General features: G+C 44.0%; 2 protein-coding genes and 1 long non-coding RNA gene across 6 annotated transcripts in view; 1 reads left to right on the forward strand and 2 right to left on the reverse strand.

Annotated features, from left to right (window-relative positions):
- The window catches only part of PKHD1 (PKHD1 ciliary IPT domain containing fibrocystin/polyductin), a 271783-nt gene extending 264671 nt beyond the window's left edge, over positions 1 to 7112 (reverse strand). Inside the window, exons 1-4 of the mRNA XM_065834370.2 lie at positions 6812 to 7112; positions 3739 to 3866; positions 2536 to 2613; positions 343 to 487 (exon numbers count right to left, since the gene is read on the reverse strand). Coding sequence (XP_065690442.2) covers positions 343 to 487; positions 2536 to 2613; positions 3739 to 3790 — 275 coding nt within the window. The 5' untranslated portion in view covers positions 3791 to 3866; positions 6812 to 7112. The remainder of the gene's footprint in view (positions 1 to 342; positions 488 to 2535; positions 2614 to 3738; positions 3867 to 6811) is intronic.
- A 5260-nt stretch (positions 7113 to 12372) lies between these two features.
- On the reverse strand, positions 12373 to 16440 carry LOC139827781 (uncharacterized). Its single transcript, XR_011738718.1, has 3 exons — positions 16308 to 16440; positions 15202 to 15284; positions 12373 to 12639 (listed from the first exon to the last, which is right to left on the reverse strand). It is a non-coding gene; the product is annotated as an uncharacterized lncRNA (long non-coding RNA).
- Positions 16441 to 25049: 8609 nt separating this feature from the next.
- Positions 25050 to 59435, forward strand: LOC136100349 (interleukin-17A-like). 4 transcript variants are annotated; one of them, XM_071807140.1, is made up of 5 exons: positions 25050 to 25095; positions 25598 to 25781; positions 56519 to 57316; positions 57887 to 58131; positions 58879 to 59435. In XM_071807140.1, exons 3-5 carry the CDS (start codon positions 57221 to 57223, stop codon positions 59114 to 59116), a joined length of 579 nt encoding a protein of 192 aa, XP_071663241.1. In that variant the 5' UTR covers positions 25050 to 25095; positions 25598 to 25781; positions 56519 to 57220; the 3' UTR covers positions 59117 to 59435. The 4 variants fall into 4 exon arrangements, 3 of the variants coding, with proteins under 3 accessions (XP_071663241.1, XP_065691421.2, XP_071663240.1); XM_065835349.2 differs by having other exon boundaries at positions 25062 to 25095; positions 25561 to 25781; XM_071807139.1 differs by having other exon boundaries at positions 25080 to 25299.
- The last annotated feature ends 1513 nt before the right edge of the window (positions 59436 to 60948 follow it).

The following is a 60948-nucleotide window of genomic DNA, read 5'->3' on the forward strand; positions in this document are numbered from 1 at the left end:
TTATCTTTGACAGGTCAAAGACACCACAAGCTGGTAAAATCCCTCCCTGACATTTTCTTGGAAGTTTTGCATCTAAGAATAAGACGTCTGCAAACCTTTGTGTATCTGAGTCTAGCCTCTCCAAAAAGTCTCACTCTGACTCTCACGCTAACTTGCCCAGTGCTTCATTAACTTGATACAAAGATAAATGCAACACGACTTAGGAGGTGCTCAGGTGCAGACACAGTAGCAGTCATGCAAATGCCTTAAACTCCCAAACTGCCTACAACAACCCTGAAAGAAAATGAGGATCCTATCAGACAAATGACAAGGTCTCACCCACACTGCGGTTGTGGATCATACCTTGTTCTGCATCGTATAGTGGATAAGTCAAAATACACAGGAGAGATATCACATGGCAACCTGGGCAGATCTGGATTCACCAGGGACACCTCCATCTGGGAGCGATGGGTCAAAGAGACATATTCTTGCTGGTGGGATGTTGAACCTAAGTAATCAAAGCCAACCAGAAGAGCTCTGTGAGGACAGGATCGCGCACACACAGTCACACCTGATACGACCATTTTTGGATGTACAACCCAGATTCTCTTTAGGAGCAACACTTAGAACCTCTAATCAGGCTTTTAAAAACCATGTTTGTGTAACTTCATGTTAAGACCAAATTCATCACACCATGCAACTGCATGGCTTTTTTGCCTCTAATACAATATTTAGTCTCTTCCAAATGTATTCTAGGCAGAGATTGACAGTTGTTGGGAGTTTTAATCACCTCAGGTATCTACATTAGAAAATAAAAATCATGCTTGTAAGTACTTAATACAACTGTAAAATTAGAATCATTTTACACGTTTTTTGCAGTTGCCGATGTCTTGTGTAGCTTTGTTGACAAGGCCTCAAGTTGACCAGTGCTGCAAGGTAGACCTGTTTAGCTTATTTCTTCAGAGACACCTGTCCAGAGGATCAAAGACTTTTAATCTTCAGAAAGTCAAGTGTTATTTGAACATAATCTTGCATGCTTAATTTTTCTAGTGTAATGAAATAAAACTGCGAACGAAGAAGGCTTTCAGACAACTCTGCTTTCACTCACAATCTTCACAGGTGGTTCCCATCCCACACATTCACTTTAAATGACATCAGTTTCTCAGCCGTGCCTTTGTGGCCAGGAAGGCAAATGATATCTGGGGTGGGTTAGAAGAGGGGTGGTCAGTAGGTCAGAGAGGTTCTCCTGCCCCTCTACTCTGCCCTGGTGAGACCACACCTGGAATATTGTGTCCAGTTGTGGGCCCCTCAGTTCCAGAAGGACAGGGAACTGCTGGAGAGAGTCCAGCGCAGGGCAACAAAGATGCTGAAGGGAGTGGAGCATCTCCCGTGAGAAGAAATGCTGAGGGAGCTGGGGCTCTGGAGCTTGGAGAAGACTGAGGGGTGACCTCATTCATGATGAGCAATATGCAAAGGATGAGTGTCAGGAGGATGGAGCCAGGCTCTTCTCCGTGACAACCAGTGATAGGACAAGGGGTAATGGGTTCTAACTGGAACACAAGAGGTTCCATTCAAATACAAGAAGAAACTTCTTCACAGTGAGTGTGGCAGAGCCTGGCCCAGGCTGCCCAGGGAGGTTGTGGAGTCTCCTTCTCTGCAGACATTCAAACCCGCCTGGACACCTTCCTGTGGAACCTCAGCTGGGTGTTCCTGCTCCAGCGGGTGGATTGCTCTGGATGAGCTTTCCAGGTCCCTTCCAACCCCTGACATACTGGGATTCTGTGAATTTACATCAAGCTGCACATTTCCTCCTGGTCCAAGGAAGGTTTTTCCCCTTCTCCCAAGGCCTGGCTGTCTACTTCCCCTCACCAAAAACAAAGAGACCAATTGAACTGTGAGTTGTTAGCTATGATTGTCTCTGCCCACCATATAGTGCTGTTGGAGAAACATCTCCCTTGAAGACTTGAGCTTCCTTTCTCCTCTCCATTTTATCATCTGTATGGGAATGCACAATATACAGACAAATAATACTTGCACCATTCATCATATCTATAAATGACTGAGTGTCGGAAGTTGAGCAGCTAAACTGAACCTACAGCTGGCTCAGAAACCGACTCTTCCCGGTGAATCAATATTCAGCATGACAGAAAGTCAGGCCCAGCTTTGTACAACTAGGTTTGGGTCTAACTGAGCATGGTGTATCAATTTCCGTGATTTTTACTCGGATCTCATGTTTATCATTAGTGTTTCTAATAACAACCACAATAACAACCACAATAACAACCACAATAACAACCACAAACACAGTGGCAGGGAAGAAATTTCTAGCTCCACATCTACAAAAATGAGGCAGAAATCTGACTTTTCTCACTTAGAAAGGACTTAAAAACAAGCAATCATTAGTAATATCTTATGAAGTAATAATTTCAAGCAAATTTCACCAATTATGGGTGCCACAGCCCCTGTATCTGTTGTTTAGGGTTTTTTACTCAACCACGAATCTCAGAATGATTCTCTGTTATTTTGACATGTGCTTCATAAGAGCTTAAAACTCACCATCCAGGGTAATGGTAATCCATGTTCCTCCAGCGACACTGCCCTCTCGGGGCTTAATGAGCAATCCTGTGGCTGTTACTGCGAAAACAACCCAGAAACATCAGGCTGAGGTACAATGCAAACATCTAGAATATTTCATTCAGGATAAGACATAGTGGTCTGACCACTGTCTCTCCATTGATCCCACCCTTAATCTCATTTCTGGTTTGCAGGTATCCAAATTAGTCATATTGATCATCCTTTTTTTCCCCACAACTGTGTCCCTCATGTAATAGTTCTGTTTCCCCTCAAGATGGTTTTAATGCCTTCAAGGCTTGGTGAACAAGCTACAGTCTGAGCCCTTTGTCTTCCCCAAGAATCAAAATTAACACAATAAACCTCATGTTTATTCCTCCAGTTCTCCAAGAAATGTGCTTTCTCACTTTTACACAATGTCCACAAAATACATCTTCTTCTGGCTCTGAGACAGCCTGTCCAGCTCCTTCTTGTTGAAGTTCTTATGAAAGAAACACAGGACTGGAAAGGAACTTCTGTTTCATGAAATGAAGTCACCTGTAACTCATCATACAGTGCCTTTCAGAAAAGTATCAAATTCTTAAGGTGATTTATGATTTACTTTGGTTATCCTGATCCTCTGAAGCTAACAAGGATGAACCAATGTCTGGTTTATTTGTTTGGTTGGTTTGGGTTTTTTGTGTTTTTTATTGTTGTGTTGTTCATTTGGGTTTTTTGGTAGACAAATATCAGTATTTTAAGAAGTCCTTTTACAGTGATATTCAGTTTCCTGTTTAGCATTTCAGGAGATTTCCAACTTCTTAGCTGCACAGGAATACAATCTCATTGAACATCAGTATTGATCACCGAAGCCAAATATCGGACACGCTTGCATCACAAGCCCTTACTATCAACACACAAACAGCAACATGACTATCATCTAGTGAATGAAAACCAACAGGTGTGAGATGAATGCAGGTAGAACAGGGACAACTTACAACAAATCCAGAAATCCCCACTGGCTATGGAAATAATGCCATTAAGGGTGGACAACGTCCAGTATGCTGCAGTCAATATACTGCAATTTTCAACACCTTTTAGAAATGTTTCTCCATATCTCTCTCACAGTTTGTATCCAGCCCAGCAGCACCGGATTTTGCTGGTGTTGTACGACCAGTGTGGTTGAGACAACACCTCTCTGTCACTCACCTGCAAAGAATATCAGCTCGGCACTCAGAACGGTTGATCTCCAAGGGAGCATCTTGAACTTTGGATGGGGATTTCACAAGAAACTGGCTCCAAGATCATGACTGCGGGCCATAGCACCTTCCCTGTAACTTTAAAATAAACCCTATTTGTATTATTTCTTCATATTGCAGAACTGTGGGGGTAGACAAGATGGACTGCAATGTGGAATCACAGAGAAAACACTGATTCACCTCTCACATGATATAACAGATCGATATATTGCACACCATACTCTTTTTCCTCCCACCTAACAGACCTATATAAAACATATGCTCCTCCAAGCACTTTCCAGCCAAGCTCAGGATGATCTTTCGCTTACTTGGGTCATATTTCAGGAGACTGACTCTGATTAAGCATTAGGCACAGGCAAATTGGTGAAACCAATGGCAGGATTTACAGCTGACTGTGTTAAAATCTCCTAATTATGTCCTGCTTTGTGTGAAATTGTTGTATTTATTACATTAAATCGTGCTATGCTCATTCTCCAGCTCTGAAAGCCAATGACTTGAAAACCTTTCTGATGAGGAGAGACTGAGAGAGCTGGGGCTGTTCAGCCTGGAGAAGAGAAGCTGAGATGGGATCTCATCAATGTTTATAAATATCTCCAGGGTGGGTGTCAAGAGGAAGGACCAGACTCTTTTCAGTGGTGTCCAATGACAGGATAAGCAGCAATAGGCACTATTGACTATTATGTTCTCTAGCCTTCCACAGCTAGCTCCATGCTAGGAATGGCCCATGCTGGCTTCTCAGGTGTGCTTAGGCATTGCTTGGAAGAGCACTGGTAGACTTGATCACAACAGTGCTGGGAATTGCTCTAATAATTTAAGAATATAAACATTTTAGTCCTTGCAACCTGTGAAGTTCCTTGGTCTTACTTGTTGTCATAGTCAGTCATACCTTTAAAAGGCTACGACAAAAATCATTCTAACTTTTAAAAATATAAATCATTAACTTCTACTGCCTTCATCCTGGGTTTTGTACTAGTATGGAAATAACCTAGTGGTGTTTTAAATGACCAAAACCCTCAAATTCTCACCAGTGAACACAGAGAGTTGGACACTTGCCCAGAAAATCCCTTGGTGGTTAACACTCAGCTCAGATCATAAAAGCCCCAGGCATAAAGATAAAATCAAATGGCAAAAAACGAATTTTGGATTGTTTTTATAGTAGGATCTAAAGGGCAAAATTCACAATCACTGTATGAGGCACTGTATAATCAATAATTCTCGAGGAAGAGAAGAGCATGTAGAAGAGCAAAATGATGTAAAGTCAGACAGCCTTTCACATCCCTGCTCCACCAGTAAGTTATGGAAAAAAGGACAAGGGCAGATCTGAACTCTTTAAAGGTCCCATTCCTCCACAGGACAATGGTACCAGCACTCGTATGTTTTTCCATGTAGTGGTCTTGCTTCGATGAACATGCACTCTACACTGATTCAAGCCCTCTTGTACATTGGTGAGTGCCTGTCAGGTCACCTGAGAAAGTCTGACTCTCTATGGTACTGTCTGCTTTGTTGCCTTCTGTAAATGTCCAGAAGACCCATCAAAATGAAGCCAACTGAGTTGATTAACAACTATATTAATTAAAATAACACTATTCAAATAAAAAAAGGGGGGGGACACAGACAGGTTCTTTGTTTGTTGCTGCTACAGTAGTTCAGATTACCTGATGCTTTAAGTAATTTTTAAAAAGAAGTAACAAATGCAGTCTACAGGCACAAAGTGCTCTTGAACACTGATTAGAAAATACAGTCAGCTTGTGTCCAAAGGTGCTGGATACTGTTGAGGCATTGTACCTTCCTTACATGAGAGGAAAGTGGAGGGAAAGGAACTTTCTTCTCTGTTCCTGCTTCTGTTTGGCTTTTGCGAGATAATGCAGTAAGGAGTTTCAAGGCAAGAGGCTGGAGAAGAAGCCTTCTCCAAATACTAAAGGGACAACCAATACTGATCTGGTAACTGTGATATTTTTGATAGCAATAAATTGATTCGTGGGAAACGGAGGGAATGAATGGACAACAGAAATAAATGCTCAGGACTGGACAGCAAAGTATTTGGTGATAATGGTTGAAGAGGATGGAATCCAAATAAAGACACATCCACATTTGTTGCACAACCCAATACAAGCAGATCTTTAGAGCAAAACAACCGGTGCTGAAGACCCAACATCCACACTACAACCATCTAGGGGTGTCACACACAGCAATAATTCTAGTCTAGTTCCAAAACTGAACATCTGTTAGTGGCTGGAGTGTTGCTTGGAACATATTTTTGGTTTAATTCATCCAGAAGGACTGCCATCTGTTCACAGAGACTTAGGTTTGTGGAACAAGTCACCTTAACTGGAGAAGACTTGCTTCAAGAATACATTCCTGGTCTAAAAGGGACACTAAAGGAGATCCTGTGCAGTCTCTAAAGCACCTCTTCCTCCCTTAGGAGTGGGGACTGTTTTGTAAGATTAGAGTGGAATGCAATGCATCCATAGTGGGTGTTCAAGAAACCAAGTCTGCTGGTTGGTCCTCTAGGAAAAGCAAACGCTATAGCAAAGCTGATGTTGTTTTTCATATCCTTCCTCCCCCACTGGTATTACCATAAATATGATTTTAAGATTGTCCAAATGCTATACAACAGGGTCATGAAATCTCAAACAAAAAGGCTCCTCAGAGCTGCTGGGTCAGAGCAGGGATGCACAGGGCTGCCCAGCAGAATATGTGTGAGTCAGCACCCTAGAAAGGACACAACAGGAGAGCAACACTCTTAGAGGTGAGAATTAGGCAAAATCTTCAGTTGCCATGTAACTACAGCAAACACTAGCCCCATAAAGCCAACTTCTAAACTTCCATTGCTCAATGTGTCACAAAACCTGCTATAACAACTCACCCTACATTTCTTGCACTTTTCAACACAACTGCAATTTGTAGAGGTCAGAGTCAAGAACCCTGATGCACGTAAACTTTGCATTTCAAAACAGGTGCATGAAAGATTATCTAGGTTTACATTTATTATTCTAATTAGGACTTTTTCTGGTGTTACTTACCTTATTAAATTTATTATTCTTCTATTCATCCAAGGAACAAAGTGCAGACATACTGGTACCAGCATATTTTCTCCATCCCTTTGACTCCAGCTCTACCGCAATGTTCAGTCTGAGGTTGTGTAGGGCACCAGTTCAGTCCCTGTGTGGGTAACTGAGTCGCCGTGTGCTGAAACCCACCAGACTAGTTTCTCAAAAGGCTCAATACCTCTCACAGACAGCTCAATGCCGTCCATTGGGCATGCTTAATTATTAACCTAAGCTACTTGCTGCTATTAACTGTTTTGTTCCAAGTCTTTAATGACAATAGTGGAAGTAGTTTGTTGTTATTCTTCTATTGGTATATGACTAGATCCTCCAGCAGGAGGAGAATGAATTCATTTTATCCTCTTTTTTTCCCCAACATAAACAGAAAAACTGATGGAATGCTTTGCTGATATCCAATCCAGGACTGACCTTGCTGATATCCAATCCAGGACCGACTTTCACATCAAGTGGACTTCAAGTTTTCCATGTATACTCTTAATACATTTTTTCCATGTCATTCCCAACAGTGTCTGTATTTGATACGAGTTCTACCCAAAGGGTGTTCAGACCTCCTACTATATTTCAAGTACCCACAGCTCTGCGGGTCCTTATACAATCAGTGGAGGAAAAGTATGCAGTGGACTTACAGAGTGTTATCATTCCCCCTGTGGAGAACCACATGCCCCTGCCGAGATCAGGGAAGACCCAGCTCAGCCCACATCAAGTCCCGAATAGCTGTGTGAACATTAACCCTACTCTACACTCACCTGCTTGAAGCCCAGATGTTTTTTTGGTGGGATCATCAGAACTACAATGGGCTGCTGAGCCCCTGCACTGATGTGAATGCCTTCATGGAAGTTTCCACTGAAATTCAGAGGAAGCTCTCACCCAGCATAGCTATATGGCTAATGAGTGACCATGCACCAGTCAAACAACAGCAGTATGTATGCACACTCTTACCTCATCCTCAAAGGGAGGTGAAACAGGCTTGCTTGATTTTCCTCAGCCTCAATTCATAGGCACAACAGCACAAAGTCACAGGCAATCAACCTTCAGGGAAGTTCCAGAGTTCTGCCCAGCAGTGGAACCAGTTGTATTTGGTTTTATTCTTAGACCAAGCCCCAATGTCTCAGCTGCATATAGCCAATGATTATAGGAACTCAATGAAACTCAACCCTATCCTGCTCAGTAGTCTGCACTCAGTTTACTTATTAGCCAGAATTACATTGGAAAGACAGTCAAAAGGAAGAGTAAACTTGAGGGAATTCTCCAACAAGAAAGAGTTGCCAAAGAAGGAATAGTTCAAAGATGATAACTTGGATACAATAGACAGATCCAGATGCTGGTAACAGGGTTCATTGTCATCCCCAAATGAGGGGATGGACCAGGTCTAGAAGCCAGGACTAGAAACAGGACTGAAGACCAGTGTTGCTACAGCATAGCTCAGGAGGGTAGTGCAGGCTCAAAACTGAGGTTAAGTAGGGCTCCTGAACCCATGGGCAGGGTGTGGATGGGGTCCCAGGTGGGGCTGATCAGGGACATTAGGGCTTAGTGCTGCCCTCGGGCCCTGCTGTTTCTGCTCCCAACATACTCAGTCACTCAAACTCTCCAGATGAAAGTAGGCAAAAAAAATGAATTGTCACCTCTGACATTCTGCATTGCACATTGTGATCCAATCTTAATGAAATATTTTATATATAAAATATTATATGTTTTATATATATATATATATAAATATTTATACATGAGGTTTGCAGCTCCAAAGGATTTGACTTCGATTAGGTAAGAGACTCCATAGGGAACCATCCACCTGAAGGAACCGAAACACAAAAAGTAAGGAAAGCTGGTGAAGAATATCGTTCTTAATAACCAGAAACACAGACCTGTAATTCAGATCAGGAGAGGAATAGTAGAGTCACACAGGGGTCTTGTTATATGAAGTGTAAATACTCTCCCACTACCAGCCAATGAACAGATTTAGGTATGATTACCCACCAAGGAGGAAAGCAATACAGTTTGACAAATAAGTGCATATTTGTATATACGTGCAAGCAATTTTTTTCCTGCTGAAGGAAAGTTCTGCTGAAAAACATCACCTCAGGTTACGTGGGTTTGTTTGTTTGTAGTTGTTCATTTGGAGGTTGCAGATTTTAGGCATATGAGTAGAAATATGCATATGGACAGGCTCAGCATCAGGAATCTGAGAAATATCCACAAGTTGCAACCAGAAAGGACATAGAGAAAAGCAGGAGGTGTGAGCAGCAGCTCTTCGTCGCTAGGTGGAAGTATGGAGCCGTTGAAGACCTGTTCACCACTTGAAACACAACTGAAGGCTATCCAAGCTGTCGTTGCGTTGTCTGTAATATGTCCAGGACCAGTTGCTGTTAACCCTCTGTGTTTGAGAGAAAGTCCCCAACCCAGCAGACAGAGCACAAGAAAAGGAGGTGTGAGACCTGTTCCCAGCTCTTTCACTCACTAATGCACGACATGGACCAAACAGCTTCATCTTCCAGTCATCTGCATGTAAAATGGGGACTGCAGTGTGCTGCCTATGGGGCCTTTTTGTACGGCAGGTGCTCTTCAAGGGTAGCAGTATGTGAGGCACTAAGTTTCCCCATGACATGAGGAAGAATTTTTTTTTACAATGAAGCACAGGCCAAGGTTGGTCAGAGAGGTGGTGGATGAACCATCCCTGGAGACATCCCAGGCCAGGCTGGACGGGGCTCTGAGCAACCTGAGCTGGTGAAGATGTCCCTGCTCATGGCAGGGGTGGCACTGAGCTTTGAATGTTCCTTCCAACCCAAACTATTCTGTGATTCCGTGATTCTGCAGCATTTCTGGGATGGAAGAGTTTTGCGGGAGCCAAGTGAGGGCTCCCCTCACACTCCTCCCAGACATCTCATGGCAGCCACCTCGTAAGAGGAATGCAGCAGGTGTTGAACACCACATGGCATCTCTCAGCTGAACAGCTGAGTGGGGGATAATGTGAGATAACGTGAGGTTTAGCAATTTTGTCTGCAACTGCTTGGGAGGTCCCCTCCTCCCTCACAGACCTGCTGGTGCATGCACCACCTCATGCAGGGGGCACCAGCATTTCCTACCAGCTCCTCACTAAAGTTAGACCTTGTCATGAGGGAACGATGTGGGAATGATGTTTGCACTCGCAATTTCTGCACCCACACCTGTAAATAAAGCACAAAGCACCCCAGAGGAAAGTCAGCCTAATGGGACTCGTGCCTGAACCAGCAGCATCGTGTTTCTCTTGAACACGGCTGATGAAAAGCAGCTTCCCCTCCAATGCGAGGTGAGCCATGCTGGACACACAGTAGGAAAAAAAACATGAAATTATTTGAACTTGGGGACTCAGTCTAGACATGGGTCTTGGAGAAAGGTCTGTGCTTTCTGGCTTGGCGTCGTCTGCAGTTAGTGTCCTCTTCTAACCCCTACCTATCACATTCGTCATGTCCCCAAGCCACGTGCAAACCATGTGTGCCCACAAGGAGATGGGTTATCCACTCACACCCTCAGCCTCCTGCCAAAATCAAATTGGGACTTCTGCAAACACTGAGAATCTGGAGCAAAGCTCCCAGGCTTGGAAAGGCTTGGAAGAAGATTTCAACATTGCCCACCAGCCAACCTGTGCCTCAAACTTTGTGGATACACCTGTGAGTGAAATAAAAGGATCAAGGGCCTGGGCATTGCATCTTCATGGATCACAAATTACAAACATGATCCTCTGTGTGGTTTTGACCCAGACCAGCCCATGTTAGCCCAAACAATTCCCAGGCATGGTTCAGGAGTCAATATGGCTGGTGCCTGCTCCCAATGAGCAGTGTGGATGCAGTAACTGAGTTTTTGAGGCCGTTTCTGAGTTTAATGCATAGTCATGGCTGCAAAAGCAGGAAAGGGGCCCTGCAAGGTTGGTTTGCTAGTAGATGTGTAGCCTGGAAGATTGTACAGGCTAGTGTGTCCTGTAAGGGCAGTCCCTGCACTGGCCATGCTGCTCCATGCAGAGCTCTTACAGCTGCTCTTTCTTTCTATTAATACTTCACTTTTTCCATATTGGCACAAACTTCCTAGCAACCAAGGTCACAAGAGAAGGTGTTAAGAACCTGGATTGATTAATAATAAATCCTGGGGTTTGATGGCATTTTTTTGTTGAGAGGCTTGTTAGACACCAGTGGGCAGTGTGCCGAGCTGGGATTTCCAAGGGAACCTAGGGGATTTGGAAACCCCCCTCTGATTGAATTCTCCTCTCTGAATCCCTGCCTTCCTCTTTCTGGCCCTCAGCATCCCTCTGAATGAAACTACCCATGGGAAGGTGACTTGATACAGCACAGTAATGCTAAGCGGGGATCAAACGTCTATCAGGTGTTGTGTTTCTTTAGTTGTAACCAGTATCCAGTGGTCTCCATAGACCAGGTAGATACCTCTCACCACTATCGGGTCCCACCATGGAAAGTGGACTTTGCCTCCTGTCTCCACACTTTCTACATCCCCGAGCATCCTGCAATTGGGACCAGTATCGCAGTTTGAAATGTCTGCACTCACCAAGCGCTTGTGTTTGGTCCTGGAGGTGCTGGAATGGGCTGAACCGCTCACTGTGGTGAAAACTGCCCTTTCCACCACACTCTTAGCCATGGAAGCAGGGCTGAGCTAAGCTGGCTTGAGATTTTAGGAGCATCTTGTATTGTAAAATAACACAAAGAAAAGTCCCATCTTTCAATGTACTTAAGTCACAAATCACTCATGTTGGGATACTCACAGGTAGGGCAAGAATAGTCAGCTGGGCCATGCAGAGAGATTTCAGCAGTAGTGTCTGCTTCTGCACATTGATGACCCCATTAAACACTTTAGCATAGAAATCTGAGTATGAGAAAGCCGATATAGCTACTTTATGAACATTTCCCAAGTCAAGGGAAGAAAGAAGTCCCTGTTAGGTCAGGAATGGCACTCAGGTCTCCTTAACTCTGGTATTTAAGGCACCAGGCTATAATCTGCCCAGTTGAGCTGCTCCCTTGCTGTGATTTACACAAGGTGGGGTGGTGAAGGCAGATAACATTAACATGAATACTACATGAGCTGATCTAGGGAAGATAATGAGAATTTTACAAAAAAGTATTGAAAGCCAACTAAAAAAAAATGAAAAGAAATAGTATCCTTTGTATTTATTGGGCAGATCTAATGCTTTCAACTTTGCCTTTATTCCTGCTCCTTTTCACTAAACAAATTAAAATAAAGAAATCCTGAAAGTCTTACCTGGCCTTTTTTTTTACCTTTTTCAGATTTTAAAACATTTTATTATGACTAATTCTATTTACATTTAGAGCCTGTAACTGAGCTGCCTGTCTTGCCTGGTTCATTTTTCTAGCCAGTATGAAACAGGCTTAATTCCTTCCTTTGAGAGCAAAAATGTTGGTGATTCCAGGATCCTTTCTTTACAGGGTCGCTTTTCATCATGATAAAAGTCTGTTGAAGTTGTTACCATAGCTACTCTCGCTGCACTTTAAACAGGCGATGAACTGCTTTAAATACTGAATTTATTGACAGTGCAGCTGCTTTAATGACAGGTTTGAGGCTTCTTCGGTTTCAAGGCTGATTGTGCATCGGCTCGTGTCCCCTGTGGTTGTGTGGGTCACGGAGGGGATGCGAGTCACTTAGCGCCCGCCCATGGCAGATGCTGGAGCCTGGGGATGCACAAGGCGAATGGGTGAGGAGAAACCAGGACCTTGCAGGGGATTTGCCTTCTGCAGCTTTGGTCTTCTTGCCGACACATAGAGGATGCTCCACAGCTCCTGTGGGATCTGCAAAGCACATGGTATGGCCAGAGAAAACCAAAATCAAAACTGGCTCCCAGACCCATCATGGCATACAAATCCTCCTAAATAAAACACATAGTCATAAGACACAAGTAACTTCAAATAAAGCATTAGATGCATCTGTACTGTGAAAAAACATCCTGGTATTGAGATCTGCCCAGAGATCCTTCCCAGGGAAGTTGCCAGCATTGGACACTTTAAAGATTCAACTGGACAGGGTGCTGGACCATCTTGTACAGACTGTGACTTTGCCCAGAAAGTTTGGACCAGATGATCCTTGTGGTCCTTTCCAACCTGGTATTCTACAATTCTATGATTTTTCTCCTCTGGGGTGCTCGTAGACACCATCTCATTCACATCTGCCAACAGGCAGGGCTTTGTTTCAGTGTGATGGACCATCACTCCTTCAGTCTCTGCGTTACATCTCTTTTTATCAAGCAAACAACAGTATCCAAGAAAATCTACAGCTCTGTTGTGTTGGATGTTCTGTAACCACATGATACAAGATAGCCTCTAGCCTAAAAAAGTTTTTTATTTAAATAGGGGCAAAGAAACACAATCCCACATGGCTGTGGGAAAAAAAACACCTGCTACAGACTCTGCAAACTTTGTGATAACATGCTCACAAGAATCATAGAATGTCCTGAGTTGGAAGGGACCCACAAGGATCATCAAGTTTGACTCCTATGCCCGCACAGGGCAACACCAAAATTCACACCATGTGTCTGAGGACATTGTCCAGTTTCTTCTTGAACACTGTCAGGCTTGGGGCCGTGACACCTCCCTGGGGAGCCTGTTCCAGTGTCCAGCACCTCTGGGTGAAGAACCTTTTCCTCATGTCCAACTGATCCTCCCCTGGCACATCTTCCTGTCATTGCCTCAAGTTCTGTCATTGGTCACTAAATAAAAGAGATCAGTACCTGTCCTTCCTCCTCCCCTTGTGAGGAAGATGTAGACCATGACAAGGTCTTGCCTCTTCTCTGGGCTGAACAAACCAATTTCAGCCTCTCCTCATACTCCTCCTCCCCTCTAAACCTTTCACCAGCTTCACAGAACTGCACAGGTTGGACTGCAGACCTCAGAGGCAGCATTTGCTGTTAAATCTAGAGGGGTTGCTTCAATGGAAGAAATCTCCCAGGGAAGTCCAGGCAGCCAGTACTGCAGACTGAAGCCACAGCATTTGCTTACACAAACAGCTGGTAGCAGATTGGGTTTCCAAATCAAACTGCAACCCAGCACCTTCTGAGCTCCATCCATCATTAATCTTTTCATTAGGAATCTTGTTCCTGGCCTGGTCCCCAGTTCTCAGAAGAATGATTTAGGCAAATACCAATCCTGCTGCTGTGTCCAGAAGCCTCTTTTCTTCTGCCCTTGTGGCAAGGCAAACTCCCACTTGTTTCTCATTTTAATACAGAATTCCTGCTGTTCGATGAGTTCTCATTTTAAAGGCTGCCACTGCCCCATCTCCTCCGTCCCTGCTCCCCATGTCTGAGCAGGGGGAACAGGTGGGACAGCTGACCCTGGTGAATGAAAGGAGAGCACAGTTTCGTTCCCTTCACCCCTTTCTCACAGCCTGCCCCTGCTGTCAGTGATCCCCCAGCCCCCAGGGAATGGGGATTTGTGTGTATTAGTCACATGAAAGGAAAGAGCCTGCAGCAGCCTGCTCCCGGGCTTTGCTTCACCTCCAGACTTGCCACTGTATTCCTCAAGGCTGGAATCGAGTGACACGGGTTTTTTTTATTTTCACAAATTGATGTCTATGTAAAATGTGCCATGACCTTGATAAAAAAAGAATAGAGAAAAGCAAAGGCAAAGGCAAAGGCAAAGGCAAAGGCAAAGGCAAAGGAAAAGGAAAAGGAAAAGGATTAGAAGAAGAAGAAGAAAAAAGAAAAAGAAGAAGAAAAGAAAAAGAAGAAAAGAAGAAGAAGAAGAAAAGAAGAAGGAAAAGAAAAATAAAAAGAAGAAGAGAAGAAGAAGGAAAAGAAGAAAAAGAGAAAGAAAAAGAAAAGGAAAAAGAAAAGTAAAAAGAAAGAAAGAAGAAGAAAAAGAAAGGAAAAGGAAAAGGAAAAGGGAAAGGGAAAGGAAAAGGAAAAGGAAAAGGGAAAGGGAAAGGGAAAGGGAAAGGGAAAGGGAAAGGGAAAGGGAAAGGGAAAGGGAAAGGGAAAGGGAAAGGGAAAAGGAAAGGGAAAGGGAAAGAGAAAAAAGAAAAAGAAAAAGAAAAAGAAAAAGAAAAAGAAAAAGAAAAAGAAAAAGAAAAAGAGGAAAAAGAAAAAGAAAAAGAGGAAAAAGAAAAAGAAAAAGAAAAAGAAAAAGAAAAAGAAAAAGAAAAAGAAAAAGAAAAAGAAAAAGAAAAAGAAAAAGAAAAAGAAAAAGAAAAAGAAAAAGAAAAAGAAAAAGAAAAAGAAAAAGAAAAAGAAAAAAACACCACCAACAAGACAAAACAAAAAACACAGACAAAAACAACAACCAACCAATCAAAAAACACAACCAACCACCACCTTACAATGATCCAGTTATGCAGGAGAATGTGTAGGCCCAGACACTTACTGGAAAATGAGATCTTTTTCTGTCGTCACATCTTCAGGGTGGGATTTGATCTCATTCATCCACCTTGTGTGAAGCTCTGCAGCCTGTCATCACATGGTGGGTTCAAGAAGAGCATTAATGGTCCCTCTCAGTCCTCAATCTATTAATTCAATGTCACACACAAAAAACTCTCAGACAGACCCCCCACCAAGACAGGCTCATGTTTCCGTACTGGTCAGTGATCCACGTCTCGGGGATGTCATCCTTCTCTTGGGTGTAAAAACCACAAACTCATGGAAGTCACACTGATAAACACCAAATCCGTTGCACCACTAGAAAGCAATTCAGGTACCTATACAACCTTAACTCTGCTTTGTATTGCCAAGGTCAAATAATAGGTTTAACCACAAACTTGACTAACCTTGTTTTTTATGGATACACTAATTACTTGTGCTCATACCAGCAGGTAGGAACAGCATTTCCACCACTCTCAGCTATCTCTGGTTGCCGGAAGCCACAGGCCCCCCACATTAGCTCAACAGCAGCAGTTGCACTGTGAGCAGTTTTACACTCCACCCAGCAAAATCAAAGCCTTTTTCTCACGTATTTCAGGTGCTCACACACACAAGGTCTGCTTATGCATCAGCTTGGCCATTTCCATAATCATCTTCAGGCAGATATACAGGTCCCTGGAAGCAGAGGGAAGGATTCAGTCTCACCAAGGCTGGGACAATAACATGCCTGGTTGGATGAGACACTAAAGAAAAAAATGCCTTGACTATTGGCACACGTGTCTTGACCACTGGTACAACCACAGGACAGATGTGGTGACTGGACAGTGCTGTTCTCTTAAATGAAGGTGTCAGTGATGTTTCAGGGTTCAGTTCAAGCCCCTGCTACTATTAGTGCTATGATTCTTAATTTGTTTTCACAGTCAAAACAACCCCTTTCACATTTCCTTCTGCTGTTCTCCTTATGTTCATAGGGTCTTCATAAACTGCCGCAATGCAGCAAGAAACCATTTCCTACCCAGTCTTGAAAAAAATACTTCAGTTAAACCACAGCAAGATTTTGTTTTTCCCCCAGATTTTCAATACTGCCAAAGACCTGAATTACTGGTTACTCACCCAGCACTAATCAAGATATCCTTGTGCCTCCTGCTGCACAGACCCATTGACCCAATGAGGAAGCAAAAAATAGGAAAAAATAATACAAAAGCACACAGGTGGGGTGAGGAAGGAAGCCTTGTTGACAGGCTGTTCTCTTAAGTGCATGCTTTAATGCTTTAATTTATAAGCTTTGCATGGGTTAAAATGCAAATCAAATGAATATTCATTCCCCAAAAGCAACATAATCCTCTTGTTTTTAGGGGGGGTGCTGGTTCACTCCAGTCAAATGCTTTTCAGACAGTCGTGTTTTCCAGTGCCGCATGTGCGTGTATATGGGGGAGGGTCATTAAAAATAAAAGTACCAGTGTTCCCGCTGTCAGCCCTTTACCCACCTGTTCCTCTTTTAGCTCAAACGTGTCCACCTCTGACCCCTTCGAGGGTCCAAGTCACTTACAAGGCTGTGTCCCCACCCCTTGTACTCCCTCCCCTGTGGCAGCTGTGTCAACCTCAAGGGCAACAGCTGGGGACCGGGGACAATGCCTCCAGCTCCTGGGTGGAGATGCAGCAAACAGCATCTGCAAGGGCTCCAGATCACTGTCATGAAAGCGGGGACTCTAAGTCACATGAAGTTTGGTGCTACCTGAGGCCGCACCTCAAATCCTGTGGTCAGTTTTGGGTGGCTCACTGCAAGAAGGACCTTGAGGTGCTGGAGCAAGTTGGGAGAAGGGAACGGAGCTGGTGAGGGGCTGGAGCTGAGGGGAGACCTTCTGATCTCTGAACTGCCTGAAAGGAGCTTGGAACCAAGAGGGTTCGGGCTCTGCTCCCCAGGAACAAGCGCCAGGAGCAGAGGAAACGGCTTCAAGTTGCGCCAGGGGAGGTTGAGGTTGGATTTTGGGAACAATTTCTTCCCCAAAGGCTGTTGGGCATTGGAGCAGGCTGCCCAGGGCAGTGCTGGAGTCACCATCCCTGGAGGGGTTGAACAGACATGTAGATGAGGTTCTTAGGGACATGGGGTAGTGCCAGTGTGAGGTTAATGTTTGGACTTGGTGATCTTGAAGGTCTCCTCAACCGAAATGATTCTGTGATTCTATGATTCCATTTAAATCCCGGACCCATAAATGCAGCTTAATTAGCTCTCAAGATGTGCTCTTGCTATAAGGTGTTAATTTGGTGTTAATTACCTGCCTCAAGGAACTCCGGATTGCATTTTGGGGCTTCAGAATGTGCTCAGCTGTGCTGTGATCACAATAAGCTACAAAAGAACCCTGGCTACTTGCTCTTTGTGGATGCAAAGATGGGGGGAGGATAGGATAAATTCTTCTCTTGAATGCTGTGTAAAGTCCTGAAATTACCTGGAACTTACAGGAAGGATTTTTCCATCTTCTGGCAGTCAGGGACAATAAATCTCACACCCTGACTTCAGAAAGAGAGAGATGCACAGGTTGATGCAACCCATGTATGTCCCTCTATGTCTACAGACTATTTTCCAAAAGCTTGACACAGAATTGGGGTTTTATGATATCCTCCTTAATCTGTTTAATTGTAAAAAACACCAGTAAGATGAGATTTGAACACTACCTTAAGGCATCACTTTTTTTATCCTGTCTAAATACATGTCAGAACTCAAGAGGAGCAAAGAAGTGAAGCCTGTTGCCTCCCCAGCAGTCTTACCTGACCCACCTTTACTAATGGATGGCCTCAGAAATCTCTCTTCTCTCTTCTTAGCTTCCAGAAAGCGTCTGGAAATCTGAAGTGGCAACTCCACAACTGAGACTAAAAAGTGGATATACCTGGAGCTCAGGTTTACTTACCAGCTCTGTCCTAGAGTTACTAGGGACTCTACGTAATTCATTTAAGGTCTTCAGGCTTACTTGTCAATAAGGATAACAGCAGAAATAATATTAGCTTAATGACATCTTGGATCCTCAGATGATCCTGTGAAGGTAACAAATGTCTCATTACCCATTCTCTTCTCATTAGTCCAAGATCAAAAGCAGCTAACATCTTAGTTATGCTCTATGTTATTATCAATTTTACCATGTACCTTTACCACATCTGTGCCAACAGCTGGACAGCACTATGCTGGCTGCATAACTGACTGTAATCTTCATATGTCCAAACCTTGATTTCACAAGAGCTAAGTAAACCAAAAGGCATCACGATGGAACTTCAACCTGGTGAAGCAGGAAATACATCCCTCAAACTGGGGTACCCCCAATATAGGAAGCGAGTAGCACTTGCCACGTGAGTTACTGGCATTGTTGGGAGGAGCTGGGGGCCTCTGTAGGCCTTGCTCTGTTCAAACCCACTCAGTGGAGCCCTACTCAGATGCTTTCAAACCAAATGTGTTGTAAAACCAAGCTCAACAACAGCCACTTGAGGAAATGGCAAGGTTCAGGAGGCTTTTTTAGGAGATCCATTGAATATTGGGTGGGGTTCAAATTAGGCTACTTCTTGGCCTTTTTCTGGAGATTATAATATCCTCCTATGCTTGCTGTCCCCTAGTAACGGTGCAAGGGACTGTTGGAGTTGAAGCTCTGATTGCTGTAATTGGACTGACGATACCTGTTGGCAGTCGCTTTATCAGACCTAGTCTGAAAAGGTTAGCGACCTGATCTACCAATCAACTAACCCAGAAAGCACACACAAAATCTTAGAATCATAGAATCATAGGATTATAGAATGGTTTGGGTTGGAAGGGACCTTAAAGATCATTCAGTTCCAACCTCGCCACCATGGGCAGGGATACCTTCCGCTAGACCAGGTTACTCAATACCAACCCCTCCTTGAACACTTCCAGGGATGGGACATCCACAACTTCTCTGGGCAGGCTGTTTCAGTGCCTCACCACCTTCAGCCTGGCGGAGACTTTAAGACTAGGTGTCTCCCAAGGGGAGAGGACTTAATTTCTGTATCCAGGCCATAATCATTCCAGGTTCAGCCTTTTTCATTCTGAAGTCTGTGTTAACATTCTACATCTTTTCCCCATCACCTACTCTCCCAGGCAACATGCAAGCACGTTCCACCACCCAAACCCTCTCCAGCTCAATCAGCTGTCACAGTCCCTGCATTCCTTCAGGACTCCCAGAATTGGCAGCTCTGGACATCTGCTCTTTTCCACCCCCGCAAATATGCAAGCAGGTGTGAGGCACCACAATTTTCCTTGTTCTGAGCCACTGTCACCCAGGCAGTGCGAACCGAGGCATGGCCAGAAGGACGAATGATCTGTTCCTCCGTGCATCCCTCTGAGGATCACATAGAAACAAAACCCAATCTCTCCACGACCACTGGAGCAAACCCAGAAAAGATCAGTCTTACATTTTCTGTGGCTGAATGTAATTCCTCTCTACGTCACTCTAACAGGGACTTCACACAAATGATGAAAATGAGGCAAGTCCATGGCTCTTGGTGCACTGCAGCACGTAGTTACAAAGGGGTATCTGGAGAATGTGCTGCTTAGTTCAGCAAAGCTACAGAATGCTGTGCAAAACAAATGGCATCTGGATTACTCTCACACTAAAAGGACCCACAATGAAGAGATTCTGAAGAATAACAGTTGCTGTTGAAGATAAAGATGGAAATTAAAAAAAAAAAAAAATGACAACAAGTTTTTCGCTACTCATTAAAAAAGAACACTGCTGGTTGTTCTCCTCCAACCAGCCAAGCTGAAGGGTGATGGTAGGCATTACAGGGTTACATTGGCGAAGAAAATAAAGTGGCAAAGCGACATTACGCTATTCACATCGGCCAGGAATAGCAGCACTACCATACAAAATTGCCAGGAGTTGATATCTGTCATCATCTTGGAGGGGATGAGGCAGGGATGCTATCCCCTCAGGAGTGTCTCCTGAGGAGAAAGGTCCTTATGAGTCTGCTCAATTCATCAGATCAGACACGGCCACATCGTAGAACATTTTCACTCTGGATCTAAGCATCTGCTCATTTACCTACTGCAGCAGAAGTTGACATCACTGCTACTTTTTATCTCATGGAGCCTGTACTTGCCTTCCCACCCCAATTCTTCCACTTGAACACCTGTGAAAAGCTCCAATATTTAATAAACCCTTTCTCTGATCAGGTTTGTACCATCAACCATCTGTTACTGGGTAGATGTTCTGCACTGGAAGGAATCACAGAATCCCAGAATGTCAGGGGTTGGAAGGGACCTGGAAAGCTCATCCAGTGCAATCCACCCGCCGGAGCAGGAACACCCAGCTGAGGTTCCACAGGAAGGTGTCCAGGCGGGTTTGAATGTCTGCAGAGAAGGAGACTCCACAACCTCCCTGGGCAGCCTGGGCCAGGCTCTGACACCCTCACTGAGAAGAAGTTTCTTCTCATATTTAAGTGGGACCTTTTGTGTTCCAGTTTGCACCCATTACCCCTTGTCCTATCATTGGTTGTCACCGAGAAGAGCCTGGCTCCATCCTCCTGACACTCACCCTTTACATATCTGTAAACATTAATGAGGTCACCCCTCAGTCTCCTCCAAGCTAAAGACCCCAGCTCCCTCAGCCTTTCCTCACACAGGAGATGCTCCACTCCCTTCAGCATCTTGGTGGCTGCGCTGGACTCTCTGCAGCAGTTCCCTGTCCTTCTGGAACTGAGGGGTACCTCAAAAAAACAACTAGGTGTGATCTTCATAGAGAATATTTTGGTATATCTTCTGCATTAATTACACAAAATGCCTTTCTATAGTGATTGTTATGCTTTTCTCATTCCAATTAAGGTCAGTCACCTTACACAGAAATTAGTCTCTTCTTGGTAAATGTTACAGTGCTTCAAACGCTACAAGAGAAACAGATACCTGGCAAGTTTCTAGTTGTTTATCACATTAATTATTTTATGAATGGTAATCAACATAGAGCACTGCAAATCTCTAAGTGTTGAATGAAAAGAAAGTAAAAATGAAGTTAATGTAGTTTGGGCAGTTTATGCCCTACAGGTTATTACTTAGGACTCATTTAGAAAAAAAAAAAAAAAAAAAAAAAGTTTAACGTATTGAACTTATTTCAAAGTAATTGGATTTTAGGGAAAAAAAAATAAGGCAAAAAGGAAGAACATCCATTTATGCTCTGAAAGTTTCTGTTGGCAAGTGTGTGCAGTGTACCAAGGTGGTGCATTTAGAGGAAAAAACACTTTTCTTTCCGTAACAAAGGGCCTGATACCTTACAAAAACTTCAGACCAGCCAGGGTTAATCTCATGACTGCATGGGACCATGTGAGGTCCCTGAGCTGAACTGCTGCTCTCAGTATCACTACAAGGTGCATCAGCCACTCGAAATAGAAAACATCCACTCTTTACAGCATCCACGTGGCCGCAGGAGAAGTCACAAGCCCAGCTTGTGCCCAGCTGCCGTCCCCACATCCTGGTGAAAGCGGCACTGCCTGCAGGCACCGGCATGCTCCAGTGACACCAAAACCCCCCATGTTGCCATGTCCAAAATCTGCTAGGTATCTACTCAGGCTGTTACAGGAGAGTGTCACCCCCCAGCCACCCAAACATGATCCTGCCATGGAAAGATAAATGCAGAACATGGAAAAATGACAAAGTCAACCATATCGTTCTCCCTCTTCTGCAAGTGGGTAAACTGAGGCATGAGGGCATCCTCTCCCTGTCGTGTCCTGCTCCCTGCAAGCTCATGTTGCTGGCATGAACAAGATGTGTTCTTGTCCCTTTTCCTTCCTTTCCATGGTGGCCTTGCACCTGTGCTACCATCAACCTGATTCAGCTTTACCTTTCGGGGATGACAGAGAGGTTCTGTTTCCAGCACCTTGGTAAGACCATCATGCTTTTTCAGTTGTGTTTCCCAGGAGCAAGTTGTCTATGTCGTAGCACTAATGCCATTATAGCTAAGTTTCAGATGGCTGAGTGGAAAAATCATAGAAATATATAATCACAGAATACTTTGGGTTAGAAGGAGCCTTCAAAGCTCATTCAGTCCAACCCCTGCCATGAGCAGGGACATCTTCACCAGCTCAGGTTGCTCAGAGCCCCGTCCAGCCTGGCCTGGGATTTCTCCAGGAATGGGGCATCCACCACCTCTCTGGACAACCTGGGACAGGGTTTCACCAAACTCAATGCAAAAAAAATTTGTTCTTATATCTGGTCTGAGTTGCCCCTCCTTTAAGTTTAAAACCATCACTCCTTGTCCTATTACAACAGGCTCTGCTCAAAAGTCTGTCCCCATCTTTCTTATCAGCCCCTTTTAAGTGCAGAAAGGCTGCACTAAGTTCTCCCTGGAGCTTCTCTTCTCCAGCTGAACACCCCAACTCTCTCAGCCTGTCCTCCCAGCAGAGCTGTTCCAGCCTCGCATCATTTCTGGGGCTCCCCTGGCCCCTGTCCAGCAGCTCCATTTGTTCTCCCATTTCTTTCCATCCCACTTCCGACCCTTTTGACCACCAATGACTTCTGCAGAGGCTCCAACGCAGAGGGTGACACCCACATGTGCAGCATCCTTGTCCCCTCCCAGCTCACATCACAGGGGCACCCCCCCACTCTGCACAGCACACCGGCTCTAGAGGCTGTTCTGGAGGGCTGTACAGCCCCCAGTCTGTGCGCTGCACCCTTCCAGGCTCAGACACCGCTTCAGAGGAGCAAATGCCCATAGGGAAGCACCTTGATCATCATCCATGTAGCATCACAGACCAGTAATATGAGGGAAACATCGCGTTGAACAGCGGGAGCTTTTGGGTTTTATGTAATTTATTCATATTGCTTAGTTAGATGAAATGGTCCTTCCCAATCTATTCTTTTTCACAAGCGGATCAAATAAGCATTGCTTCCCTACTATCCAAAAAATTCCGAGCACCAGAAAAACGCTTAAAGAAAAAATAATTTTTTTAAATTTGGATAGTTACATGTGATTGTGAATTCAGGGGAAAAAACATGCTTTGTTTCAATTAATCCTATTGTTGTTTACCATGGAGCAAGGGGCCAGGGGGGTTGTCCCATATTTGACAGGACCAGTCCAACGATTCTTCCTAAGTGATTTATCATCATTTCACATTTTTTCCCCTTTTTTTCTTATGTCAACATTTGGAAACATTCTCAACTTCCTGAGAGTGAAAGAAGCAAATTGAAAAGTGAACCTGTCACTCTGCTCCTTACCTTATGAGACCTAAACCAAAATACCCTTTAAAAGTGTGTAACATTTTTCCCGTTTTCTGTCAAAACATCGATACCTAGTGTCATTTTTCTTCTTTTGGGGGGAAAAATACTTTTGAAGTGCACTCAGCTTTTTTAGCAGGAAAACTTTTTAATGTTAAAAGAAGAGTGACCACATAACCCTGTAGTCACTTCCAGAGGTTTGCACACCCACCTGGGATAAAAGCAGTAGTAGGATGGAGATAAAAGAGAAAGAGAAGGCTCTATGGTGAAAGACAGCCTGAAATAAGACTGAATGAGAGAGAAATGCCCTAAAATAAATGTAAAAGGACCAGACGATTCTGCTGGGTGCAGGAACTTGATCATTCTCCCTGTAGGAACATCCTCAGCATGGTTTTAGCTGAGACAACTACTCTCTCACAGCATTTTCCAGTCATGGTTCAGGAGTTTCCGTGGGCTAAGACACATCCCAACAGGCAGCTGGAGGCAGCAACCCCGTTTTGGTGCTTAAGAGGCTCTAATAATACCAATGTGGGCCATTTGGCATCAAGGCCAGGGAACTGTGCCAGGTATATTTAATTTACTAGTTTAGCTGTGGAGCAAAGGGTGTGATTTTTTAAGTACTTGCTGTGCCATAAACTCTTTTCAAGGACTTGAGAGTGTCATCCTGTTCCTCAGTTTCTCAGCCATAAACAACATTTTGATTGCTCTTCTCTCTCCCAGGGTGGGACGAGGACGCAAGAGTCACTCTGAAGCTGCCAAACACTCCATTAATATCATCTATCAGACAAGATGTTGGTTAAAACCTCTCTCCAAACATCTACCGTTACAAATATGTTCACTTCCACTCTCCCAGAGGCGCTATTTTTTAAACAGCTCTGATGGAGAAGAAAAGGCAATTATAGTTAATGGCTTTTTCTAAAGATACTGGGGTGGGGAGAACCCAGGGCGTTGGTTTTAGTCCTGGCTGTACCAGCGTGACCTGTGGAACTGGCTGAGCTCAGCTTGCAAAAACCCAGCTCCTTCTATCCTGCCCAACCACCTCTGCTAAGCCAAGATTCAGACCAGCTCCAGCTCCCTCTTCCTCCTCATGCATCCCTCTGACCCTTAAAATATTAAACTGATGTACCTGCAATAGATACCTCTGCTCTTAGAAATCTTTTGGGTTGATTTTTTGTTGTTTGTGATGGGTTTTTTGTGGTTGTTTTTTGGGTTTTGGTGGGTGTTTTGTTTTGTGTGTGTGTGTTTTGGTGGTTTTTTTTGTGTTTGGTTGGTTTTTTTTTCCTTTGGTGTTGTTTGGTTGAGTTTGGTTTTGGTTTTTTGGGTATTTTTTGGTTTTGGTTTTGGTTCTTTGCTTGTTGTTTTTTGGGGTTATATTGGGTTTTGGGTTTTTTTGTTTTGGGGGGTTTTCTTATTGGTTGGTTTCTTTAATGGGGCCAAGCAGCAACGTTAGAAAAAAGGGATAAAACAAAGACATGCCCTCCCAACACGGGACAGCTGAAGCCATGTCACTCAATGTGCTGCTGTCAGCGGGGTGATTGAGGTGGACAGGAGGGATGGGAATGGCCACGGGCTGTAAAGGACACGGGCAGGTGGGAGGACGGGGTGATGGGGTGGGCTGGCCGGGGGGGTAGGTGATACAAAAGGGACAGTGACAGCCTGGCAAGGACCACATGAGGATGGTGGGGGAGCATCTCAGAGGTAGAGTAAGGCGGAGAGGGGAAGAGAGATAAGAAAGATACGTGTGAAGAGCTAGAGAACAATCCAGGGTTGCAGAAGGCTGGTCTGTTCTAAGCAGGATGAGATAAATATCGGTAGAAAACTCTTTAGCAATAGACCTATCAAGGGAGTTTAAAGGATGCTAATGGAAGGAACGTGGGAGAAGTGAGGCCAGACCGTAGAAAAGTGAGTGAGGGGAAGGGAATTTAAGAAGATGTCAGAGTGGTTCCAAAGAATGTTTATCGATATGGTGATAGGCGCTTTATATATAAAAATATAAATATATATATATATGGAGAATAAATATAAACATATATATATTAGGGAGAAGGGAAAGATGGAGGCAGTGGTATAGAGCGGGAGAGGGGGAAATAACCACTTGCCCACACGCACTCACATACACAGGGGGGTCAGTAGTATAAGCTGCTTCAAGGGATTTTTTTTTAGCCCCAGCCTTCGCTAAAGGACTCTTGGGCACCCCCAGGCATAGGCTGCTTGCTGGACAGCATTTCTGACCACACCAGCTCCTGCTTCCTTGGGGAAACCCTGAAGAGGAGGAAAACACCTCACGTTGAAGATGCCAGCCCAAATAACACCCCTGGGGTGCTATGAAGTGACAAAGGACCCAGGAGAGGAGGATGAAGAAACCCACGGCTTTTTTGCTGGAGGTAATGTCTGATTTGCTTTTTTTTTAGTTCAATATCTCCTACGATGTGAGAATTGCTGATATTTATGGCCAAGCCCAGGGAGCACAGGCAGGAGACAGCGTTGTGCATCCAGGGTTATACGAAGTATCATAAGGGAACGTAAGGAAGTCTGGGCAGGGCAAGAGATGCGAGGATGGAAAAGGGAAGAGTGATGCCCTTGTGGCCCAAACAGGATCCTGCACTCAGTACCAAGATCCCACACTGCCTGGATGTAGCCCATGGTTGTGGCTTTGGAGCATCCCTTCACAGTGCATGTGTCGTAGAGTCATAGCTGTGGACAGGCAAAACCAGGGGGTGTGTTTGATTTTCAGGAACATCTGAAAAAAAAAAAAGAACAAACAGGATTTGGTTCACAACAGCAGAAGAGTTGGTGTTTGATGCTTGCTTGGCCAGATCTTGCATCTCACAAGACAAACCTTCAGTGACACAGGGGATGCAGGGACCACTGAGGAGGGACTGCAGGATCTCAGCCACTCTGCAGAGGCTGGAGGGCCACTGTCATCTCCTGGGAAGCACTGCAATCTCAGATTGCTCCTGAGGAGCTTCCTTTGACTATAAATGGTGTTCAGATGCGACCATCTAGTTTTGTTTGTATCTTGAAATCAATGGTCACCAGCATGTTTCCTCTAGTGCCTCCCTGTCCACCAAAGCCAGCTGTTAGACTATGGCACCTCCATGCAGTTTTTTATATATTTATCAACCCACAATCCTTATTAGACAACAAAGTGCTTTCCCCGTTTCACAGATGGAAAGCGGGGTATGGACATGCAGAGATGCAAATTCATCCCTGTTACCCCTAGACCCTTAAGTCAGGAGTGTAAATGAAGAAGACAATCAACCCTGACTCCTTCTGGGGTCAATGGAGAGAGGTGGGTCCCTCTCGACACACTCCTGGGCCCTCTTTGTGGGTTCCTGACCTCCATGTGTTCCTTGTATTCCCATCATGTTAGCAATACTGGTTATTTTGACTGGGAATGCACGACAGAAGCCGTCAAGAGCCCAGTGTGGGTTTATTCTCCTCCTGTCTCAGCGCATCCCCCCAGCTCCCTGAACTTGGACCACGCGGGAAGGAACTAACCAAAAAAGACACTAGAGAAAAAGGGCACTGTCCTTCTCCCCAAGGCTGTACCCAGATCATACCATTGTGCCTCTTGGCTTCCAGGAGAAACCTCAGGCTGGGGAGGGGTTCATAATACCAGGTGATCCAAAAAAACCCCAGCTAAACAGTCTTAGATGCAGAAAGAAGACAAGGGAGATTCTCCACTATTTCAAGCCAGTGGCAAAAATCCTACCAGCTTCTTGAAAGGCAGTTATCCTAAATTGCAGTATTCTCTAACTTCACTTGCATTCAAGATATAGAAAAAAGGGGAAAGCTAAGGGGCGAGGGAGACCAAGCTGAACCTGTATGGGCATTGCTACAGGCTTTCCATTTTGTCCCAGGCAAACAATTTCACCTCCATGCCTCAGTTTCCCTGCCCATAAGTGGGAAATATTGCGAGCAGGTTTTGCTCAAGGGCAGTTATTCTGCTCTGGTGCGAAGGATCAGACTGGCTAAAGAAAATACGATGGGGCTAAGCCATCGCCAAGATGTCAGTTTAAAAGCACCATTTGTTATACCAGATCAAGCAACGAATACAATTTAAAGAGCCATAATGTGAATGCCTTGGTATGTTGAGTTAAAAGTGGTAGAAAATCAGACTATCAGGATGGACAGGCACACTGCCAGGACTTCTGATGATTCTGACACAGCCTTCCTAAGTAACCCTGGGCAACTCACTTATTTTCTCCAGTTTTGTACTATGCTTAGCACCTCTCTTTTTCAAGACACTGTATGTCGGCACTCTAGGAGGTGCTTGTTGAGGCCTCATTCCCACTGACTTCAGGCACAGAACTCATGACCATAGCATACGGAGCAAACCAAATAACCTCTGAGACACCCTCATGAAATACCCTCATGAAACCCCACTAGATATTGAAAAACACAGGCCTACAAAACACGTCCAAAACCCAAGTTCCTAAATATAGTCTCTGGTGAGACACAGGCAATATTTTGCAGACAGATGCAAACTTGCTTTTCTGAGTTTTAAGCTTCCTGGAAGCTGTGGTTAGGATAGCATTTAGATTAAACTAATTAGCCCTGCTGCACAAACATACCCTCAGACGACTAATTTGGGTCCCAGGGCTAAAATGTTAACCAAAGTGATTTACCCACAGTCCCACAGAAAATTTGCAAAAGAAGCAAGAAAAGGCTCTACGTGAGTTTTTGCCTCATGCAAGGTCCTCTTGATGTAGGTAGGGGAACAACGAGGTGGGAAATTCTGACTTTGCAAAGGTTTGGGCTCAAATCCTTTCTGTGGAGAGGGGCAGAGCACTCAGAAGAATTAGGGAGAGGGACTGTTACACCTTTTAGCTCTCATGCTGGGGTTTTTTTCTCACTTTTCAGTCAATGGAATGACACTTATTTACCCATTCCCTTCTTTGCACTGTCGCCACATCAATGCACTTCATTGTACATGTGAGTGTAGACAGGCTAAGCAGCCTCCATCCTCCCAGTGACAACTGCTCGTAGGAAAACGTCCACCTTGCAATCCAGAGTGGAAAAAGAAATTTGACAAAGAGCCCAGACGGGTGAGTGCACGAATACCAGGCGTATTATAGAGCCCGTTTGGGGAGTATCACCTCCCATCTCGTCCTCGGTGGCAAACCATCCCGATCCCAGCGACCCCAGGGGGACAGCTGTCCCATTCTTTCCTCCTTCTCTTCCTCATGCCAGGCAGGGACAGATGTGGCTCTGGATATGCCTCAGATGATTGGGTTACTCTCAGAGGCTCAAAAAGGCATGATCTGTTGGCTCTTAGTTTGCATTTCTGTTGTTGGCAGTGAACATAGTGTTCTTGGGTAGTCAAAATGCCAGATACTGGCTCTGAATTTATGTATTTATGCCCCATTGGCTTCCTTCTTCGCAGGTTTTTATTGTCGTTCTTGTGAATCTTTACATTTATGTACGTGTCCCATTTCACTCCTTAATTTCTAGTAATTTAGCTATAATTTCCAAATCCGTGTTTCTTTACACTTTTTTGTGTTGTGTTTTTCTTGAGTCTCACGACAGTGTTTTCTGGCAAGTCGGCCCAGTAAGCAACTGCAACTGTCTCATTCTCTTCAAGAAGTCGTTGAATTTAATACAAATCTTGCTCAAGTTAGGTTTCAGTAACTTCAGTAAATTCCCAGTTTCACCTGCCTAAAATCCCAACCCACAAAATGTACCAGGTAATGTGTATAAATAAGGAATATTCACCTACCTACATGCTTGGAAACAGGGAACTTTTAAATTACTAGGTCTGTTTCATCATTAGTTACTCAGAACTGACTATCTGGTCCCAGAATTTGTATGATACCTTGAGAATTTAGTAAGCAGCTATAAACATACCTTATAATTAATTGAAGGACAATATATTCTCCATATATATATTAAATTAGTCTGGAAAATTCATCTGTGCAAGACTCCTTTGCTCTAAACCTCTTCAGCTTATTTCAGAAAAAAAAAAAAACAACAAGGAAATCACTCAGAAAGGAGTTATATTGGATAAGAGCTGTTGGTTTTTCTATAAGAACACAAGAGTTTAGACAGCTTAGCAAACGTCAGGAACCAAAACAAAAGCTTTGCTAAAGATGACTGCTGTTCATGACTGCATGAGATTTTTCCTCCCTTTTCTTTTAATCCTTTTCTTTAATGTATATACATATATATATACACACACATATATATGTAATTTTTTTTAGGCCAAATTTTTTATTAAACCCATGAATTTTATTGAAGGTGTTATTTCCTTCCCTATTTTCCAGATAGCAAATTTCCACTTCTCCCATTGCAGAAATGGAAATCCCCTCCTCCTGCCCTCAGTCTCCTCTAGGTTAAGCTTCCAGGCTCCCAATGCCAGTCTGTGATGACACCTGTGTGTTCTGTCAATGCTGCCAACAACCCAGACGCTACTGTGGTTGGACATACAACTTCTCTGTGTCCAACACCCAACAAATTAGGTGACTCTCACCTCCTTACTCTGCTCTGTCATGCCTAATAGCCATGTGTACAAAGGTACAGTCATGCACTTGACAGCAAATGGGGTGGGGATCCTGGAAACCTGGTGCTGGTCCCATTTTCCACTTCCCTTTGCTGTGCCTCAGTTTCCCTGCCTGGCACCTACAAGTTTGCAATCAAAAACTTTTGTTCAATGGGAATGAGAAGCAAGAAACCTGGGGTCAGAGCCTTGGGGGGCACTTTGCAAGCTTAAACTGAATTTCATTGGGAAAATTACCTTTTTTTCCTTAATGGAGAAAATCTCTTAAAACACACAGCTGTTGCTATAGCCCCTATTCCAGTCTTGTTTGCAGCACCAAATGCAGCACAGAGATGAAACAGGGTTTGTCTTATCTGCCTGATTAAGTGCTTATTATAATGAGTAATAAAAATCACGCAGATCCACATAAGGGTTAGCTGGGCTAGGAAGTAACATATATTCATATATTGATAACTCGTGTAAACAGATTTCTGCACCCAGAAGAGTGGGAACCCACAGACTGAGTCACAGCACTACTGAAATCTCTGGGAGTTTTACCCTGATGTCAGCAAGACTCAGCTTTTGAGTTCTTAATCTTAACCCAAAATGTAATAAATGCTCCTATAATATTGGTCTGTCTTACGTTTTAAGAAAATAAAGAACAGGAATGTTTGGCTGGGGATCTTTTTAGCACCTGTATTGCACTTGGTTTAAAAATCTCTATATAATGCAAACAAGACACCACTCCTGATCCTATGGGCTTTTAAGCAATATCAGCCAGTGCATGACTCGTATTTCTCTGAAGTTCTTATTCACTTGCTGTATCAATTACTGACATCAATGAAGTAATGACTGAGTTCATGAAGTTCCCTGTCATTAATTGTTCTAGAAATCACAGAATTGCTCTGTCTTGCTTTAAAACAAACAAGCAACTCCTCCCAAAAGCCACCAATCTGTTCACTGCAGTCAGTAAGTCTTTTTACACGAGGAAAAATACTTACAGCAGCATTTATAATAACAGAATCATGAAACTTTAAAGTGAAAATAAATCTGAACCATTCCTAGACTCAGCAGCCTCTAAATCCATGGAACAGGAACACTACTAATGTATGAACTATGAATTTGCGTTTGTAAATAGCGCAAGTTTTCCCAGCTCTGCTGGATTGCTGCTCCTTAAAGGGATGCAGCTATTACCTGTCCCAGGATGTTCCCTGTCAAATGTTGTGATAACTGAAGCTTGAAATACTGCTTCAGCAAAGTAATTTTTGTTACAAATGTCTGTAATTGCCTCTCCACTGTTGACAGATACAGAAGCAGGGTCCAAGGTGAGGCTCAGGAGAGAAATATGACTCTTTCGCTGTGAGCTTCCCATACATCATGGACCAGCCATGTACCTCTCAGCATCACTTTTCCTCCCGACACACAGGGAAGGTTCAGATTGGATATTAGGAAAAAATTCTTCCTGGAAAGGGTTGTCAGGCTTTGAAACAGGCTGGCAAGGGCAGTGATGGAGTCATCATCCTTGGAGTTGTTTAAAAGACACATAGATGAGGTTCTTAGGACCATGGTTTGGTACCAGAATGAGGTTAACAGTTGGACTCGATGATCTTAAGGGGCTTTTCCAACCAAAATGACTCTATGATTCTGTCATCCTCTGATTCTATACAAATCCCCCTTCCATGCCTTGTCATATTCACAAACTATTTAGTCCTTGAAGTTTTGCTGTAAGTAAAAACGTAGATTACTGACCAGATCAGCCCCAAATGAGCATTATGATGAGCAATGCCATGGGATGGACTTCCATTCTAAACTCTTTTATAGATATAGATCATGTAAGGACACAGATTTATCGATTAACTGACAGAAAGAAAAAGCAAGGATAGAAAAAAACAAGGTGCTTACAGGTGAGATGTGAAAAATCAGCCATGTCAGATATGCAGGGAAGTTCCAAAAGAGACTTTTTCTGAATTAGCGCCATGCAGGGGAACACCCCTGCCACAGGGAAGGATGGAGAGCCCTGTAGGCATGGAGACAAACCCTGACCCAACCTCTTGAACACAATAAAACACCTTGAGAGTGACAGAGGCAGGAGAGAGGCCTCCATGCTCCAAGGAGACCTACAGCCTCGGGGGAGAAGATGTGCTGCTCTGCTCTCTGGAGTCTGTGCCTGGCCAGCATCCTCTCACCAGCATCTGCCTTCAGAAAGCCTTTGTGTTTCCTTCAAATCTTGGGGTTTTTCCCACCTGGATTTTAGTGCTGAGACTGTTCCTCATTTGTTTGACTCTTTTGAAAGAGAAGACATTGGAAAAAGCTTATTTTATTTTTCTACTCTATATATTTGTGTGCACTAGCTGTGTATCACTAGCCTAGTATCATGGTTACTTCTATCCCTTTTCCCATCCTCAGAGAGGCTTCAGCTTAGAAAGAAATCATCTTTACGAATCTTCCCCACTGAGAACAAGAGTGTGCAATAGCCCCAAATCAAAGACTTCGTATAGGAGTGGACACCGGGATACCCTCTGTTTCACTTTTGCAGGTCATTTCTGTCATCAAATACAGAAATCCATAGGTATGTCCTGACCTCTGTGTCATGAGAAGCTCCTCTCAAAGGTGTACCAGGACATGACATGAGTTGAAACGCAGGAAATTCCAATTAGATATCAGCAGACAGATTTTTCAACATGAAGGTAGTCAAACCCCAGGGCAGAGACCCAAAGAGGCTGAGGCATCTCCATCGCTGGAGAGATTCAAACTCAGCTAGACATGATGCTGAGTTCCAGTATAGGTTGGGGAATGACCTATTAGAGAGGGGTGTAGGGAAAAGGGACCTGGGGGTCCTGGGGACAGCAGGATGACCATGAGCCAGCACTGGGCCCTTGTGCCAGGAAGGCCAATGGTACCTGGGATGGGTTAGAAGGGGGTGGTCAGTAGGTCAGAGAGGTTTTCCTGCCCCTCTGCTCTGCCCTGGGGAGACCACACCTGGAATCTTGTGTCCAGTTGTGGCCCCTCAGTTCCAGAAGGACAGGGAACTGCTGGAGAGAGTCCAGCGCAGCCACCAAGATGCTGAAGGGAGTGGAGCATCTCCCGTGTGAGGAAAGGCTGAGGGAGCTGGGGCTCTGGAGCTGGAGAAGAGGAGACTGACGGGTGATCACATTAATGTTTACAAATATATAAAGGGTGAGTGTCAGGAGGATGGAGCCAGGCTCTTCTCTGTGACAACCAAAGGTAGGACAAGGGGGAATGGGTGCAAACTGGAACACAAGAGATTCCACTTAAATATGAGAAGAAACTTCTTCTCAGTGAGGGTGGCAGAGCCTGGCCCAGGCTGCCCAGGGAGGTTGTGGAGTCTCCTTCTCTGCAGACATTCAAACCCACCTGGACACCTTCCTGTGGAACCTCAGCTGGGTGTTCCTGCTCCATGGGGGGATTGCACTGGATGAGCTTTCCAGGTCCCTTCCAATCCCTGACTTTCTGGGATTCTGGGACTCTGTGATTCTGAGCAAACCGACCTTAGCTGGCCCTACTTTGTGGCAGGAGATGCACAAGAGGCCTCCAGACATCCCTGCTGACCTAAACGACTCCGTGATTTTATAACTTAAAAGCTTGTTTCTGAACAACCTGTCCAGGCTCTAGTGAGCTGCTGTCTGCTCTGGAAAGTGTTGCTCACTTGGCCAGGCAGCTCTCCAGGACAGGGACCATCTCCCTGTACATGTATGAGTGGCTGCTTTTCTCAGCCACGTCCTCAAGGCCTTGCCTCAATAATAATAATAAAATGAAAAGGAAGAACACTCTATTTATCACCTCTCACTTATCTTGTCTGGCATTGGAACAGGCTGCCCAGGGAAGTGGCTGAATCACAATCCCTAGAAGTGTTTAAAAGATGTGTAGATGAGGTTCTTAGGGACATGGTTTAGTGCCAGTTTTGGGTTTATGGTTGGACTCGGTGATCTTGAAGGTCTTTTCCAACAAAAATGATTCTGTGATTCTTTATGACTGGTTTGGTTTTTTTTTTTTTTACAGCAGACTCTAGTTTTTCAGGATTTCAGGGTGATCAAACAAGTCCAATATATGCCCAACATGCACCTCTATGCACGCACATGAGATTTCAGCCGTTGTCACTCTGCAATGGCACACATGGCAGTGCTTGCAAATGATGGGCACTGCAAAATCTGAACCATATGAAAATATATCTCCAAACCATCCCAAACTAACCGAGGGCACCAGCAAAATTACAGGTTTTTATGCTGCCACGTATTTTTCAAAGAGGAAGCAGACCCCCAGCTCTGTAACACTTCTGAAGAGCAACACTACCTCTTGAGGAGTGGAGGATGGACAGCTGTCCTGCTGTCCTGGTCAACATCCAGACTTCTCTTATGAGATTACATGCTTCTTTATATCCCCATAGGGATTAGGCTGCTATGGAATGTAAGGAAGTGTGTGGTTTCAGGGAGACATCGCCAGTGTCCTCTGCTTCCAGATACTGCAAGAAGACAAATGCTTTTCTGTAATTGCATTTCACTTGAATTTGACTTTGTCAAATGCAGTCAAGCAGGTTGTATTCACTCTACAGTGCCCTCAGTGCCCACAGAAAGTACATAAGGATCTGCAAATCTACAAAGGATGCAAACTCCTGAATCCACGCAAATTTGATAACAAAGATGTACTCCACACATATTTCTCCAGAAATATCAGCCATCTGATTATAAGCTCCACCTAAACAAAAGATTATTTACACTGTCCTGAAAATGGTTTTTAAGGTCATTCTGAAAATCACTACATAGCAGATAGCCTCAAATATTGTCATCCATTCTGCGTTGGTGGAAAATGCTTTGGATTTAGTGACACGGAGAAAGAATTAAACAGCACTGGGCAGGAACGGCTTGCAAAGAGCAAGACTGAATGTGATCTAGATCTCAAATCAGTTGCAAAACTCTCCTCTTTACTCACAGTAAGTCAAAACAGATCTTTTTTATTAAGGTCAAAATGAATGCTACAGATACAGGAATTGCTGTAGGGGATTGAACATGATTAATTCAATACACTGTCTCAGCACAGTAATAGAACAGGCTGCAGAAAGTTGCGTCTTATTTAATGTGACACTATGCAGCAAAGCAGGCATGCAACCCTTTCAAAAATTACAGGCTTGTTTTCCTAAATCTGTTGTAATTCGGGATAGTCTTGCCGTGTACACAAACGTCCCTTCTTCATCTGAGCACTGCTTAATTCTTTGCTCTAATAAGACCGTGTAGCAATGAGTTCAGTACATTCTTTTGCAAACTGCAAGACAAGTGGACTAGTTGCCTTTCACCCACCTAGGACAGCCTGGAGATATTTCCAGAATATCCTGAATATCCTGTTCCTAGGAGCTGAAGACCTCAAGCCGTTTCTAACAGATTAGCTTATTACCCTTTAGGGCAAATATTCAAAATTGTGGTAGTTTTCAATCAGTCTAATTTGTTTTAAGAGAGCACTTAGGAAATATTTTGAAGCTCTGCAGTGATGGAGACAAGCTGCTATCATTATGGCCAAGATTTTGAAAAGTTTTCATTTCCCTTGGAAAATTGTAGGAATTCCACCCCAAAATACCCTCAGCAAACCTGATGTATTTAGAGGTTCAGAGACATGTCTGTGCTGCAGAAATTCATTATTACATCTTAATTTTACCCCTGCTATGAGTGGTACTGTTAGCAGGTATGTGCAGTCATTCAGCAAATTCGTACCCATGTATGACCTGGAACAGGCTGCCCAGGGCAGTGGTGAAGTCACCATCCCTGCAGGGGTTTAAAACACACATAGATGAGGTTCTTAGGGACACGGTGTAGTTCCAGTGTTGGGTTAACAGTTGGCCTTGATGATCTTGAGGGTCACTCCCAACCACAGTGATTCTGTGATTCTATTCATCCAACCTCCGGGCCTGTTCTGTAGTTCAGGCTGGACACACACTGCTGTAGGCAACACTGGAGCCAGCTAGCTTCTATCCCAGTAGCTTGTGTGAGGCCATTCCTTAGCCTCATACTCCAAAGAGGCTTTGGCATCTCTGAGTCTGATTTTCACTGTCTACATCACTATTAGTTCTCTAAGCGGTGCCAGAATCTGTGTTCTTGATATCAAACCAATGGGCAAAAAACCCAGCTGTTCAGCTCTCTCACTTTCTTAAACAGATGGTCATCTTCAAACTCCTTACTGGGAATGGTTCTTGATATGTTCTAATTCCCAGCCTGAGCCTGGGAACTCTTGGGGTCAGTGCTAGTTAATACAGGCCAGAACTGCGCCAACAACTGTGCTAAACACAGCAGAAACCACTGAGTTCCTGTGCTTGTATCTCAGCATCATTTAATATACCAATATAGACCTTGAAACCAATGACATTTATGTTCCTCAGTCACCAAGATGGTTTGCAAAATTTCGGTCTGAATCAAAACCAAGGCTTCTGCATCTGACCCAAACCCTGTGGTCTCCTAGATGTAACTCAAGAAGGTGCTTCTCAAACATTGTTTCATCCTGTCCTTCTTCTACGGATTTCACTCTTAGGTTATGAAGACTAAATCAGAAGAGAAACAGAGTAGAGGAAAATTAGCTTTTTTTTTTTGTTTAATCATAACAACTGTGCAAGATAAATGGGAAAGATGGGAAAAAATAAATGGGCACACAGTGGAAACAGCAGGTAGGGGTGTGAATCCTGACCTCTGTTCTCTCTTTGGTTTTGTTGATCAACCCACTGTCCATGTCTCAAACACAACACTTCTTTTCTTCACCCAGTGAGCTCTTTACCTCTAAAACTTCGATGATGATGTAGTCTGTGTAGATCTGGACTTCATTTAGCTACCTAAAAAGATGTTTTACTAACTATGGAGACATCCTAAGGATAGTTGACTGTCTTCTATCTCTTCTTCAGATGTATCTTATGCCATATCTGCATGACACATGTGGTTGTCTCAGACTCACTTTACAGAAAGAATGATAAAGTACTGGCCCAGGTTGTCCAGAGAGGAGGTGGATGAACCATCCCTGGAGACACCCCAGGCCAGGCTGGATGGGGCTCTGAGCAACCTGAGCTGGTGAAGATGTCCCTGCTCATGGCAGGGGTTGGACTAGATGAGCTTGGAAGGTCTGTTCCAACCCAAACTGTTCTATGATTCTGTGGCTCCTTGGATGGTACCAGATGCTTATGTGCTGGCAAATGAAACCAACACTTCTGGCTGGTCAGCTGAACCTGTCCCTAGTCTTGACTGACTATATGAATTTGGGGTTTAAATCTGTAGTGGAATCTCATCCCTCATTTACTTTCTGCAGCTGTCTCCAGCCTGCAAACGCCTGTTCCACTGAAGCATTAACTCATCAACATTAATTCTTGCCGCACAGCATGGGTCAGAATTAAGTTACAGGCACACACTTGCAAGGACACATGAGAAGAAATAATGCAGACTAGTCATGCCGACACAGGACTGAGGTTTAGGACAATTTATAGCCTGGCTGGAGGTCAAGGCCATTGTTTTAACTCTGTTCCTCACTCCATCACCTGGTTGGGCCACTTGTGCTTGGACTGAAGGGAAAATTATCAAATAGCTTAAGGACAGGTTTAAGTGTTCATCACTTCCATCAAGCCTGCAACAGTCTTAGTCCTATTGGACACTAAATGAAATTAATATAACAGAATAATTTTAGTTGGAAAGGACCTTCAAAGTGCCACCCCTGCCATGATCAGGGACATCTTCACCAGCTCAGGTTGCTCAGAGCCCCATCCAGCCTGGCCTGGGATGTCTCCAGGGATGGTTCATCCACCACCTCTTTGCCCAACCTGGGCCAGCCTCTCACCACCCTCATTGCAAAAAATTTCCTCCTCCTGTCTGGCCTGAATCTCCCCCCTTTTATTTTAAAACCATCATCCTTTGTCCTATCGCAACAGATCAACAGTAATTGTAGCTGAATGCTTATACGAGCTGTTCTTTTGGCCGAAAGGTGGATACCTACATAGGAAATAAGGAATTTATATTGCTGAGGTTGCCTTGCTAATGAATAGCCCCGATAAAACAAAAGGAAAATAGAATAAAGCAGAGGAGTCCTAAGGTTACGCAGGTTAATATTCCTCCCAAGGTTGAGTACTGGTAAGGGCAAAAAAACCACCACCATAAATACCCCCAAAAAAACTCCTAAATAAAATGTATTTCAGAAAATAATGTATCAGGTCCCTGTAAAACCACATGCACATGGAAAGGGGCCTATGCACAGGGCTGGAAAAATGCTGCTTTTGTCCTGTTTGGAAGCTGCCCCGTTCCCTGCTGCTCGTGGTCGCCAGCAGCTGTCTCCTCTATGAGAGTCCCAGGTACAGCTGGAGGGCTTGGGACGGCACTCTGAAAAGTGATGCCTGACTGACAACTGGCAGGTGACTTCAATAGACAAAGGCGGCGTCTTTCCTCTTTTCCTCCCTCCTGCTTTTCCTTTTATTTTTATTACTTATATTTAAATAATAATAATAATAATAATAATAAAGAGGAAAAAGAGAGAGAAAGCAGCAGGAAGAAAGCAGCTGCATGAACAGAAATCTTCAGACATGTGCGTCTTTGGCTCAAGATGAGCAGATGCCAGTCTCCCAAGCTTCAAAGGACTTCCCTCATTACCCACTCCCAGGCTCATGAGCTGAGACCAGACACTAAAATAAACCCAGACTCCATGAAATATCTATACAGGGACCCAGAACTTGGCTCCCCAGCCCGAAATACTGTCAACTTGTGCATTTGTGAGAAATTCACCCTACTCCAGACGCTCACCCAGGATCTGGGGCGACACATGGACCATGTGTAGGGATCAGTTCCTGGTGAAAATAGATGTATCAGAAGTCATCTAAGATGGAAAGTGGTGAGGCTTCCTAAGCTGATGTCCTAAGCTCTGCACCATCTGTCTTTCCCTTTGGCAGTGGTAAGCACCAGTGGTTCTATCTAATCAATCCAACGTATTTAATTCCACTTGCAGGTAAAGTGAAATGAAGCCAAGCAACTTACATGGTCAGGAGCTATGCTCTGCTCTGGCTGGTCAAACGGAACCAAGCCCATCTTCCTCGGAGGTTTGGTCCCCTTCAACCAGCTATAGCAGTGTTGAAAACATCAAGCCGGGAAGATGTGTCTCCCTTCACCTCAGCTCTACCCCATCCATTCCTTCTGGATGGATCTGCTGCCCCTCTGAACATCTCCAGAGAAGCATCTGAGGACGAACCACCTGAAAAGGTTTGAAATAGGTCTATGGTTTTAATAAGCATCACTGTAAGGGTGCTTGCCCTTGCAAGGACACATATGTTTGCCTACTCCAGCATTACTACAGGCCCAAAATGTAGCTTACAAGGCTTGCTGGCTCTGCAGTATTCAGCAGGTTTCTAAGTCAATGTGAATCTGCAGGGCCCTGATATACAATCTTTTTTGTTTCCCTTCCCTACCAAATGTCTATCCACACACCCCCTTTGCTGAGCATTGCCAGTCCCAGTGATTTGTATTTTAAATTTTCAAAAAGTGATCAAGAACAAGAATAACATTTCATTGAAAGTACACTGTGTCAACATGTCTTTTTTATTATTTTTTAACTCAAAAAGGTGCTACAAATAACCATGTTCTACAGGGTAAATGTTATCCCATAGCCACTTCGCCCACAACATGCACATCACCTCATACATCTTTGTGCAAAGTATCTTCTGATCCTTCCCATGCACACCACGCTGCAGCAAATGAAGAAAACCAGCCAAATAACTTGAAAATGGCTTTTCTGACAGTCCCTGACCTGTTTCCTGAGCCAGTCAATTAATTTAGATGTCTAACTTTAGACGTACAGCTCGGCAAGTTGTTCCCTGTCCCCACCTCGGCAAAAAGAAGTGCAAAGCTATCAATAAATAAATGAACAAACGTTTATCAACGTAAGTTCATTGTGTTCATTATCTGTGATGCCCTGATATTTTGCTGGATGGATGGGAAGGAGGATGCTGTGCAGAACAAGAGGAATGGATGCTGTACAGAACTAGGACCACCATCAGTGTGTCCCAATCAATGTGTCTTCTAAAGGACAGTGATGCTCCATGGAGTGTCACATGCTCCCCGTTCCTGTATTTTCCCTACAGTGATGCACTGGAGCACAACTTCATTTCTGAACAGGTCTCCATGGACAATGTTCTTTGGAAGATGCAGACATACAAAGGTGACAGTGCACATAGTGCTGGTCTGGACAGGATCTGTGTGACAGACAGAACAAAGGACACCAGCTATGAGGTCCCCATCACATGTCATTGGGGTTTTCTGAGAGACAAGTAACATGGGTTTGCTGGCACTACTGAATCTAAAAGGCTTAGTAAATTCAGGTCAAAAGACAAATTGTTCCAATATACTCAAGTTTCCCTCTCATGCCAAATACACAACTCATCATGAACAAGGACTGTGTCATCACTGGCAGCTCACGGATCTTAACCATTGCATGAGCAGAGATGCCACATGTCAGAGTCCTAAATCCCCAGAGGTCTCTTAGTACTTCAGGCAAAATGCTCCCAGTTTGAAACAGCTCCTGGAGATGAGTCAAAAGGGGATTTCTTTTTAACATCTCATATCTCCACTGCATCTCCACTCTACACAGATTGGGTTTCCTCAGCCTCAGCACTGCCATGCAGCAACACTGCATCTATGCAAGATCCACCTGCATGGTGGGTTTGCAGCCAGAGCATCCTAACACAGAGGGAAAAGAGAACATTAAGATACACAATCCTCAGCATTTCTGGCTCTATTTTCCATGGCAGAAAATGTTGTCTGGAAATATGGTCCCATCAAAAATAAAAACCAGCCCGAACTGAAGATTCAACAGTTCCAGCATAGTACTTAGAAGTTGTATCTCTGCTAGAGAAATCACTGAACCACAGAATTTTAGAGACTGGAAGGGACCTCGAAAGCTCACCCAGTGCAATCCCCCCATGGAGCAGGAACACCCAGCTGAGGTTCCACAGGAAGGTGTCCAGGCGGGTTTGAATGTCTGCAGAGAAGGAGACTCCACAACCTCCCTGGGCAGCCTGGGCCAGGCTCTGACACCCTCACTGGGAAGAAGTTTCTTTTCATATTAAGGTGGAACCTCTTGTGTTCCAGTTTGTACCCATTACCCCTTGTCCTACCTTTGGTTGTCACCGAGAAGAGCCTGGCTCCATCCTCCTGACACTCACCCTTTATATATCTGTAAACATTAATGTGATCACCCCTCAGTCTCCTCTTCTTCAAGCTCCAGAGCCCCAGCTCCCTCAGCCTTTCCTCACACGGGAGATGCTCCACTCCCTTCAGCATCTTGGTGGCTGCGCTGGACTCTCTGCAGCAGTTCCCTGTCCTTCTGGAACTGAGGGGCCACAACTGGACACAAGATTCCAGGTGTGGTCTCACCAGGGCAGAGCAGAGGGGCAGGAGAACCTCTCTGACCTACTGACCACCCCCTTCTAACCCACTCCAGGTACCATTGACTTTCCCAGCCACAGGGGCCCAGTGCTGGCTCATGGTCACTCTGCTGTCCCCTGGACCCCCAGGTCCCTTTCCCCTACACTGCTCTCTAATAGGCCATTCCCCAACTTATACTGGAACCTGGGGTTGTTCCTGCCCAGATTCAAGACTCTACACTTGCCGTTGTTCTATTTCATTACATTTTTCCCACCCATCTCTCCAGCCTGTCCAGGTCTCTGGATGGCAGCACAGCTTCCAGTGTCAGCCACTCCTCCCAGCTTGGTGTCACCAGCAAACTTGCTGACAGTCACTCTATTCCCTCATCCAAATAATTGATGAATATATTGAATAATACCATCCCCAGCACTGACCCTTGAACACTCCACTAGATCCAGGTCTCAGCTGGACTCTGCCCCATTGACCACGACTCTCTGGCTTCTTCCCTTCAGCCAGTTCACATCCACCTCACTACCCGATCGTCCAGACCGCACTCCCTCAGCTTAGCTATGAGGATGCTGTCACACAACATCCTACAGTCCTACAGCACTGGCATTGACTGCAAAGCAGGGACATGGTAAGGACACGGCAGCTTGTGCTCAGCCAGCACCCATGGCTTCCCAAAACCCTCTTGCCATGCAAGGACCTGGCTCTTGGGGTTATCCAGGAGCACGCCCGTTATCTTTAAATGTTTTTACAGAATATCCTCTCAATTCATCTTTGTGTTGATTTTGCTGACAAGCCAAAGCCAACACCTTTGTCTCGAGCAATGATGTCCAGCAGAAAGCAGGGCTGGAAAAATCATCCCAGCAGCTCTTACTTGTCTCCAGACGGAGTGGGACACATGCTTAAATTCAATCCTGCTTTACAAAGAGGTTTGTGCTTTAGTCCCATTTAAATAGATGCCTGAAATACGTTCTTGCAGGCTTCCCAAGCAACCAAAAATTGAGATAGTGACAATCAGTGACTCCTGTCTTACACAGTTCACCCTATACAGTGTTTCCAGTTTTACCTCTTCTGAAATGCACAACATCAGCAATGTTGAGTATTGGCAATCAATGCTGCCCTTCCCATCAAGTACTGTACCTCTGTTTTTGGTTGGTGTATGTGGATGCTTTTTCATTTTCCAGTTTACCCTCTCAGAGTTGTTAAGATTTTCTTGCTTGTTTGTTTCCTCTTTAATCATTTAATTGGTTGTACTATGTACATAATGAGATTCTCCCAGCACCTCAAAGATTATGGATTTTGAGTGTAAACATTTCAAGAAGTAGTTTGGGGGGTTTTTTTGAGATTTAAATAAAAAGAAAAAATGGATTATTATTATTTTTATTTTTCCAAAGGGAAAAAAATAAAAACAGCCATATTAAAAATAAAACCAACCCATCAAAACAAAACAAAAGCTGAAGAAACCCAGCACACAAGTGGAAATAGTCCCACAACTTAAAAAGGAAAAGAAAGTTCAGATAACTGTCTTGCCACTTACCTCAAAAAATTCCTGTCAAAAATATGAGTGCAGAACAAGTATATTTATCTACTTGCTCCACAATGTGAGGAAAAACAAAATATGTAAAACAAGACAGAAATTCACATTTAGCTTGTTGATGTGATGTTCGCTCTTGCTAAGCATCCTTTGCACTGGAGTAACTGGGGAATGGGAATCCTTCCCATACATGTGTTCCTTCTGCATTTCAGCAGTTAATACACCAGAGATTCCACTAGGAGATTTCTTACCATTGCCATAAATCAAAACTAATAAAAAAATGCCAACAAATGTTAAAAGACAAAGTCTTTTTGAATACTCAAAGCTCATAATTTTGTTTTAAAATGATCTGGAACAAAACACCTTGTTACACTGAGGATCCAAAATCCAGTTTCCATGTTAAATTATCTTACAAAAAAAGAAATAAAAATATTTTTATTTATTTTGCTTTCCAGTGATGTTTTTGAGTCATTTCAGTCCCCCAAGAACTGTTTGGCAAAGCAAGAAACAACACTGAATATTGAACTGAACGTGGTTCAGCTTTCTCTGCCCTGGAGTAATCATGACAGGACAATATCTCATTCCTTTCTCTGCTGAGCTCTATAAGACAAGAGCATCCATTGGCCTTAGTCCTGGCACAGCAGGAACGACGAGGCCCGTAGACAGCGGCATTTTCCCACATACGTTACACGCATGATTTGACTGTCACCACGTCTCATTTCACTTCATCGCTGCTAATGTGATTTTTTCCACTGACTTAAGCAAAAGGACATATTTGTCCATTTCAATTTCTTAGCCAAACAATTACGAGATAAGAAGGAGCAACAACGAGTAAATTCAGGAAATAAATAATTGTTAGAAATTACCAAGTTCCTTTGTCTTCAGAAAGCACAAAAGTGACCCAATTTTTGTTTACTGCAGACATTTTACAGCCCGAACCACTTTAGAAACAGCCTTCAGAAACTCTGCATAAAACACCTTGGTTACAATAAATGACAACATGGCGTAAATCCACCTTGAGAATGTTCTGCAAAATATTTATGGGTCTAAAATAAAATGAAATTTTATTTGGCATTATTTGTCCCAACTGTCAGTTTTCAGGAAGTGTTGTGTTCATCCCAAAAGGCCATTTTTCAGAGGAAATACATGTATGGATATATATGTCTATATGTTCACTATGAAAAATTCAAATGGCAGACTTCTGTGACCTTGATGCAATCCACTTCAGTATCTTAGTCTTTCAAAACTAGACACTTATGATGCAAAACCTTTTGAGTATGGTTGTCACAGGGGACCGCAGTCCGTCCTTGCTTTCCAGGGTGTAAAGCATTACCGTTCTCCCCTTTCTCCTTACAATTCTCTCGTGAGGACAAGGACCAAAACCCATCTCTTGATCAACTACCATTTATCTGCTCTTTCATCAGCCATATCCAGGTTCTGCCAGGGCATGTGACTGTTTAATCCAGTTTAAAACATCCCTTTCTCTCCCCTGAGGGAACAAAGATTGTCTACACACATGCAGAAAGCCTCTGCTAATGCCGCCTTTCGTAACAAGAAAGAAAGAATCATAGGATCACAGAATCATTTTGGTTGGAAAAGACCCTCAAGATGGTCGAGTCCAATCATTAACCTCACACTGGCACTACCCCATGTCCCTGAGAACCTCATCTCCACGTCTGTTCAACCCCTCCAGAGATGGTGACTCCAGCACTGCCCTGGGCAGCCTGTTCCAATGCCCCACAGCCCTTTGGGGAAGAAATTGTTCCCCACATCCAACCTCAACCTCCCCTGGCGCAACTTGAGGCCGTTTCCTCTGCTCCTGGCGCTTGTTCCTGGGGAGCAGAGCCCGACCCCCCTGGCTCCAAGCTCCTTTCAGGCAGTTCAGAGATCAGAAGGTCTCCCCTCAGCTCCTGTTCTCCAGCTGAACCCCCCAGGTCCCTCAGCCGCTCCCATCCCACTTGTGCTCCAGCCCCTCCCCAGCTCCGTTCCCTTCTCTCAACTCGCTCCAGTACCTCAAGGTCTTTCTTGGTGTGAGGGGCCCAAAACTACCCCCAGGATTCAAGGTTTGGCCTCCCCAGTGCCCAGCATATGGGAACAGTCATTGCCTTGGTCCTGGTGGCCACACTAATGCTGATACAAGCCAGGATGCTGTCGTAAATAAAACAGAGGAGCAATCACCATCTGATAAAAATTTGACTTTGCCTAATGCAACTTTATATGGTAAAACCCTGCTTGAATCCTTTGCAAAGTAACTTCAGACCGGGATGATGAGACATTTGGGTACTTTGCCTGCTTGTCTCCTTCCGCTCGTCTCGTTTAAGTTGTTTATCAGTGATCTGCTCTTGTGCACCACAGAAGTCTTGTGATATGTGGCATGACCTGAGCTGCTGCTCTTAGACATAAATCCCATCTCCCGAGCCAGGAACCCCCTGAGCATTAGGGGAGGTGAAGGCTTAACTGATTATTTCAGGGAAACTAGAGTTTCTTCACAGTCGTACATGCAACTCCTGTATATTGATACAACCTTCTAATTGCTCTATGCAGTGTGGTTTACACACGTAATGTGAAGAGCAATCATGAAATCCACCTGTAATCATCCATAACTTTTCTCTCCTCCAAAACCTCATTGCTCATACCCCACTTGTCTTGTTCCCCCTAATGCAATGGCTTCCTCTGTTCCTGAGTGTCTGCATCTTATTTCAAGGTTTAGTGTATCTACAGAGACTTAATTTCAAGCACTGGTAATTTCAAAACAGTGCAGAACTTCTTAAGTGAAGGTTAGATGTAAAGACGTTAATTTCTGGACTGTCACCCTGATGACCATGTGGTCATAATAATGCGAATAGCCTATATAATCCACAAATGATTATATAGGAATTTTCTCTATTTATGGGGTAGATAGAGATGGATAAAATTGCTATTTAAATTTTGTGCAAAGGAACTGTGTCCAAATAAATACACAACCAACCCGCACAATAAAATCTGCTGTTACAGCATACAAACAGAAAGTAAATATAATATAGAGATTCATCTTATGACATTTATGAAACCGAAAAGTGTGTTCAAATTCTAGCTTGTTATTTCTCATTCAGACTTTTCATATCACAGAGCCACAGAATCACAGAATGTCAGGGATTGGAAGGGACCTCGAAAGCTCATCCAGTGCAATCCCCCCATGGAGCAGGAACACCCAGCTGAGGTTACACAGGAAGGTGTCCAGGCGGGTTTGAATGTCTGCAGAGAAGGAGACTCCACAACCTCCCTGGGCAGCCTGGGCCAGGCTCTGACACCCTCACTGAGAAGAAGTCTCTTCTCAAATTTAAGTGGAACCTCTTGTGTTCCAGTTTGAACCCATTACCCCTTGTCCTATCGTTGGTTGTCACCGAAAAGAGCCTGGCTCCATCCTCCTGACACTCACCCTTTATATATTTGTAAACAATAATGAGGTCACCCCTCAGTCTCCTCTTCTCCAGCTCCAGAGCCCCAGCTCCCTCAGCCTTTCCTCACACGGGAGATGCTCCACTCCCTTCAGCATCTTGGTGGCTGCGCTGGACTCTCTGCAGCAGTTCCCTGTCCTTCTGGAGCTGAGGGGCCACAACTGGACACAAGATTCCAGGTGTGGTCTCACCAGGGCAGAGTAGAAGGGCAGGAAAACCTCTCTGACCTACTGACCACCCCCTTCTAACCCACCCCAGGTACCATTGGCCTTCCTGGCCACAAGGGCCCAGTGCTGGCTCATGGTCACCCTGCTGTCCCCTGGACCCCCAGGTCCCTTTCCCCTACACTGTTCTCTAATAGCTCATTCCCCAGCTTATACCGGAACCTGGGGATGTTCCTGCCCAGATTCAAGACTCTAAGCTTGCCCTTGTTATATTTCATTAAATTTCTCCTCACCCAACTCTCCAGCCTGTCCAGGTCTCTGGATGGCAGCACAGCTTCCAGTGTCAGCCACTCCTCCCAGCTTGGTGTCAAACTTGCCGATACTGCACTCTATTACCTCGTCCAAATCATTGATGAATATATTGAATAATACCGGCCCCAGTACTGACCCCTGAGGCACTACACTAGATCCAGGCCTCCAGTTGGACTCTGCCCCATTGACCACGACTTTCTGGCTTCTTCCCTTCAGCCAGTTCACATCCACCTCACTACCCGATCGTCCAGACCGCACTCCCTCAGTTTAGCTGTGAGGATGCTGTGGGAGACTGTGTCAAATGCCTTACTCAAGTCAAGGTAGATCACATCCACTGCCCTGTCATCATCTATTCACCACTTCTTTAGTTCAATTCATGGTACTTATTGCCTACTTCTTTTCAAAGACTAAATACAGTTCTCACTTGGTTGATCAAAGAAGTATTTCACAAAATCAGGAATCCGAATTCTCTGAAGATCTTAACTACATTTAACAAGGAGAATTCAGTCCATATCAAAAAGAACAGCAGTCCAAAACTGGAAATCGTGCAAGTAATGTTCTTGATAATCAGCTTCAAACCAGAGTGCTTCAATTGCTTTTGAGATGGAGAACTGGCTCCTGTATGAATGCCTTACATCTGGCCACGTGAGGGAAAAAGTGTTTGGGAAGACAGGAGCCAAAAATGGAAAGAAATGCCTTTATATGTCAGCTATTGGTATCCCTGGTCTGGAATCACAAGAAAGCATCATCGGCTCAGGGTGTCTCAGGAGAGGGCCTCATGCATTGTCCTCTCCAAATGTTTCCACCATTGTCTATAATTCATTACCATTTCCCAAAGATTCTCTGGTGGAGAAACCAATCATTTCTTATCTCCCTGAGGAAAAACAGGGAAGCAAAGACCAAAATATGGTTATTGCAATCCCTTTGTGATCCATGTGGGACCTCTGTCTGTGAGCTGCTTCATAACCTCTTCTACCAAATCAGACTGGCCCATTAGCAACAAGGGGGGTTTATAAACAACATATTTGTGAGAACTGTGGCTACACAGCTCCTTGGCTGGGAGGCTTATGGTCTGTACCTAAAAATAAAACTCCACCCTGGCAGAGCTGCTTGAATTATCTTTTGCAAATAAATTATCTGATGAAACAACTACGTTATCTGATCAAGTCTTTTGCAAGGAAATAATTTACATCCTAATTTGTTCTTCGTGACTATCTGCCATGGATGTGGTTTGGATGAACTACTGTCAGCTAAGATTTTGCCCATATCTTCTCATGTTTATATAGTATAGATATTGTTTGCTTAATTCCTGCTGCTCTTTTACTGGATGTGCAAGAGTTTGACCACAGAACTATTAAAAGGATCCAAGGGTACTTAAAGAGCTGGCTGATGCCATAACAAGATATCTCTCCATGTTTTTTCAATGTTTCTGGGAATCTGTGGCAGTTCCAGTTGGTTGGAAGCTGGCAAATGTTGTCCCACTCTTCAAGAAGGGCAACAGGAATGATCCTGATAACTACAGACCTGTCAGCCTCACTTCCGTGCCTGGCAAAGTCATGGAGAAGATTATTCTGGGAGTTATTAAAAAACATCTGAACGACAATGCAGTCATGGGTCCCAGCCAGCACAGGTTTGTAAGGAGAAAGTTTGTTTGACTATAACAAGGCTGCCCACCCAGTTGACCAAGGGAAGGCAGCTGATGTGATCTTTTTGGACTTCAGAAAAGCCTTTGATACTGTCTCTCACAGTCTCCTCCTGGACAAGATGTCCAGCACACAGCTGGGTAAACACACAGTGCAGTGGGTGAGCAATTGGCCGATGGGCCAGGCTCAAAGGGTTCTAGTAAATGGGGCCATGTCGGGATGGTGACCAGTCACCAGTGAGTTCTGCAGGGATCCATCTTAGGGCCAATGCTCTTCAATGCCTTCATAAATGACTTAGACTCAGGATTTGAGGGACTGCTTGGCAAGTTTGCCAATGACACAAAATTGGGAGGAGCTGTCAACATTCTTGAGTGCAGAGAGGCCTTGCAGAGGGATCTGGACAAATTGGAGAATTGGGCGATCACCAACCCCATGAAGTTCAATAAGGGCAAGAAGGATCTGGGGGTTCTGGTCAACAGCAAGTTGAACATGAGCCAACAATGTCTCTGGCAGCCAAGAGGGAGCTGTGTCCTGGGTTCATCCAGCACAGCATCTCCAACCGGGCAGGGAGGGGATTGTACCGCTTTGCTCTGCACTGGTGCAGCCTCACCTGGAGTACTGTGTGCAGTTCTGGGGACATAGGATAAAAAAGATATTAAGCTACTGAAGAGTGTCCAAAAGAGGCTATGAAATTGGTGAAGGGTTTAGAGGGGAAACCACAGGAGGAACGGTTGAAGTCACTTGGTTTATTCAGCCTGGAGAAGAGGAGACTGAGGGAAGACCTCATCGCAGTCTGCAGCTTCCTCACAAAGGGAAGAGGAGGGGAAGGCATTGAATTCTTCTCTCTGGTGAACAACAACAGAACCCAAGGGAATGTCAGGAAGATGTGCCAGGGGAGGTTTGGGTTGGACATGAGGAAAAGGTTCTTCATCCAGAGGGTGCTGGACACTGGAACAGGCTCCCCAGGGAGTTGTCACGGCCCCAAGCCTGACAGTGTTCAAGAAGAGACTGGACAACGTCCTCAGACACACGGTGTGAACTGTGGGGTTGTCCTGTGCAGGGACAGGAGTTAGATTCAATGATACTTGTGGGGCCCTTCCAGCTCAGGACATTCTGTGGTTCTACGAAGTGTCAAAGACCTGATTCTTTCATGTGACGTGGGCTATGGTCACTATGGGATCCTGTGACACATTCATGTCCTTCAGCGGGTGGGAGTGTGAGACACAGATGCTCAGTGGATTTGGGGCTGTGGGTGGTGACCTTCAAAGGACTGGACTGCACAAACAAGGTTTATCACATAATCTCATTCTCACAAAATCAGAGTGCAAACTGCAGTGCTCCTGTCTTCTTGAACACCCTCACTCTCACCCAAGATGCGGTGGCCTGGCCATTGGTTATATCCTGGGAACCACAGATCTTCATTCCCACAGATCTTGGTTGCTTTCTCCTAATCTTGGATGATGTTCTTGTGGTCTCATCTACCTTGAGCTCAAGTGGGACTAAAGAAAGAAAAGCCCCTAAACTTTATGGTTTGCTGAGCTTTGATACTGGTCCTTCTTATCCCTCTACTGGTTTTGGGCCTGCCTTGTTGGCTGTCATTCCTTGCCTACTCTTTGCAGTGGAAAATTAAGAAAGTAAGACCTGCAAACAAGCACTGGAAAAATAGATGATGGCCTCCAGCACTGATGGAGAAGCTGTTATACAAGGAATAAATGGTCATGCAGGATTGTGCATTGTTTGAAATACAGACAGGACCACAATTCATTTTTCTAGCTCTTGTTGGGTTCAGCACAGCGAGTTCACCCAGAATAAAGAGCTGTTAAAAGTAAAAGTGATGGTCCATTAAAACAGAGAAATTACTTACTCAAGAGCTCTGTTTGGACCTGTTTGTTTGGCCCCTGTAGCCATGTCATCAGCACAGAGAGGACCAGGTCTAGTTAAGAGGCATCATTCAAGCAAAAATAGGACATGAGGCTTCTGTCACCTACCCATTGTCCCTACCGCACTGCTCCATGACCATAGGTCTCGGAGGAGGAGACCTTCAGCAGTGGTTATTCTCTGAAATCTCTGCCTGGGATAGTTCTGGAAACCGCATTGCACTGCGGTCAGAATTTGCATACGTTTGGAAAAATGATGAATTTCCTTTTCTTCTTAAAAAATAAAATGTCAACTCAAACCCCAACTAGGTGAAAGGGCTCAAAAATTAGAATTTTCATTGCACATTTGCAACTCTCATCAAAACCACTCTGAGTCACTTATTCTCTAATACTTTCGAATTATGACACTTTCTTGCAACACGGAATGTTGTGGCCAGAAGTCATTTACCTGTGAGAAAAAAGAAAAACGGGTCTTGACTTCTTAAAATGAGATGATGAATGACCAAGATCTTCAGTTTTTACCCAGCAGCAGGCAAATGGCTACAGTGTAAATGACTTTATTACTCAGTCTACCTTATCAAACCCACCTGGCAGCCCTGACTATAAGCCCTGGGATGTAGGTACATTGACTACATCTGTGATAAAACTTGTTTTCTGAACTAATTTGGTCTGAAAGCAGTGGGCGGCAGAGCATAACCTGGTGGCCAAGCAGCTGCTGGTGAAGGGCTGGTGTCTCGGCACGTAGCACCGACCTTTCAATGCTCCACGCGACTCCTTTTCCAACAGCGTTGCCTTGCACCATTAACAAAACCACAAGGTGGTTTCATGGGTGTTGTATGGTGCCCTGCACGGAGAAGGTTCCTTCCTCTTCCCCAAGCAGCTCATGGGGGCAGATCATAGGATCATAGAATAGTTTGGGTTGAAGGGACCTCAAAATCTTCCCCAGTGCCACCCCTGCCATGAGCAGGGACATCTTCACCAGCTCAGGTTGCTCAGAGCTCCATCCAGCCTGCCTGGGATGTCTCCAGTGATCCCAAACCTCATGGGCATCATCGCAGATTATGAGAACCGAGACTGCAAGGAGGTTGCACCTATTTAGCGGTGCTGCCTCATCTTCCCTCCCCCTTGGTCCCCATCCTGATACAGTTCAAAATTTCAGCCTCAGAATCTCATTTTTACTGTACTTTCTCTAAGTTTTCCCAAAAAAAAAAAAGTAAGCCTCATCACACTGGGAGTGAAGCTACAGGGTTAAATTTCATCCTCATTAGAGTGCATGAACTCAGGAATTCAGCATCCCATATTCTGGTGTTTCTCCTCTCTTGCATCAGCCAGAGGAGTATACACAACTGTACAGATAACCTCATGCACTGCTGCATTCCTTGTTTCGTCGTCCAGGGTGATACACTAATGTAAAATCACAAGCTATGCCCATGTAGAATCTCATATTTGCAATTTTTAACAGCTGGAACTGATAAAACTACACAAGAATTTATGGTCTTTTTTTTTCCCCCCAATGGATGATGCAAAAAAACAACTGTGAAATGTTCTCCAGAGAGTGTGTGAGATGTTTTGCTCCCTATTATTAGTTTTGGAAGCTCTGAGCAATCTTGTGCAGCTAATCCTCATTTACTGCAGAAAAAGTCAGAAAAGTATATGTAGGTGAAAGAGGTTGATAAACCTGCAACTGGCAACTCGTTTTGAGATAAGGATGAATACACTAAGGACTTCCTGGCAACCTTCAGAATTTACTTCATTTCAGATAAATTTTAATTATGGTGGTCCCAAAAAGGAAGAATAAAGGTTTTCCACAGGCTGCCTGGAAATCTGACACTGATTTTGTGCAAACAAGAGAGTTTCTGATTTCTCTTGAGCTTGAAGCACCGCTTTGCAAGGGATGGATGGGTCAAGCGAAGATCCTCCCAAGAACAGTGAGGAAAATATAAAATGTGCAAAAGTCTTGAAAGCATGACCCAAGAGGGAAAGGAGACCCAAACAACTTGCCCCTGTACCCGCTGGGGATAGGAAATAAATGTCTCAACCTGCAGTAAGTGAAATTTCAGATGGAACTTTAGAAAGGGAAAAGATGCTGAGGGACCCCAAGTCCTTCTCCCCCTGCTTCCTGCCATTGGCTGGGGCCAAGGTGTGGGCGAGAGACAGGATGCAAGCAGATAGCACAGTAAGCAGAGAATTTCAAAATGAGTTAATTGCTTGTATAAACCATTCTACCAGCTTGAGTATGAGCCAATTTTATGCGTAAAGGGTTTCTTTTTGTGTAGTTTGTAACTGGTTGTGAAATGTATTGCCACAGGATGTCTTGGAAGCCATGAAAATAAAGCATTGACAGAGAGATCTTTAATAGATAACAAAACTGTTTGGTCATTAACATCACTGATAACCACAAAAACAAATAAATGAGGAGACACATTAAATCACCGGTGCACAAGGGAGATCCTTACCACCTCTGGTGGTCTGGTTTCAGCCTACAATCAGCCAGTCATTGCATGTCTCAAACTTTCCATTACACATAGACAAGTACCTTGTGATGGCCAGGAGATATCTTCCCTTTCATCAGGTGTCAGGTGCTAATTCAGCCCAGCTTTACAATGAACCCTTAGGCACTGCTGTAACACAAGCAGTGATGCTGCTGCTCATCAGGGTCCAGCTGGAATGGGACCACAGAATGGTTTGGGTTTAAAGGGACCTTCAAAGCTCATCCAGTGCCACCCCTGCCATGAGCAGGGACATCTTCACCAGCTCAGGTTGCTCAGAGCCCCGTCCAGCCTGGCCTGGGATGTCTCCAGGGATGGTTCATCCACCACCTCTCTGGACAACCTGGGACAGGCTCTCGCCACCCTCAGGGGCAACAATTTCTTCATCATGTCCGGTCTGAATCTCTCTCCTTCAGTTTCAAACCTTCACTTCTTGTCCTATCGCAACAGGCCCTGCTCAAAAGTTTGCCCCCATCTAATCAGAGTAGTCATATCCCACATCCACCTCCTGGCAGCATACAGCCCCTCTCCGCTTATCCAGACCACATTACGGTTACATATTAATAATCTAATAATTACCACAGAGCAGACAGAAATTTCCTGCTTCTTGTTCAGTCCAACTCATGTATCTGGAAGCCCTTTTTTTTTTTTCTCCCTGTCCCTCCAAACAGCAAACAAAAAAAAATGAATGGACTGGTGTAATTCCTTTGTGTTGACTCCCTGGTTACTGAGCATCTATTAGACATTAGTCATGCAACAGACATGTCAACCACTGGCAGTAACCACAGCTGACAAATAACTGCGATATTGATTTAGCTGTGTTCGGAAAACTTAGGCATGCAGGAGGGCACGATAATTTCTACTGCAGCTGCTGGGGAGGAAAAGTAGAAATATTCAATAGAGGAAAAAGGTTATTCTATCTTTTCTGCTGTGTCTCCTGTACAAAGATCAAGTGGTGGGAGACAATGGGGTGATTTGGAAGGGACCTCTGTATCTCTCATTCACCCATCCACTCAGAGCAGGATTACATTAAATTAAAATTAAACCCCAGTGTTTAATCAAGGTTCTCAGAGCCTTGCCATGTCAAGCTCTGAGTTTCCCTCAGATAACCATTGCTTACAGGTTCAGTCTAATCATTGATCTCCTAGAAATTACCCCCACAATGCACAGGAGGTCGTGCAATGCTTGTGTGTAAGAAGAGCGTTCCCTTACTTTATAGGAATGTATAAGAATATGTACTCAAGAGGAAGAAAATGCATTCTCTCCAACAAGAAAAAAGCAAATACGTATCTTCCTGCATGTGAATAGAAAAGCTCATTTTTCAAAAGCAGCATAAACTTAACTGATAGTGGCTGAAAAAAATGTTTTAAGTATTTTGAGATATTTGCAATTTCTCTTTCAATTTACAGCAAGCTCAGTCAGGACACCAGAGCTCTGGCACTAATTCACACTGTGACTTGGAGGGAGAAAGTGTCATCAAGACCAATATGCTCAGATTTAGGTGCCTGAAGGCTCTCAGCTGGGTAAAGTACTTAAGTAGCAACTTAATCTGCAAAAAGCTTTCACCAGAGCTAAGAGAAGGGCTTAGGCTTAATTTCAAAGGCTTTAAATAATCTCCAGTCTTTTTGTTTCAGTAAGATTTTGTTAGTGTCCCAGTTTTCAGATCTCTAGTTTAGAGAGAATGAAGTGTCAGAACGAAAGAAATGCCATGAGGTAAAGTCCTTTGGGGTTTTTTTCACCATTGCAATGTCGCATTACATTAGCCATGTTTGAATGGTTAACTAGTCACCTTTCAAGTACTGAGGTAACCCAAACCACAGACACATTTAGGGTAGACAAGCCTGGATTTAGGGTCAGGCTGCTTGAACCTGACTTTCTGTTGCCTTGCATGCTTTTGAAATCTTTTTGCTTCTAAAATTGGAAATTTAACTAACCCACTTTGAATGGATATTTCTGTAAACAGCATTAGAGAAAACCCCTTCTGAGGGAACAATTTCCTTTAACCTGTACGTCTCTAACTCTAAGAAGGAAACTGAATTACACCTTTAACTTTTCAAGCATCAGCATCTTTTAAACAAGCTGCTATAGGTCATGGCTATCCCAGAAACTGAAAACCAAATTCTACCCTTATTTACATCCTCCTTTGGATGGCACAAGGTGAGTAAAACTTGGACTTAGACATAAATATTAAGCAAATGTAAAAAACACTCCTTATTTGCATCATTTTCACCAAAATTAGACCTGAGAAAGGAACGTGCGTCAGCAGATCAACACTGGCTGTTGCTTCATGGTGCCTGTCCAAGTTACTTGTAACCCACTGTCAAAGTGAAGTGATGAGAGTCATTTCCCAAGAACAAAAATTTAGAGAAGGATAGACTGAAGGTTCAAACCCTTCTTTCTAAAACGTAAGCCCCTTTCTCAATAATCTCTCTGGAATTCAGGCTACGAGCAGCATCAACATTCTTGTGTCTGTCCATCGCCCATCTACTCCCCAGGATCCTCATCAGAGAAGGTGGTTTATTATATCGTGCAGTTCATTACAATCAGCATCATTAGCTGGGAAGCTGCAGCCTGAGAGATTTGAGCCTACCCCTCTTCCTATGCACCAGGTTTTGTAGCACTAGGGGTGAAGAGTCTTTCCTCGTGAGATGTTTTGTTGTCCTAGTTAGCTATGCCATGAACTATTTGCCAGGGACAAGAAGACACTGTAGGTAAGTGACTGGGATATTTGCCTGGGGGAGGCATCAGTTTCCTAGTTCCTGGTCCACTATCGGCATTATCCAAAATTTGCACATCCCTGCTTTACTACTGATTGGCTGAACTATAGAGCTCTGACCTATCGATGGATATTGAATGATGGCACAGAAGCCACCTGTCCCAGAACACCCCATACATTCCAGTGACCAAAATACTAGAGGGCTGTTAAGTTCCTAAAAGCAGATGAGAGGAATAAATATAGACATCGCTCCTTGCAGGCAAGGTCTTTTTCAGGGTCAAGCCCATACGACTTTTAATGTATATTCGTGTTTTATCCAGACATCTACCTAAGAAACAAAAAATAAGGCAGTAGCTGTCAACAAGAGCAACAAGGATGATTCAAACCCCAAAGTGGGCACAGCCTTGAAGCAGCCCAGCCTCTTCAGATCTGCAACCCCCCGCAATATCCTACTGGAAATCTAGAAAAATCTCTCTGAATTGGAGAAAGGGGTTCTGTCACCCTGTCAAATGGAGCCTGTCCACTTGAACACATGGGTTTAAATATTGCACATTTAAATACCAACATGGCACGTTACAGCTGCAGTATGTTGGTCTTACAAGGATGGAGAGACAGCAAGGTGGGATGAGTAGCTGCACAGAATCATTGTTCACTGTCACCCAGCACACAGGGCTAGGACACATGGAGTCATGATGCCTTGGGGCTACACAATGCACGGTATTTTAGCTCCCTATATTTTCAAGTGTGCTCTGTTAACACCTATATATCACAGACAAGGTGCCTGCAGTTCCTTCCAGTTTTCCTGCCTACAAAAGAAGTCACCTTGCATCTCTCAGCCTTCACAAGGTTTCTCTCGAATCCTTTTGTCCCCTTCCTAACTCACACATACAAGGTTTAACTATATCTATCACACTTCCCAGACCCCTTTCCTTAGGATCACAGTATGTTTGGGATTGGAAGGGACCTCAAAAGATCACCTAGTCCAATCCCCCACAAGCCGTGTCTCATAGCACAAAAGCCTGAAGTGAAATGTAAAAATGGCAAGTTCAATATTAATAATCACTTTTTATTTTTTTTCCCCTAGATGAAGAATGATTGAATTTGGGAACTCTCTATCAAGAAGCATTGTGGCCAAAACTGGCATATCACACTTGAGGTATAGATGTGGATAAAAACAGCCTGATCCAGACTAGGACATTTGAGAAAGAAATAGGAGTTTGAGAAGGAATCTGGGTCCCTAGGCACCAAAGCAAATGACAACAAATGGCAAACGTAGAGAACAATTGGATGGGGACCAGCTGTCCAATATCTGTCCAAATCAGTATGGAAAGACACTAGACTGACCTTGGAGCAAATGGATCCAACGTGGCAGTACCAGGGACATATGTGTTTTTGATACCTACAGCATTCCAAGCCAAGAGCATGAAGTGCATCAACTTGTGTTTGTCTAGATGATGACTCTAGTCGCAGTTTAAAATTACTTAATTTATACTTGCTTACTGCGGTGTGCACCAATTTTCTTGGTGGTTTTCTAATATCACCATTGAGTTTTGTCACTACTTGAGCAACATGGCTGAAGTAATGACATCACCTACAGATCTACGAAAGGGTGAGCCCATATCCTGTCTTCCACCTGTGTCAATGGAATATATACACTTACACTTTTTTAATTTAAGTTATGGTCAGAAACCACAGCTACGGCTGGGAAAAAAAAAAAAAAAAACAAACCACCTACTCCACATAAAGTAGGACAGCACAGAAGCCCTTATAAAAAGTCCACCAGCAAATGTGCCGAGACACCGTCAGTTCGACAGAGCCCAGCACAGCATCAACCGTGGTAAAAGAAGGAAGGAAGATGTCTCCGATCCTTTGTGCTTCTCTGGTAAGAACTTGCTTTCTGTTTTTTTATCTCCAGTTTGACAGAGTCATATTTAAATTCTAATAGATGAGTGTCAGGAATGGGGATCTACCCCCACCCTTAAAATGCTTGTTTAAACCATTAATAATTGAAAATAATTAAAACGGGAGACTGCTGAATAGTACCAACATGGGGCAGCAATGAGACTGTTGGGTGTATTAGTGAATGGGGCTTCTGCCATGTTCTCTGAAATCAAGAAATACATTGAAAACTCAACCTTGCAGTGTCTTTTTGTTGCTATCTCCTCTCTACCACCTCCTATATTATATTATTTTGTATAATTGGGGTTTTTTTATCATTAAATTACAGCTGAATGTATACCGTACATGTCAGCACTGTAGTAACTAGTTAATGAAAGCAAGCATGGAGGTTATACATATTTCCATAATTAGTCCAGCCTGCAGCATAGACTTTAACCACCAGCTGGACTGCCTGTGGATGAGTTTCCCAGCCCCACAGAGGAGTCATTAGACGTGCCGCACTACTGCAACTGTACCTGGGTTGTGTTCTAAATGTGCCCCAAATTGTCTTCAGTTCAGATCACTGCTCTTAGCGCTGCTGGCCGTGCTGTCAGCCAGTGGTTCTGCCCACGGGAAGGTGATACACCCCAGAGCCAAGCCAGAGAGCCTCTTCAAGCAAGCGTATGCTGGATGCCTGAGCCAAAAAGACTCAAAATTCCCTCAAACTGTGAGAGTCAACATAAGCATCAGCACCGTGAACCAGGACACTAAAACGACTCCTAATGTCAACAGCCGTTCCCTGGCTCCGTGGGATTACAGGTATGGTCTCTGTCCCTAATGATTTAGAAATACACTGGTTGCCCTCATCAAGAATAACGCAGAGGTTCTGTCCATATCTTTGTTATTGGTGCTTCACTGCTGGGAGATTTTGGAAATACAAGGGTATCCAGAGTCCATATAAACCTTTTTGAAAGATAACCAATATAGAAAGGAGCACAGAGCAAAAACATGATCTGCACTGACATACAGAAAGCAAAGCAAATTACTTTTGTAATTTAATTGATTTATTTGTATGTTGGGCCAAGCTTTCTCTTCAAAAGCATTCTTTACCTAAGAATTCATCAAAAATATCTCAAATGGCTAACATTGCACCAAATTTGGTAGTGATTTAACAACATCAGCATCAATCCCTAAGAACTTTTCAGGTTTTGGAGGGGAGCTGAAGGTCTTTGGGTCCATTAGTCAGTCTGACATATTGGGAAGCTCAGATAATTTCTAACTTGTCCTTCAACATCAGTGCCTATTTGAAGCAAGTTCTTTGCAAAGGCAGTTTCATGCAGTGCTGGCATGGTTTTCTTACACTTAAAAACATGCAGTGTTTCTTTGCTTACACTTTACTCAAACTTAAAAACCTAGAGAAGGGTCTACTGCCCCTTCATAGGAAATATCCCAGGAGATACAAGTTAAAGAGCCGGGAGCCCATAACAATCCAGATTGTCATGATTCTAGAGACACACCAGCATTTCCATTTCAAATATTTCTCTGTTCTTTCATGTCAACTTACAGGATCGATGAGGACCACGACCGCTTCCCCCGGGTGATTGCCAACGCCGAGTGCCGCCATTCCTGGTGTCTGAATTTGGACGGGCAGCTGGACCACAGCCTCAACTCTGCCCCCATCCACCAGGAGATCCTCGTCCTGCGGAGGGAGCAAAAGGGCTGCCACCAGTCATACCGGCTGGAGAAGAAAACAATCGCTGTGGGCTGCACGTGTGTCACCCCCTTGATCCAACACCAGGCTTGAAGGGAACCGGTAGCGTAAGAGCAGGGAGCCAGGGAGAAAAGCTTCCTTACCTAACAGCAACGAAGTGAAGGGGCCTTATTCAGTATCTACAAAACTAAATCAAGACATAATGATTAACTAGAATCTATCAGAATATATTAAAAATGAAGAAGTCTAAGTTAAAAATATATATATTTCCCAAAAAAAATCTTGAACTCTGTGAATTCCGAATCCAGACGCCTTCACATGCCAGGCTGAAAAAGTAACGGCGAGTCTTTACACACCTTTAGTTTACACTTTGAAATGTTTATTTATGTAATTCTATTTATACTGGTGGAAAATTGAGTAATAATGTATCTGTTTATTTATCTTTGTGTAATAAAAGAAAATAGCTAATAACTCTGTGGTATTCTCCTTTCTTTCTGAAGAAGCCTTTTTGATAAGACCAGAAATCACTCAATTCAATTATGACGATATAAGAGATCTGTATAATACTAAAACCTAAAATTTTCTTGATAACATCTTGCTTTGTTGCAGAACAGAAAACTCATAGAAAAGTTTGGGCTTGTATCACCAATAGTGAAATTGAGATACCAAGAGGAAAATTATTTACCAAGTGACAGCCAATAAATTCACAATAACAAAATAGCAAAAAAAGCAGTGTATGTCTAGCCGGTTATCCACTTAATTATCTGATTGGAAAAGAATTTGTAAAGACAGGTTCAAGACAACATTTTGAATGTTTCTTTAGGGGGGAAAGAAACTCCCTCCCCTAAAATGGTGAATGCGTTTCCATTGCTGAGTTTTAACTTCAGTCTGATGTAATCTATGAATTTCAATCCAACCCATTTCCACACATTTTCTGTGGAGCAGAGTCGCTAGCTGAGTACTACGGAGTAAAGCTCATGAGTGAGGCAAGTGGATAATTGAAGCAATTAACCACACATTGCTAACTGCTATCGTAATTTTCTCCGTGATCGTGTCCTCCCAACACGTTGGCTGCCAGCGCTTCGAATGTAGATCACACTGACACAGCACTTCTACCATGGTTGCGATGGGACTTGCGTAGGTGGGTGTGTAACACCACAGGTGGGTTTATTTAGAGCATACTTGGGTTAAGAGTGCTCAGATGAAAATGTTCCATGTTTTAAAAGGCATGCTGGTTTGCAAAGACGTGGATGTTTTGGTTTTTTGCTGCCATCTTGAGGAGGTGTGACCCTTCTCCAGCACTAGCAAAGTGCCATTGGTAAATTCTACAGCAAAAGCAGAATTTCTAGAGATGCAGAGATCAGGGATGCAAGTCCTTAATGAGAGGAAAGGTCCTCTCGGGTGAAAGCATCTTCTCCAGATCCAGCTGTGCTAACTGGAGATGTGATCATCCCAACTTTTGCTGCTAGGGGTTATTCCCTCCAGCTGTGTCAGGGAGTCTAAACCCTTCGTAATCCACTCCAAGCAAAATTAGGTGGGTCAGTCTCTAACCTCAACTCACAGCACCGCCATAGGTTTTGTACCATCCCTTGACCTAGCAGATTTACACTGGTCCCAGAAAACATAATTAACCCTGAGTGATCACAGTATCTGCAATCACAGCAGTGAACTCCTGTCCATGCCTTTAGTTACCTTCAAACATTGATTTAACTTTGCCCATATGTAGGTATCTAGCAGCATATGTGATCCTAACTTAGCTTGTTTCCTACCTTGTTTCCTACCTTGTCTCCTTAAGGTCTCCTGGAGGTCCTGAAGTTCACCCAGCTGGCTGTCCCAGGAATACTAAGCATGGGAACAGACTGTTAAAAATACATCGAGGAACACTCGTTCTTTGAGGTTTTCAATGAGCTAAATAAATACCAGTC

Source organism: Patagioenas fasciata, chromosome 3 (genome assembly GCF_037038585.1).
Source record: "Patagioenas fasciata isolate bPatFas1 chromosome 3, bPatFas1.hap1, whole genome shotgun sequence".
In the NCBI taxonomy this organism is placed as follows: Eukaryota; Metazoa; Chordata; class Aves; order Columbiformes; family Columbidae; genus Patagioenas; species Patagioenas fasciata.

Excerpts from the sequence above, each read along its gene's own strand:
- LOC136100349 (XM_071807140.1), top strand. The coding sequence starts at position 57,221 with ATGTGCCGAGACACCGTCAGTTCGACAGAGCCCAGCACAGCATCAACC. Across the intron at positions 57,317-57,886 it reads CGATCCTTTGTGCTTCTCTG|TTCAGATCACTGCTCTTAGC; the intron begins GTAAGAACTTGC and ends AATTGTCTTCAG. Across the intron at positions 58,132-58,878 it reads CTGGCTCCGTGGGATTACAG|GATCGATGAGGACCACGACC; the intron begins GTATGGTCTCTG and ends GTCAACTTACAG.